The sequence below is a fragment of the Nicotiana sylvestris genome, chromosome 6 (genome assembly GCF_000393655.2).
Source record: "Nicotiana sylvestris chromosome 6, ASM39365v2, whole genome shotgun sequence".
Classification (NCBI taxonomy): Eukaryota; Viridiplantae; Streptophyta; class Magnoliopsida; order Solanales; family Solanaceae; genus Nicotiana; species Nicotiana sylvestris.
In genome coordinates, this window is record NC_091062.1 from 19,360,379 (window position 1) to 19,432,467 (window position 72,089).

The 72,089-nt window shown below is 36.1% G+C and overlaps 3 protein-coding genes across 3 annotated transcripts; 1 reads left to right on the plus strand and 2 right to left on the minus strand.

Moving 5' to 3' along the window:
- Nucleotides 1–10,629: 10,629 nt before the first annotated feature.
- On the plus strand, nucleotides 10,630–18,335 carry LOC104242591 (uncharacterized). The gene is made up of 7 exons (XM_009797666.2): nucleotides 10,630–11,230; nucleotides 12,641–12,757; nucleotides 16,845–17,023; nucleotides 17,118–17,211; nucleotides 17,327–17,404; nucleotides 17,543–17,644; nucleotides 17,964–18,335. The coding sequence occupies exons 1-7, from the start codon at nucleotides 10,754–10,756 to the stop codon at nucleotides 18,099–18,101; spliced, it is 1,185 nt and encodes a 394-aa protein (XP_009795968.1). The 5' UTR covers nucleotides 10,630–10,753; the 3' UTR covers nucleotides 18,102–18,335.
- A 764-nt stretch (nucleotides 18,336–19,099) lies between these two features.
- Nucleotides 19,100–23,696, minus strand: LOC104242589 (uncharacterized). Its single transcript, XM_009797665.2, has 2 exons — nucleotides 23,035–23,696; nucleotides 19,100–19,714 (listed from the first exon to the last, which is right to left on the minus strand). Exons 1-2 carry the CDS (start codon nucleotides 23,318–23,320, stop codon nucleotides 19,341–19,343), a joined length of 660 nt encoding a protein of 219 aa, XP_009795967.1. The 5' UTR covers nucleotides 23,321–23,696; the 3' UTR covers nucleotides 19,100–19,340.
- Nucleotides 23,697–33,487: 9,791 nt separating this feature from the next.
- On the minus strand, nucleotides 33,488–34,331 carry LOC104242592 (glycine-rich cell wall structural protein 1-like). The gene is made up of 2 exons (XM_009797667.2): nucleotides 33,836–34,331; nucleotides 33,488–33,789 (listed from the first exon to the last, which is right to left on the minus strand). The coding sequence occupies exons 1-2, from the start codon at nucleotides 34,329–34,331 to the stop codon at nucleotides 33,488–33,490; spliced, it is 798 nt and encodes a 265-aa protein (XP_009795969.2).
- Between the last annotated feature and the right edge of the window lie 37,758 nt (nucleotides 34,332–72,089).

Genomic DNA, 72,089 nt, shown 5'->3' on the forward strand with positions numbered 1-72,089 from the left:
CTCACTGAAATACGCCATCAACAACTCATTTTTCTCGCCAACACTTCTCATTTCACTGCAATAGCCCTTCAGATGGGCTACTGGATCTCCATGCCTGTCATACAAGTTAAACTTTGGCATTTCAAACCCTGCGGGCAGATGAATATTAGGAAACATACACAAGTCATTGTAAGACATGTTAATCTTATTTCACATCCCTTGCATGTTCTTTAAGGATTATTTTATACCTTTCTGCTTTCTGGATATCTCATCTCGCTCTTCTTTATCTGTGAACTTTTCATTTTCAAAATGAGGCTCATTCCAAGGGCTATAATTGTATAAGTCCGGGACCTTGTGGACCAACTCTGAGGAGTAGTATTGGACATCAAGAGGTTGGAACTGGTGTTAACTGTTGGACCTATGAGGGAAAGTTTGTTGAGAAGTTGTGATGGTGGAGGTAGTGGGTATGACATGAGTGCTATTTTCGAGAAATGTTGCTGGAGGACAAATGATGGAGCTACTAGGGAGGTTGGGAAGGCTGTGATAAGCGGAAAAATCTGGAGAATATGGTGGATCATCTAACACTATGACCTGAGCTTGGGTGAGGGTGGCATCTAGAAAGCTAGGTGGTAGCGGGAGTGGTGTCTTACCAGTCATCCAAGTCTGGTATATGTCTATCATGTGTTGTCTTAACATCCTTACCTCTTCAACCAACCTAGTGTATTGTTCAACCAATTGCTTTTGGGCACCAGTATCAACCAACTCAATTCCGTTGACGTCTGCCATTGTCTTTCGACTTTATGTTGTAGGGAAGAGTTACCAGTTTAAGAACCACAAACAAACCACCTTTCTGCTATAATGAAGATAACAAACAGGAACAAAATGAAGTCATCACGTTAGCGTTAGGGCATTTAACATAAGATAATCTCATATTATGGGCAATGCACCTAGTCACAGTTATCGGTTCTAAAAAAGACTTTGAGGGTACGAAGGTCATATTGGCATCATCCCAAGTTCACTCTTCTTTCCCCTTTTTCTCTTCATTTTTTTCTTGCGCTCTTTGGTTTTTAATTTTTTTCCTCTCCTTTTCTTTCTAATTATCACTCTTTTCTTTCTCTCATCCCTCACGTCCCACAACTTTATCTTCTTTCTTTTTTCTTTTTAATTTTAAAAATGAATCGATTGAACCTTATGTAGATTGTCTATGTATCATGTTCCACATGAATTAGACGAATCGTGCTCACGTAGATTGTTCAAAACGGTAATGGTTTTGAGACTTCTATTTGACACAATATTTGGCTCCCTTTGGGACCATTACACCTAAGCGTTACTTCTTCTTTTATTAATTTAATTATTGAAGGCACCTAATCTTTTCTTATTAGAAATTTGAATATGTTATCACTGTACTTGTGCATGATTCTTTTCGATCTTTAACAATGATTGGATTGGCCTACTTTCAAAGTTTGAAAGCACTATTTTCCATGACTTTGATAATTTGTATAACTATTTTCGTTGTAAAATTTCAGAGAAAGCACGTGAAAAAAAATATTTTCTTAGAAATTAGTGGCTTTGCGCTAATATTTAATGGATTTTGCTGGGGGAAAATTGTATAAATTCAAAATCCTTTGCTTTTCTCCAAAGAAAAAGAAATAACTATCGCTACACTTTAGAAAACTTTTTGAAATAAATGCCTCAAACAAACAATTTCTTACATTTCATCAAAGTTCAAATTTTTATTTCAATAAAGAGAGAGAGATTCACGGTCACACGCTTCATAGAATCTAAATAACATGAGGAAGTCAAGCACACAGTTGATCCAGACGTTGAAGCCATATTACCAAGAGTTTTGGTTGGATGAACAAGATCCCTTCATTCTTAATCAGAGGTCTCTGATATTTGTCACAATCCAAAATTTGTTAAAGATTGTAATGGCACCGAACATCACTATCAGGCAAGCCAACACCAAATAGTTAATTTAATTCTCATTTTAATATTTTTGAAATCATAAATGTCCTTCAATTTAACTACTAAAAAATAATAATATTTTCCAATTTCAATATTGAATATCCCATAATCCTCCCAGGACCCGGTGTCACAAGTGCATGAGCGTACTAAAGAATAAAATAAAATACAATAACTGTCCAGAATACAAATTTGGACAGAAAAGAAAATACCAATACTCTGAATGAGACTCTGCTGGTTGCAGATCACACATAAGATGCAGCTCACCTCAAGTCCCCGTATCAACCACACCGTTGTGTTGACAAGACCACAAAATGTATATATATGCATGTACAACAAAATGTATAGCAAATGTAGTATGAGTATGAAAATAACGCGTACCAAGTAAGTATTCAGTCTAACCTAGAAGAAGTAGTGACGAGAGATCGACTTCGACACTAACTAGTGGTCCGAATATAATAATGTGAGATTCTAATTAAGCATGAATTATAGAGATAATAATAAAACTCGGAACAAGAAATAACTGGACAATTCTTTCATCATATTAAAGAACCCCAAGCACTTCATTTAAAACATTTGATTTCTCAAACTAACATATTTATACAAATTATAAAAGGATTCCAGTTTTATTATCACACATAAATTCCACGGAGGACGTTTGGCCCGATCCAACATAAATGTAAATTGTGCACTACCGAGAGTCGAACGACACGAACCATAAATGTTTCTATAAATTTTTTCGCTCGCGAATCATACATGCGATGTGGTCAGATATAAATTTAAGAAAATACCCCGCTCGAGAATTATACCTGCGACGCGGCCAAATATAAGTTTGACATTTAAATCATATCTCTTTATTTATTATTTTTAAAATAATGGAAATTCAACTTGAAACTTTTTAAGAAAATTACCTCGCGCGCGAAACATACGTGCGACACGGTTACACATAGATTTCTTAAGCTATTATAATATTCCTCAATTCTTTTCAAAATCTCGAAGTTCAAATGAAATCCTTTAAATCTTAAATTCTTCAAATTTCAACTCTTTCAAGGAAATTATTACTCAACCTCAATCTTATTTTTTCTCAGGCTACCCACAAACATAAATTGACAACGATATCAACAAGGCATAATGTAGACCTAGACTACCCGGGCATAGGCATAGCTAGCTACGTACGGACTCTCGTTACCTCGTGCGTACGTAGTCCCCCACAATTAAAAGCACATATTAATTTATTTTACCTATGGGATTAATTTCCTCTTACAAGGTTAGAAAGGAGATTTACCTCGTCTCAAGGCCTACTTTCCGGTCTAAGGATGAGCTTGAACCCCCAAATTGGTGCCGAACAATTAAAAATTATTCAAATGGTGTATAAACAAATCAATATACGTTCAAAAGTTCATATTACAACTATTAACGTGATCACCCAACTCTAAATGCAAGATTTCTAAAATTTACCCCCAGGCCCACATGCCCGGATTCCAGAAATTTTAGAAGATAAACTTTATCCATAACCCCACGAACTCAAATATATAATTTATTTCAAATTTCATGCCTAAATCCGTGGTCAAAATCTGAAAATACCAATTTCTAGGTTTTTTTTACCAAAACCCCAAGTTTTTACTAATTTTCATGAATTTCTATGTGTCTGTGTGTATATATATAATCCAAGTATTTAACTTGCAATATGTGAGAATCACTTACATTGGCATGGATGACGAAAATGGAGCTCCAAAATCGCTCATAGGTCGGCTCCCATGGAGGAAATGAGATGAAATAAGCCAAGCCCATTTTTTCAAACTTATACACTGCCCAGGCGACCCTTCTTCGTGTTCGCGAGCCCCCCATCGCGTTCATGATGAACAAAATACTCAGAAGCCATTTCCAAACTCTTCTCAAACCGACTTTAGTATAATGGCCATAACTTTTGGCATAAAACTCTAAATAAACAAAAAGTTTAATGTTTTGAAAACTAAACATCAAGATCTACAACTTTCATGTTTTGGTCATCTCCCAATTCCTTATAGATTTTGAGATATAAGCTGTCAAATTCAGCCCTGTGCAACATAAATTTCTTTTTCATCTTTCCGGACAGCCTATAATATACCAGTCATAACTTTTTGTACAAAATTCAAAATGCTAAATGATTTACTTTTCTGAAATCTAGACATAAAGGGCTACAAATTTTATTTTTGGAGTATCCCCAAATTCCTTATAGATTGTGAGATATGAGCCTCCGAAGCCACACCTGTGTAACAGAGATTTTCTTCTTCGCGAACGCGAAGAACAAAATCCCAAAAGCCAAATCCTTCTTCGCGAACGCGAACAACAACACCAGACACCAGTATCAACTATTGTAAAACAGCCCAAAATGATCCGAAATCATTCTGAAACACACCCGAGGCCCTCGGGGCCCCATCCAATCACACAAACTTGTCCCATAACATAACACGGACCTGCTCGAGGTCTCAAATCACACCAAACAACATCGAAATCATTAATCGCACCCCAATTCAAGCTTAATGAATTTTAGAACTTCAAACTTCTACCTTCGATGTCGAAACCTATCAAATCATGTCCAATTGACCTCAAATTTTGCACCCAAGTCACATTCGATATTACGGACCTACTCCAATTTCCAGAATTGGAATCCGACCCTGATATTAAAAGGTCCACTTCCGGTCAAACTTCTCAAAAACTTTCAAATTTCTAACTTTCGCCAAATAACCCCAAAATAACCTATGGACCTCCAAATCCACTTCCGGACGCGCTCCCAACACTAGAATCACTATACGGAGCTATTCACAGACTCGGAATCTCAAACGGACATCGATAACATTGAAATACACCTCAACCCAAATTTATGAAATTCTTCCAAAATGTCAATTCCACAATAGGCGCCGAAACGCTCCCGGGTCATCCAAAACTCGATCCGGACATACGCCCAAATCCAAAATCATCATACGAACTTGTTGGAACCTTCAAATTCCGATTCCGAGGTCGTTTACTCAAAAATCACACTTTAGTCAATTCCTCCAACTTAGGGCTTTCGAATTTAGAATTATCTTTCCAAATCAACTCCAAACTTTCCGAAATTCAATTCCGACCACGCGTACAAGTCATAATACCTGAAATGAAACTACTCATGGCCTCAAACCATCGAGCGATGCGCTAGAGCTCAAAACGACCGGTCGGGTCGTTACAATATTAATCAAGTCTTGAAAATAAAAATAAAAATAGGTAGGAAACGCTTCTCTCTTTAATGAATCTTACGCAACGCAAATCCGAATAAGTTGGGTCTTAATGCGAACTAGATGCCGAATGAGAACCAAAAAAAAAGTCCTTAACCCTTTGCTTTTCTCCAAAGGGAAAAGAAGCATAATGATTATCCCTACACTGTAGAAACTTTTTTTGAAATAAAAGTCTCAACCAAACAACTCTGCCCATTTCAGCAAAGTTCAAAAAAGGAAAAAAATTCACGGCCAAACACTTCATAGAACTTGAAGAACATGAAGAAGTCTAGCACAATTGATTTTATCCTTGTGATGGGATAGATAAAGTTCCTCTATCATTAACTTGAGATAATGGATTTGAATCCTAAAAATAAAATAAATTATTGCATAAAAAACTTTTTTCTTTAATGGACCTTACGCAATGTAAGTTCGAATCAATTGATTCCTAACGCGAATATCAGATATCGAGGGAACCAAAAAAAATCTTAGTGTCGTCCATATAAAATGTCTGTTTTGAAGTTCATAGTTTTAAGGATGTATAAAGCCAATTTACCAAAGAGTATATAAGAAGAAGAAAAATTCATATGGAACAATTTTTTCGTTGCTAAAGGGTCAAATTACTCATAGATTTTTTTTCAAAATGAGCAATCAGTGATAGTGATAGCCCCAATTATTTATTTTAGAAAGATAAGTGACACTAATATATACCCACTCATTTTCATACCAACGATAAGCTCATAGTTGAAGAATTAAATATGTTAGGGTTTTTCATTGCATACTAACGGCTATATTTTTCGCGGGGACCATGTCAAAACTACTCTAATTGTCCCATTTGGACTTTTTAGAATTGAGATTACTCAAATATCCAAAGTACACAAATTAAATATAGGAATTATAAGGATTACTCAAATTTTTATTTTCATTTGTTTCATAGAAACAGTACATCTTGACAATTAGATTTATTTCAAAGTTTTCTCAGTTTATTCAAGTTAAATTAATTAAGTTAATTGTTGTGTTATCGTTTTTGTTTTATAAAAGGTAAAATACAAATAGGGAGAACATTAAGTTGATCATAATACTAGTTAACACCAATTCAAACTATTCAAATCCGATATTAAGTTTTATGTAATAATTTACAATTTAGGATATGAGACTTGGTCAGGGGCGATGGTACATAGCCCTAAGGGTGGTCAACTGATCACCCTTCGTCGAAAAATTACACTGTATATATAGGTAAAATAATAAATTTTAATAGTATATAATATATATTGAACACCCTTTATCGAGAATTTTTTTTTACTTATTTCAAATTTAAATATTCTAAATGAAATTCCTGATTTCGCCACTGAACTTGGTAGAACCTATATAAAAAAGGACCCAGTAAGCAAATTGATCGATTTTTTTAATTTTCTTTACGTTGAATTTGAAACATGACATGACTAATGGGACTTTTAGTAGCTCATTGCCTATCTTTTGAAGGACTTTTTTGCCTTTTATATCATTAGTGACCATTTTACGCGCACATCAATTGTTTATTTGAGTCTTTGCTTTCCTCCTAATGTCTTTGACTTTTTGATTTATCGTTTCAAAACCAATAAATGTGTAATTTTTATAGGATATAAATAGTATTAACGGAGAATTATAAGCTGATATAACAAGTTTTCTATTTTATTTTCTATATTACCAAATTAAAATACTAGGTCCATTTATATATTATTATAAGTTACTTTAATTCGATGGTGTCAGAAAAATATATTTCGCCAATGTACACAAATTAAATTTTTTTTTCATACCCAAAGAAAGAATAAGAGAAGGAATAGCTCTCTTTTTAATATGTTACATGTATAGTAACATATAAAAAATTGGGGCATTTGCATAACTAGCAAAGACAATCACGCAAAACTTCAGCATTCTAGTAGACGGGTCTGAAGTAGCAAGTGTGTAGAACCAAGTGTGCTGAAGTTTTTGTTTGTAATTGTTGAACTTAAGCATAGTAGCTGAAGTTTTGTTCTCTATTTGCTGAAGTTTTTGTTTGTAATTGCTGAACTTAAGCATAGTAGCTGAAGTTTTATTCTCTATTTGATGAGGTTTTTGTTTGTAATTGCACTAAATAAGCTGAAGCTTTTTGTCCTGGATTCATTAGTTTTGTCATTAAGCTTTTTCAAAAACTGCAGTAGAAGATGCTGAAGTTATTTAGTTCATTTATAAAAACGTCAGCACTAAATAAGTTGAAGTTTTTTTGTCCTGGATAAGTTTTTTCAAAAACTTCAGCAGAAGATGCTGAAGTTATTTAGTTCATTTGTAAAAACTTCAGCACTAAAAGTTGAAGTTTTTTTGTCCTGGATTCATTAGTTTTTTCATAAAACTTTTTCAAAAACTCCATCAAAAGATGCTGAAGTTATTTAATTCATTTGTAAAAACTTCAGCACTAAAAGCTGAAGTTTTTTTGTCCTGGATTCATTAGTTTTGTCATAAAGCTTTTTCAAAAACTTCAACAGAAGATGCTGAAGTTATTTAGTTCATTTGTAAAACTTCAGCATTATATAAGCTGAAGTTTTTGAAAAAGTCTTCTAACATACTAGATAAATAATCATATTGCCAACAACGTCTAAATCATAAATTTTGGAAACAATAAATGTGAAAACAACAAAATTATCATTGTCTACTAACTTACATACGTGAAAATATTCACAAATTATTGTCTACTAACTTACGTAATTATTTATAATTTATTTTTAAATAATCTGATAAACATATTTATGGCAATCATCCCATGAACTGAAGTTTCATAGCAGCACCAACAGCAGCAGAAGAAAGAAGAAGAAGGAGGAGGAGGAGGAGGAGGAGGAGGAGGAGGAGGAGAAGGAAGCTGGTCGAAGTTATTTAAAAAGTAGGTACAAATTAAAATGTTTTAAAAACAAATGAGTATATGTTAAATGAGGGCGACCAAATAGACCCCGTGCAATTTTACTAAAAAATTGATAAATTGGCATTGTGTAAATTGTTCTAAAGCAAACAACAAGTTCTTCAATGTTTCCCATTAATTAATCATCAAAAAATCACATTTGTCATCTGAAATTTAAATAGCAACTCACTGTTAAAGCTCTTACCTTATATTAACGTAACACCTTACTTCAAAACATAATCAAATATATTAGGACTTTTTTCACTTTAGCCCGCGTCAGAAATTATTTATATTTGGTAGCCACAAAAATATGTAAAATTTTTGAATAATTTTTTAATGTAACGTATAGAATGTATACAGGGACGGCACAACAAGATTGGGAGCTAAAGCCCAACTTCACAGAGAGGCCCTAACTTTTATTTTATTTTTAAAAAAGGAAAGATCATCATATATATTTTAATTCAAGTCTACTTTTCTAGCCTTTTTAGATGCAAAATCATTAATTATTATCTTATAATCGATTTATTCTAATAATTTCCTTTGAATTGATAATATATCTAATCTATTCAATCTCTCTTGAGACATTGTTGATCTTAGATAAGATTTTATCAATTTTAGTTTTGAAAAACTTCTTTTGGTTGAGGCAACAATTACAAGAACTGTTAACATTATTCTATAAGCAATATATGTATTTGGAAAAGAATCAACCGTTTTTATTTGATTGAGTATTTCGATTAGATCATTATCTTCTACTTTTATTATTTCTCTAAACACTTTTAGTTCGAAAAATAAATCTAAATCATCAATATATAGAATAAATATTATGTGTTATAGAAAATTCAAGGTTATGCTTTTTCAAATTCTTATCATCTAGTGATCTTAATTTTATACCACTAAATAAGAAATCAAAAATATTTTTATATGTACGTTTTTTTTAAATAATAAATAGAATACATCTTTAGAAAAAAGTGGGGCCCCCAAAAAGCTGGGCCCCAAGCCATTGCTTAAGTGCTTTATTTTGAGAAGTATTTTTTCTTAAAAGTGTTTTTTTCAAAAGTGTTTTTGGTGAGAAGCAGTTTGTGTTTGGCTAATTAATTTGAAAAACACTTCTGAGCAACAATTGGTGTTTGGCCAAGCTTTAAAAAACTGTTTCTAAGTGTATTTTTTTCAAAAGTGTTTTTCAAAAAAGTATTTTTGGAAATAAGTTACTCTTTTCTGCTTCTGCTTCTCCCCAAAAGCACTTTATTTCCTTCAAAAGCTTGACCAAACACCTTAATTTTAGAAAAAAACACTTTTGACCAAAAAATGTTTTTTCATCAAAAGAAGCTTGGCAAAACATGCTATTAGTGTCACAGGCAAGTCTTTCCCTTATCATGACTAAGTGACAAGTCACATTGGTCTAATAGCCTGTTTGGCCAAGCTTCTTTTTGGCCAAAAGTGTTTTTTTTTTTTTTTGCCAAAAGCACTTTTAGCTAAAAATTTAGGTGTTTGGCCAAACTTTTGGAAGGAAAAAATGTGCTTTTGAGGAGAAGCAGAAGCAGAAAAATATAGCTTCTCTCCAAAAGCACTTTTGAGAAAAATACACTTAAAAGTAGTTTTTTAAAGTTTGGTCAAACACTAATTGCTGCTTAGAAATGTTTTTCAAACTAATTAGCCAAATACAAACTGTTTCTCACCAAAAGTACTTTTAAGAAAAGCACTTTTAAAAAAAAACATTTCTCAAAATAAGCTTATTTTTGCAGCTTGGCCAAACGGGCTATAACTCTGAATATATACATCTCAATATGCATATCTATATTAAGTAACTAAAATTCTCTTTCTTTTCTCTTTTTAAGGCTACAAAATCTTTTCTTTTTTGCCTTTTTAATTAATAAATTTAGTTTCCTCGCATTTGAAAGAACTTTTTGTCTTTTCTTTTCTTTTTGAATGTAGAGATTAGAGGGGGTATTTTTCCTTGCATTTGAATCCTCCCTCTTCAATCATCCAACTTCCCTTTTTCATCTGCCCATAATTTATCTTCTTTTTCCCCTTTAACTGTTAAGGCATTTTCCCATTTTAGCATTTCTTTTAATCTTATATTGTTTCTATATTCTTTATAGGTTTGTGATATCCGTATGTTGATCAACATTTTATCAGTTTCCTTATGCAATTTAATGCTAAAAAAATAGCCTTTCTTTGAATTCTTATATACCCAATTGTGAAAAGACTCAATTTTTATATTTCTATCTGATTTTATTAGTTTATTTCTGCAATTTGTTGCCCAAGAAATGGTCTTCCTTTAAATTCTTGAATAGCCATTTTAAAAAGACTCAATTTTTGTTCTTCTATCTGAAAGTTGACCATTTCTTTTGTGTAAAATCCACATTTTATCAGTTTTTTTATGCCCCAAAAAAAGGTTTTTCTTTGAATTCTTGAATACCCATTTGTAAAAAGAATCGATCTTTGTACTTTTATCTTATTTTATCAGCTGTTTTCTGCAATTTGATGCCCCAAAAAAGGCTTTTCTTTGAATTTTTGAAACCCCATTTCTAAAAAAAAAATAATCAATCTTTGTCCTTATATCTGATTTTATCAGCTCTTTTCTGCAATTTGATGCCCAAAAATGGCCTTTTTTTAAATTCTTGACTATCCATTTGTAAAAAAGACTCAATCTTTTGTGTAAAAATTCACAAAAATGTATGGAACTCATAGCAAGAAAGACATGGAAATTGAATACCAATCACAAGTTCCAATTTTGAGGCCAAGTATACATGCAAGAAGGGCAAAAATAACTGTAAAATTTCAAGATCTATATGGATTTACAGTTGAAGGGAATGTTGATGATGTAAATGTGTTGAATGAGGTTAGGGAAAAAGTTAGGGAACAAGGGAAAGTTTGGTGGGCATTAGAAGCAAGCAAAGGTGCTAATTGGTATTTGCAAACTCATGTTTCATCAACACTTAAAACATCCTTAAAGTTCTCTGCTTTGGTGAATGCAATTACTCTCAAGAAGCTTATTAGGAAAGGTATCCCACCTGTTTTGAGGCCTAAGGTGTGGTTTTCACTATCAGGGGCAGCAAAGAAGAAATCGACCGCCCCGGATAGTTATTATGAGGATATGACCAAAGCTATACAGGATAAGGTCACACCTGCAACTAAGCAGATTGATCATGTGAGTTTCTTGGTCAAATGTTACATTGATACATTGTTGAGACTCAATGGAAAGTTTTGATTTTGTTACTGAGCATGTTTTTTGTTCATTTGATGTCCCTTTTTTATGGTTTGGCTAGTTTTTGCACGTTATGTTGAGACTTGGTGTTTTGATAGCATGATGGATGCTGTTGATGACTATTTTTTGTGGTCATAGATGCTCTAGATGTGAATTTTGTCATTTATTAGAGGCTGAAATTCTAGGATGTTATGAAGTATAATTATAAAAAATTTTGGCACGGACAAATTTGTTGTGTGTAGAAGCTTTTGCAGTTTCAAATGTTTCACTTGCATGCCACAGTTTATGACCTAAATTATGATGGATTCTGAAGATGTGAATATGATAATTAGAGTGAGTCCACAAGATGATTATTTAGCCAAAAATCAAACATTCCAATGTGGAAAAAGTTTTGAGAAGGAGAAGTATTTATTACGCTGTAAGATAGCTCATTGTACAGATAAATATTGGATAAGTGATTCGGCATTTCTTGGTGGTATTAGAAAAAGAGAAGGGATTGAGGGGACATGCACTGGTTATCTTAATACTCTTTTAACTTTTTTGAGTAGTTAAGCCTGCCTATTATCTATAGAGAAAGATGTACATCCAAGGATTGACTACTTATATTTGCCTTAGTTTACAAGTGTAACAGACAAATGTTCTTTAATTAGTAAACATGCACAAGTCATTAGGCTATTTTCAAAATTCAAATGTAATAGGCTTGGTCTTGGATACAAATTACCACCCCGATCAAGGATTCAAGGTGCATTGATAAGCTGAGATCTCTCATAAGACAAGGCCCTAATAATGAGTATTATAGTGTATGTGCTAGAACTTGCCTCGGCTTGATATTTTCATGGCAGCCTTCACGTGGAGTCGTTAGAGATTCGTTAAGTGAAAGATTATTCACACTCGTAAGAGCGGCACTAGACTTTCTTTTCCTGTTTTGATTCGTTAACTGTTCAGGATTCTGCGCAGGTTGTTATATATGCTGCATGATATGTGAAGAGAATGATTCACTCGTTGTGTCCTTTTAAAGTACCAGTCTTGCAATTAAAGAGGGTCTTCATATTGATGTTTCCGTATCTGTGGACTAAAGTCCGCATAAACGCTTTTAGTTCTGGGAGGTTTATTGTTTTAGAGCGAGGTTCACTCGTTGTGCACATATAAAGCAATTAAAGCTTTATGGTGTCTTCATATTGACATTCTGCTTTAAGTTCTAGGAGAATTTTTGCTTTGCTAAAAGATAGGATTATGTCGCATAATTTATTCCCAAGCTTGAAAAAAATGTAGAAAATTGAGATACATAATTTTTTATGCTTTGGTACTACCACCTTTATTTTGATTGATTTTCAACATTTTCTTTACTTGCAGGACCTCCCGCGAACCTTTCCTGGTCATCCATGGTTGGACACTCCTGAGGGTCATGCTGCCCTAAGGCGTGTCCTTGTTGCCTATTCTTTCCGTGATTCTGATGTTGGCTACTGCCAGGTAGATCTATTTTTCTTTGTGAGATCATAATGTTTACTTTGGCCAAAGAAATTATTTTATTAATCCTATCAACTTTATATTTTCTCCGTGCTGCCATACTTTACAGGGGAGGCCATGTAGTCATTTTCTCTCTCTCACACACACACATCTATATAACTACCGTTTGTTTTAGATTATTTATCTGTCTATAAGCTAGAATAGGCCCAGCTTATAGGGTTACATATGTTATATGAAGTTAGACCATTTAGATCTCTTTTTCCTTGTTAACACTTTATTTTATTCTAAAATACAATTTTTTTATCCTTTTAGCTCTAATTTTCTTTTGAAGAAAGTATCCTTTTAGCTCTATTAAGTGTATACTTATATTTGATGTAAAACTTGATAAAGTCAATATATCTTTGTTTCTTTCTAACATGATTAAATTGCCATGCTAAGCGCACTAATCAGTTTATGTAATGAAGTAGTAAGTATAGTATCATCCTACGAGGATTAACAAATCAACATATGTGGGGATTATGCTATACTATTGTTTGAGATGTAGAATAAGCTACAAGGAGCGAAAACTAACGGAAAAGAAAACTAACCAAAGAGTATTGGAGGCAAGAGCAAGAAATGCAATTCTTTGGTGGAAATCTATGAGACAATGCTAGGGGATTGATTTCAACTGCACCTTTTCAAGCGTTCTTGTTCATTTAATTTTAAATATTAATATCATGAAATAATAGGATCCCTAATTTAAAAGTTCCTCTCAACAAAGAATGCCTACTTGAGTATTTCTAAGTTGAGGTTTCACTTTACTTTTGGGCTTGTTCAGTTCAACATGTATTAAAATCATGAATCCTCTATGGTTGAGTCATGGTCACCCACTCAGTTTAGACTCACACTGACCACAAATCTCCTAAAGTCCCCCTCAGTTTCTCTTGTACAAGTTGTCGTAGACATTGACATAATATTAATCAAAGCAGACTAACGCTCAAGGAAACTTCTCTGTTCGATCTTCGCTGGGCTAAACTCACAATTGAAACAAGTAATAGTATTAAAATAAAAAAAGTATACTCTTGATGAGCATGAAAAAAAAAGGGCAGTCCGGTGCACTAAGCTCCCGCTATGCGCGGGGTCCGGGAAAGGGCCGGACCACAAGGAAACATCAACATGGTTAGAGAATGTTGGCTTGGTCGTTCTTTCCATCTTTCTTCTTTTCTTAGTGAGCTCCACCTGTTAAAACCTTCTTTGACCAACCTTAAACATGCTTTTACTGAGTTTCAATCGAATAAGGAAATCCTCTTCCTAAAATGCAGAAATCTGAAATCAACTCTGGGCATCGTTGTGTTGGAAACCAGCACAACTGTGCTGGCTTGCTGGGATATCTGCCTATCCACGTCCATAATGCTGGCACAGCTGTGGTGAAATCGAGCATGGCTGCGCTGTGTCACTGCCCTTTTTTTTCCATTTTGCTGGCGTAGCTGCGGCAAAATCCAGCATAGCTATGCTGGTTCGCTGCCAATTTTGTGCATATCCATATTGTGCTCAATTTGTTTTTTGGAATCTAGACTTCAAGGGCTACAATGCCGTCAAATTTTAAGGTTCAAGTGTTCCTGATGTATACAGTCCGATATTGAAGCTGAATCATAATATGACTTTTTGATAGCATGTTTTTCATTCCATAAATAGTCATTCTCCTCGTGCAATCTGCAAATGAAACTATTCCAAAGAAATATTTTTCCTGAACCTGAACATAAGGAGCAAGAATATTTTATCAATCATGCATGGTTGTATAGGTCTAAACTATTCAATCCTATTTGTGCTTTTTGCAATATCCAGCGAGATTGTTCACTGCAGTTTGTCCATTTTAATAATGAAGGTGATGTTTGCTTTTGTAATTGATTATTCTACATCAAATAGTAATATATTTAGCACAGTTGCTTTAGGTTTTAACCAAACGGCATGCAGCATCCAACTTCTCACAATTTAAAAGTATTTTGGACATAAGTTTGGCTTTGAATGTATTTGACTTAGAGAAAAGGATGTCGAAACTTATATCCAATACAACAAAAACAAACCTAGTGTAATCCCACAAGTGGGGTCTTGGGAGGGTAGTGTGTATGTAGACTTTACCCCTATCTTGAGGAGGTAGAGAGGTTTTTTGGTAGACCCTTGGCTCAAGGAAAGGTAGGGAAAAAAAAAACAGTAGCAACAAGCAGTAACATCAGCAAGATAATAAAAAAAACTGACACTACTACAGGTATGGACAAGGAAAATGCTCGACTACCTACTAAACTTCTATCCTAATTCTCAACCTTCACACTCTCCTATCAAGGGTCATATCCTCGTAAGCTGACTTCTACTTTCCTTAGGCGACTTTCTTGCCTTACGAAAAGAAGTTCATTTCATTTTCTCGGGAATTTTTCACTCGTTTATGGGACCAGTGTCAAAGGAAAGGATTGTTGCACTCTCTTGCTTGAATGAATCGACATTTGTGGATGCTTGTTCATTCAGGGTTCTATCTATATTTAGCAGCGCCATGCCCTGCCTAACCACCTATCCCTAATGCTTCTTTAGCTTACCTCTACTTCTCCTCAGACCTACCAAGGTTAACCTCTCGCACCATCTTACTAGGGCATCTGTGTTCTCCTCTTCACATGTCGGAACTATTTCATCCTCGTTTCCCGCATCTTGTCCTCCATGGGGTCACACACCTTATCCTGAATATCTTTATTCCTAATCTTATCTATCCTGGTATGCCCGCACATTTATCTCAACATCCTCATTTCTGCTACCTTCATCATCTGGACATGGGAGTTCTTGACTAGCCAACACTCTGCATAGTCGGTCTAACCGCCACTCTGTAGAACTTACCTTTAAGTCTTGGTGGCATATTCTTATCACACAAAACACCGAATGCGATCCCTCTATTTTGTCCACCTCGCTCCAATACGATGTGTGACATCCCTGCCATTCTCCCCGTTTTTCTGAGTTACTGACCGAAGGTACTTAAAACTTCCTCTCTTGGGGATGACTTGTGTATCAAGACTTATGTCCACGTCTGCTTCACGAGTCACATCACTGAACTTGCACTCCAAGTATTATGTCTTGATCCTGCTCAACTTGAAACTTTTAGATTCTAGGGTTTATCTTTAGACCCCAAACCTCGCGTTAATACCGCATGTCTCGTCAATTAGTACAATGTCATCTGTAAATAACATGCACCACAACACCTCCCCTTGAATGTAACGCGTCAGCGCATCCATTGCTGGGGTAAGTAAAAATGGGCTAAGAGCTGATCCCTGGTGCAACCCCATCACAAATAGAAAGTGTTCTGAGTCTCTGCCCATTGTCCGCACCCGAGTTTTAGATCCATCGTACATGCCATTAATCACCCTAGTGTAGGCTACAGGAACACCTCTAGCCTCCAAACATATCCATAGGATCTACCTTAGGACTTTGTCGTATGCTTTCTCTAGGTCAATGAATATCATATGCAAGTCCATCTTCCTCTCCCTATACTGCTCTACCAATCTCCTTACGAGGTGAATGACTTTCGCAGTCGAATGCCCCGGCATGAATCCGAATTGGTTCTCGAAAATAGACACATTCCTCCTCACCCTCTCTTCCACCATCCACTCCCAAACTTAATGCAATGGTTTTGTATCTTGATACCCCTATAGTTGTTGCAATTTTAGATATCACCATTGTTTTTGTACAATGAGATCATTGTACTCCACCTCCGTTCTTCGGGCATCTTCTTCGTCATAAAAAATGCCATTTAACAACCTAGTGAGCTACTCCAAACCTGCCTTGCCTGCGTTCTTTTCCAAAATTTTACTGGGATTTCGTCTGGCTCGCTTACTCTTCCCCTGTTCATGACACGCATAGCCCCTCGACCTCAACTTTTATATGCCTACCATACCCAAAATCTCGACGACTCTCGGAATGCTCCAAATCACCCAGCACATTGTTCTTGTTCCCCTCTTCTTTCAATAGTTTATGGAAGTATGTTTGCTATCTTCGTGGAACTTATATCCAATTAGTGTTCATTTTGCTTTTCCAACAGTTGATACGTGGTCTAAATGGGTTCACTGTTTTGCAGGGATTAAACTATGTTGCAGCATTATTATTGCTTGTGATGAAAACCGAAGAAGATGCTTTCTGGATGATTGCTGTCCTTTTAGAGAATGTATTAGTTAGTGACTGTTATACAAAGAACTTGTCTGGATGCCATGTCGAACAAAGAGTTTTCAAGGATCTATTAACCAAAAAATGTCCCAGGTACTTTTATCTTTTCCCAGATGTTCGTCATTAGCATGAATGTTTAATTTTTACAAGTTCTGCTGTTTTCTGATACTGATGAGGAAAAGTACAGGATAGCCGCTCATTTGGATGCACTGGAGTTTGATGTTTCTCTTGTTTGCACGGAGTGGTTTCTCTGCCTTTTCGCCAAAAGCTTGCCTTCTGAGGTCAACAATCTTAGTCTCTCATTCTCTCTGTGTGGTGTCAGTTGCTACGAAATAGATCATGCGCTCTATTATCTCGTATTGGTTAATGATTCTTGCGTCTGCTATTTCATTACAGACAACCTTACGGGTCTGGGATGTCCTTTTCAATGAAGGTGCAAATCTTCTATTTCATGTGGCATTGGCAATTTTTAAGGTAAATGATTCCTAATATTTTTGTGTTTCACATTTATGATAACTTTTTTCACTGTTGATTTTCTTGCCTCTCAATTTTCCATTAGCTTAGAACTGAATTTCGAATACTAAGATAGTCCTATAATATGCCAATGACTAGATGAACGAAGAAGAGTTGCTGACTGTGCATCATGTCGGAGATATAATTCATATCATCCAGAGAAGCACTCATCAACTTTTTGATCCTGATGACTTGTTGACGGTAACATATTCTCGCTAGACTCATGTTTCTATTTATGGTCATATCTTCAAGTACCTATTTAAAGGATTAAGCTGGGATGCTTTTTCCTGTGAAGTTTAGTGTCTGATTTCATATGCATAAAGATTTAAGTTATGTATATTGACCGAAAAGAAATTTTGCACCATCAGTTCCATTTAACCAGATATAGTTATCTATTATTGTAGGTTAACTTAACCTGATGGTATACAAAATCTATACATTGTCCATGCGTAGAATTTAAACTCAATGCATAATGCTGTGGACAACATATTCTTAGAATTTTGGAACAACTTTTTTTCAGGTTGCTTTTGATCAAATTGGCTTTATGACAACCACTACTATTTCAAGACAGAGGAAAAAGCAGGAGCCGGCGGTCATGGCAGAGCTTGACCAGAGACTAAAGCGATTAAATTCTATAAACACGGGCGAGGAACAATAGTTTATGAGGGAAACTTAGTAATTGTAGTATATATATATATATATATTTATACAAATGTATCTCTATCAGGGCATGCTGCCCTGTTAGGAAATCAACCTTTTGCTCATAAAGCAACGAGCTAGACAGCAGCTTGGAGAGTCTTGTGGTTTATTTAAGTTGTATGTACGTAGATCTTCAAAGGTGTAAATTTTGAACTATTGTATTCTAGTTCTTCATTTTTGCTCCTTACTGTTACCTATTTCTGTTTTGTTTACTTTCAAGAAAGAAATCATGGTAGTGTGCTGGTAAAAGATTTGTTTTGTTTTTCTTTTGGCTCTTTGATCGGAAACACCCTCTCTACTCCTCCGGAGTAGGGGTAAGGTCTGCGTCCACACTACTAGACCTTTGTGCTGGTAAAAGTTTTGTTTTGTTTTGTTTTTCTTTTGGCTCTTCATTTTTGGCTCTTTGAGAAAGATCACGGGTGAGTTCCAAGTGGTTGTACTGAGCACGGTTCTTTTGGCTCTTTGAGAAAGGTTCCAAGTGGTTGTGCCGAGTCAGGGAACGTTACAAGTAGCCGCACAGAGCAGAGGTAGGTCCCAAGTGGTAGTGGTGAGCACGAGTAGGTAGGAACCACAGGTAGGTCCCAAGTGGTAGTGGTGAGCACGAGTAGGTAGTTCCAAGGTTCCGACTGACTGTGTTGAGCACGGGTTGGTTCCAAGTGTCGGTGCTGAACACGAGAAGGTTACAAGTAGTTGCGCAGAGCATGGGTAGGTTCCAAGTAGCCATATTAAGCACGGGTAAGTTCTTAACACCCAAAAGATATTTACAATTAACCTATCTTAAAATTTATTCTTACTATCAGAACTTCAAAAATTGTACAAGAATTGAACCTACCTGACTTCTTAAATTTACATTTAAAGTGTTATAAATGATATCATACGGTATAATTTGAAAATGCTGCTATCCACATCACTGAAATGGTCCCTTGCTAGGTAAAAAGATCTGAAGACTCCCTCAAAGAGCAAAATATTGTTGTATAATCACCCCCACTGGGAACACAAAAATAGTTTCAAGCACAGTGAAAGATAGAAAACAGGAGTGGTTTAGGATAATCCAGGGTTTAGGATAATACGGTATATTACTACCATTTTACAAGAATCTATCATGATGACAAAAACGAGCTACACAACACACTTCTTTAACCAAAATTCCCAAGAGTAACTACTATAGTTGATGGCCAGAAAACAGATGTATGCTATTCTAGGTGTTCTTTTTGCTATCGGAATGTGATACATTTTGCTCAACTGATTGCAATTGGCTTCGAAGATTCTGGTTTTCTTCCAGCAACCGGTCGTATTCAAGCAGCAATTTTTCAGATTGACCCTTAAGAGAATCAGAGTTAGCCTTCTGAGATTTTACCTCCTTTTCTTTTGCCTCGTTGTCGGATTCCAGCTGCCTTACCTTGTTCCTCAAGGAGGAGATTTCATCCTTTAGGTTACTGGCTTCACCATTTTTGCCATTGTCCAATGCGCGATCCTGCTTCTTTACAGCTTCCATCGTCTTCCTAAGTAAGCGAAGCTCCCTTATGTAATGGTGTAGCCTGTCTACCATCAGTCCAAGGAATAGACAAAATCCTGCAAAAAGTTAAAAGCATTTGAACCCTGTTATGCAGAAACTTGCTTCAAACAGATAGGCTAAACCATGTAATCTGAATTTTACCAGCTAAATATTCTTATGCATGTAAATCAGATGCAAAAGGCCGTGTGTTATCACATCATATGTTGAATAACTTAACATATTTCACCTCTGGAACCTTTAAGGATCTAAAACAAAGGAAGCAACTTGTATCAGTCACCATTAAGAATAGAACTCCAACTTGCATCTAAGCTATGTTGCTTGAACTCTCTGAAAATGTTGTCGGGCGCGTGTCTCCCTCAAAAGTAGTGTAATTTTGAAGGATCTGATACGGATGCAGCAGTACTTTGAAGAGTCTGCGCAACATAGTATCTAAGTCTCTCTAATATCATATTTTAGTATTAGGTGGCAAAAACAGTGCATGTGCCCCATTTTTTCACCTTTTTTTACACTGTAAAACACAAAATTTTCATTGTCACTCGGCCACAATCAAGTCAAACAGCAAAATTTGTGGGGGGTGGGGGTGGGGGGGGGGGGTTGGGGAAGAAGTAACATAGTACCACCAGTGTGGAACAAAAGTTTAAACTCTAGCCAGTTGGCACTCTTTGAATCATAGACACTCTACTATCACATGCCATGCTAGTGCAAAAGATAAATTAAAAATCTTTCTGACAGTTTCTGCGTCACACCCAGGGGATGACATAGAAGGCAACTTATGGGTTCATCGGAACCCAATAGCTTTTGCTCGGAACCTATATATAAAAAAGGCTGCCTGGTGCACTAAGCTCCTGCTATGCGCGAGGTCCGGGAAACGGCCGGACCACAAGGGTCTTTTGTACACAGTCTTACCTTATATTTTTGCAAGAGGCTGTTTCCACGGCTTGAAACCGTGAGCAAAGCCTTACCACTTTGCACAGACCCTATACATGTGTTAAGAAATCTGCCAAATAAATATAAATAATAAATTTCGAACCCATTAAATCAGATAATAAATCAGATGAGTTGTGATAGAATCCCGAACTCGAACCCATAATGTTCAAATACTGAATTCGCCACTGATCACACCTTGAGCACCACCAACTTTTATGCTGTGAAAGAACTTCTAAAGCAAAATCGCAATAGTTCTTCAATTGAATGCTTAGCCTTCAGGCATAACTCTGATCCACCAAACTACATGTCCTAATGAAACTCTTTTTAACCCCTTCCCCCATGAATTGTCCCAATAACACTCTTTAAGAGAGGGTTCTTCTCCTTAAGGTCCATCTTCACCAGTCAAACAATCTCTATGGGAGACGCACATTCAAGCAACTTTACACATTCCTTTGACAAGTTTGACATCGAATAACTGTTTATAAGACATTCAAATCTAGATACAAGCTTTTCTTTAAGAATGCTCATTCCAACCAGGGCGAATCTGGCATTTTAATAACGGGTGTAAATTATTTATGCACCCACTTACTGTTTTGTGGCTGATGCGGACTCGGGGATGTTGAATCTTCCCCAAAAAAGGAGAGGTCATAGTACAAGAGAGCTTACAACCAAAGAAAGCTAACTTCCTATACATACACACACACACATAAGGTACCAAAGAAAGCCAATTTAGACCCATGAATACATGGAACGATGCTTGAAGGAGATAAGTTTTACAGACTCAAACTCTGAAGAAAAACAAAAGAAGAACAACAATTTTAGAGATGCTATCGCATTCCCACTAGATATAAACACATCTAAAGCATTTCATAGCCATCAGGAAGCACAGCCTTGAAATGCTAATGCAACCAGTGCAGTTACGAATGCATCACTGCACTGGTGATGCATCACTCTAGATGTGTTCCGTCTGGTCAATCTAGAAACCTCCCTGAATGTTACAAATTTATTTTGTGCGTATGCACCAGGAATCATCGCTAATGCATCCCTTCTTCTTTTGCTGATCACAGCCTAAATCCTAGTTTGCCATTTTAAGCTTAGTTTTCGAAGTCCACTGCCTTACATTATTACCCTAATGGGTGTAGGTCATAGCACTGCTATAAATAGATAGATCTCATTTTCATCCCAAAAAATAGATAGATCTCATTGCAATTAGCAAAAATACTTTGATGAACGAAATATTGGCGCAAGTGTTAGCTTGAAGAAGAGCCTCTACCGAGATATTGAGCATCGCCCACTCACTTCTTTCTCTACTACTTTGAATCTTACTTGGATCACTTTGAAGTATGATTAGTTGCATGAGTTTCCCTTCATCTTTCTTCTAGGCTATACTCTATAGTCGAGTCCAAGCATGAATATTCATTAATTGGATCGACTACTTGCTTCTACTAATTCGGTATTGAATTCTTACTCGGGTTCTCCGTCTTCTTCTTGAAAAAAAATTCTATCGAATTCTTCTTGGTCACTGATTACTCAATTGATAATAGCAAGGATTCAAGTCCCTAAATTTTTGGTTTGTATTCTACACATTGGATCATCAATACTACATATCCTTTGTTTTCCTTTTTGTTGCTTGCTTTTACTCTACCCAGTCTACGTCAGCGGCAGCGAGCGGAATTCATAAGAAATATATACTTCTTTAAAATTGCTCAACTATATATACAGTTCAAGTCGAAGCCAGCGTGCTATGACACCTACTGCTTAAAAACTAAATCCGTCCATGAATTTTGAACCCTTTTGTACTTGCATTTAACTGGAACTTGAGAGCTAGTAACCAAGGAATTTTGCTTCAACATACCCGAAAATCCAATTAACTACTCTCTCTGTCCGTTTTGTGTTACACTTCCATTTTCAGTGTCTCTTCTAAAAGAACTGACACCTCTCCATATATAAAAATAATTCAACTTTAAACTTTTTCATTTTAGCCTTGATAAGATATTTATAGCACACGGATGAGATATTTATAGCACACGGATTTCTTGTTCTAGAACACAAGTTTCAAAAGTGAAGGGAGCCTTAAAGTTACTGCTTAAAGTTACTGCCATTTAACTAGGAGGTCACACGTTCGACTTGGCCTCTTGCAGAAATGAAAGGTTGCCTGCAATAAATTTCAAAAGTCTTTCTTCCTTCCCCAAGTCCAATCAAACACCATCACATAAAATGGGACAAAGGAAGTACATCATAGCATCACACTAAATACTAACTTGTTCATTTTGCTCCTAAAAATAACCATAAAAAGAAAATTCTACCCCCACCCCCACCCCCACCCCACACACACAAAAGGGTTTGAAAAAAAGGCAAAAATAAACACACCCATGAATTAATCATAAAAGGAATTCAAACAAACAACCAAACACACATTAAAAACCTGCACAAAAAATTAGAAACATACCCATAAGAGCAGCTTGGAGAATTTGATGAGCAAGAAGGATTTGATCAGTGGGATTAACAGTATCAGTAGGGCGAGACTGCAATTCCCTAATAGAGTAAACAGTGTAAATCATGATCACAAGAACAGTAGCAGCTACAGATTTAACAATCAACGGTCCACGGCCTCGTTTAACTCGGTCAAGAGTCATGATTATTAGTTTCCTCAAAGGGGTTTTGAAGAGAAATAACAAAATTAGTGACATTTCTAAGAATACCACCATAAACAGAAGCTGTACTTGTGCTAACATTTTTTTGATATTAGTACCAAATTAACTGCTCTTTTTGGGGGGGAAACTGAAATTCAGCAAAGTTTCCTCTTTCTTCTACTGGGTAAGGAGAGTTTGGACAGAGAAATTTGCTATTTGTGGAAAGTGCAGAAAGTGGGGTTGATATTTGAGAAGAGAGTAGAGGTGGACTTGTTTTAAATGATACACTTGTTTTTCTGCCACGCGGCTTACGCCACCAAAAAACTAGCGTCGGCAAGAGCTTTAAATATAGGAAAAATACATTTTCTTATTTTCTGAAGCAGTAATCTGTTCTTCCTTTCTTCTTTTTTTCCGTTTTCCATTGCTTTGGACTAGATTAAATCAAATTCACATCGAGGTAAAGTGTGGCTTGCTATCATAGACACTCGGATCCTAAGGCTCGAATTTAAAATATTTGGTTAAGGATAATGGGCTATTTATCATCTTATTACAACTTTTGCTGCTAAGCAGGGCGAGGCTAAAGTCTAAATATGAGTTCAGCCAAGTTTTTACTAAAAATGCTTTTTTATTAGGAAGTTTATTATATATATATATATATATATTAAGTAAGGTAGTCACTTCTTTTTTTCAGTATACCGCTTCGCTCGCAGAGCGAATGAACATAAATCTTTTCAAATATCATATATATATTAAATTTAAAACTCAATTATTTGAAGTTGAAGTCTATCATTTTAAAATTCAGTATCCACATGTTTTTGACTTGTTAAAAGAAAAAAATTATATAACTAGTAGAGTTACATAACATCTCTTTGAAAGTGTTAAAAAAAATTATAATCAAATCGAGTATTTGAAACTTTAAACGGTAATAGTACCCATATAAAAAGTGTAGCAAAAAATGTAGCGACATAATCTTAATAGACTGTTTGGTCGTGCTTCTAAAGTTATTTTACGTTTGGTGAAAAATAATTTTATGTGGCTAATTAATTTTAAAAATATTTTTAAATAATAATTAGTGTTTGGTCAAACTTTTATAAAGTATTTTTACCTTAACTTTGGAAAGAATTTTTTACCCAAAAAAATACTTTTGGACAAAAAATACTTGGTCAAACAACCTATTAATGCTTTTGGAAATGCAATAAGCTTACTACGAGAAGAGTGTCCTAGAGACATCATCATTGCGTTTTTTTTCTAATTACACAGTAGAGATGTTGGCAAGAAATGGATAAGAATGGACAAAAATAGGAATCGAATTCACACCTATATTGCGTGAGCAATTCTCATTGATAAAGAACAAATTATACACCTTGGTGGGTTTTTTCACATTATTAAGGTGGTAGTAAATTTTCTATCGTTTAATTCTTCTTATTTATTTAACTATTTATATTTCGGTAGTCTAACCTAATTAGTACTAAAATATTAAAGGAAGTTTAGTTTCTCGATTTTATGAGGTGGGAATTGACTCTTTTGTTCAATTGGTCAAATATTGAAAAGGGATAATAAAGAGGAATACTACCTAATCCAATGTTGCAAGTTGCCTGAAAAAGAAACACTTGTTTGACCGGCGTGTAATCCACGTCTATTTTGTTCTTGTGCAGGAAACGTTCTTAGAGTTAAAAAGCATCTAATTTACAGAGGGTAGACATATTTCGATCTTAATAATGTGTTCCATTGGATTCTGGGGATACCATTTATGTCCGTATTTGTATCAGATTAATTCGGATTCACCTCAAGAGTTTTTCCAATCTGAAGACTCGACCCAAAACTTTTAATTAATAATAGAAGAATCCAATCAAGAGCACCCAAGAACTAGGGACTAAAATTTAGGATTATATTTATCTCATGTATTAACTAATATCGGCATAAGTTTTATATCAAATATTTTGGTATTAGTTATCACATTTGATATTGAATAATAATTCCAGAATTATAATCCCAAAATTATTAATCCCTGAATATTCTAGATTGGAAACAAACGATACGTGATATACCCTCACCATAGAAATATATATACTAAATGTTTGCATATCTTATAGTATAAGAAGGATACACATATACTGTTTGACTCAAAAGATATCGAAACCTTTTTGAACAAATCAATCAAAGAATATGAAGGGGTAAATCTTACTCACACATAGTAAATTCCAGATCAAAGAGCTAGCAGTATGGATCATATGTAAGATGAAGAAAATATAAATAATCTTATTGAGATGCAATATTGCGTCTCCCATCAATCGATGAGGAGACAACTTTACATATTTTTCTAGAGATTAATTCCTATCTATCAAGAATACTAGGAGAGAGCTTTTTAGCCTTACGGAGAGATAGGAGGAGCTGCCTCCCTCATTGAAAGCTTTCCCTTGCTATATATAGTCGTTGCACCTTGCCTTTTGCTTGGCCCGACGTCCTCTTGCCTCCAATGTGTCTTAGTCGTGCTTTTAGGTGCCGCTCTTTCCGACTCGTCGGATGTCGGGAAAGGGGTATGGAGCGGGCTATACTATCTTCCGCTGCCCGGTCACTTGGGCGGGATATTGGTCAGCTCGGTCGTGACGGTCATATTTTAACCAATACAGTTAGTCCCTCCGTCTGTCGAGGTCGTCCTCTGTCGGGCTCGACAGACGGGTCATGATTGTTACGAATTCGAGCGAAATCTGACTTCTGACTCTTCGTTCCTTAGTTATATTTCTTGGGTTTTTGGCGGAGTGGCAGCGTTCCTTCGATTCCCATGGACCGTTGCGGCGATTTCGGAACCGAAACGTCGTTTGGTATCAAAGAGTTATTTCGTGGTTACCGCTATTATTACACACGTTCTTGGGGAACTGAAACGTTTCGTGCCCTATCAGATTCGATTAGCAACTCTTGGGTTTTGTGCTCGGGGGATTTATGTCTCTTATATATAGAGGGAGCTTATCATTCGATTGACACATTTCTTTACCTTTTACTTGAGAGAATTCTGCAGATATACTTCCTTTCTGATATCCCAAGTTTCTGTTTGCCCTCTTTTTCTCTGAAAATTTTCATCCCTTCTTTTCGTTATTTCTTTGGCGTGTCTTCTGATCAAAATGGTTGGTGATTCTTCTCGCTTCGATCTCTCTGTCATTAGTCTGGTACTGAAAAGTGTTGCTTAGGCCGCAAGAGGGTTAGATGCGGTGGAAGATAAGGAAATCCCATCAATGATTGAGATCCTGCCTCACCCTGGGAGAGAGTCGACCGATTTCAGTACTCCCGCCGAGGTTGAACCGGAACCTGTCCGCTCTATTATGAGAGAAAAGGATATTGCAGAGTTGAAAGAAAGGTGGGGAATCCCCAATTACGTTGATATGCAGCCGGCAGTGTGGAAAGACATAGTTCATTTCGACCGCCCTGGGTACTTTGTGTTCTACGCCTACCCCTTCCTTGTAGGGTACACATTTCCTCTTCCTTTGTTGGTGGTGGATTTTTGCTATTTTTACGAGGTATTCCCCACCCAACTTTCGTCGTATTTGTACAAGTTATTCCTTATGCTGCTTAAGTACGCGGAACTCACCGGTCGTGATGTCACTTTGGACCATATGCTGCTTAGCATCTTCGCCCCTCAACTTATTTGCGGTACGATGAATCACATGCGTCCTAGGGGGTCGAGGAGCCTGGTGGTGAATATAGATGACAGGACCAACCGTCGTTTCTACGAGAATTATTTTTACGTGCGGACTGAGCACATTGTGGCAGACCCAATAGGATTCCCTGAAAAGTGGAACTTTGCGCGTAAGTTTTTGTATCTTTAGTCGGTGAGATGCCCGACCATTTTCTATTATGGTACTAAATTTTATCATGTCTTTGCAGTTGAGAGATTGCCCCCTCCGCTTGTCGAAGGTATCCATGACTGGGTGGGTGCCATCCTTCCCCATACAGTGGGGATTCACACATGGTTGACCTTTCATGACAGGTTCGGACGCAGGCCTCTTACAGGTGAGATGATGTTTCTGTCTGTTATTCTTCCTCTATTTTTACTTGGCTTCTTATGTGTCGTTTGTCGATGTCACGAAGAGTTTGGTGAGAAAAGGCTCCTCTGTTAGCTTTTCGTCAGCCGGCCTCATTTGTTCATCCTGTCGTGGTACCCATCGCCCGACCTTCATCGAGGGCTGCTTCAGTTGAATCTGTGGCCTTGGTTACTCCTACGAGGGCCACTTCTCAGGACGAGGTCCCGACCTGTGTTGTTCGCCCGACGGGTGAATCACCATCTACTGGGGAAGAGGAGGGGACGTCGAAGAGACGGAGAGTGGAGTTTGAGACTGCACCCATAATAGTGATTCATCTGGACGACTCTCCCACGACGGGCTCTAGAGAGGGTGTTGTCGTGGCTCCCCCCGTAGGGACGGAACCGGACTTGCCTCAGCTTAATCAGAAATTCCTGTCGTTGTCGGTGATCAGCAACCTGTCGTAGCGGAGAATCTGATCTCCAAGGCCGCCGTCATAATTTCGGACGTACCCTCATCTTCTACAGTTGGCCGTGCTCCCCCTTCGGCTGCCGAAAGAAGGAAAGACGCGGTGGTCGACGATTACGAATTTGAGTCGGACCTTGACCCTGATGATGTCAGGATGTTTGAGGAGGGCCTTACTCACTCGGTGGTCCATGCGAGAGGCTCAGCTCGTATTCTTGAGATCCCTTCGGATACCAATCTCTTGGGGGACACAGAGGATCTGGTGTCGCAGTTCAGCATGTTGTGCTCCGAAGCCGAGAATGCGACCCTTCGGTTCATTCCTGATGTTGATCTGATGGATGAGGTGTCCGCTATTAGCTTGAGGGTATGTTATGCTCACTTTCGCTTTTCCCTAGTCTTTCTTGATGATACGATTTTAACCTCTCTTTGCATTTTTCAGACATATATGGTGGAAGTGGAAAGCATTCGCAGGGCCAACATTCAGGCCAAGATTTTCCTGAAGATATTGGAGAAATATCATCGCTACCGCAACAAGTGCCGCGATATGCATGAGCGGTTGAAGGCAAACCCCGGTAATCGGGCTCTTGGTGAGGAGTTGGAGAAAAGGGACCAGGAGTTGATGCAAGCTATCCGCAGCTAGAGTGTGCTCGATGAGCAACTTCGAATTAAGGACGAGGAGCTCGAGTTGGTCAAGGGGGTCGCCGCAAAATGTGAGCATCTGCAGGAGATATTGAGGTCTATACAAGCGGAGATGGATCAGAACTTGATCAAGGTCGAGGTGATGAGCGTGGAATGGATGGGGAAATTAACCGCGCTGAAGAACAAGGTCGCTGGGTTGGAGAGCATCGAGAGTGCTTAGTCCGAGGCTTCGTCAAGGGCGGCGGCCCTGGAGAATACCATCCCCATTCTTCAATCCGAACGGGAGTCAGAAAGAGCGACGGCTACCCTCATGGAGGCAAGGCTCGAGGAGCGCATCAGCGAGATCGGTCAAGAGGCATCGGTTCTAGGAGATTGGGTGGCAAAACTGGAGGTAGAAAATGGGCGACTGTTGGCTCAGATTGAGTCTTCCTCCACCGTCGTTCCCCACCATGTGCACGAGATTTGGGTTTACGCCGAAGCCCAGTGGGATATATATAAGAGTTTGTGGGAGGCGGGTACTGTGACTGAGGCTGCCTATGAAGAAGTGCGAGTGAAAACGCGGGAGGCTCGCATCAATTGTAGGTATGATGCGGCGACGCCTGAAGCTAATGGGGGTGCAGATAATGGTAATAGATGGCTTCTTGGAGATGGTGATGGTAATGGTGGTGGTGGTGATGACGCCGAACGAAGAATGTTGTCTTTGCCTATACTTACTTTCAGTTGTTTGTTTGTTTTATCTATTTTATTTATTTATTTTTTATAGTTGTTCATCGTCTGTTGTCGTTGTTTCTTTCCCCTTTCCTTTTCATTCTTCTTTCTCCCCCCCCCCCTCCACTTTTTTTTTATCGTTAGCTTGGGCCATATGTAAGCAACAATAGTCCGCACAATGACTTTGTATAAAGGAGAGTTTTTTCTTCGTTATTTGCCTTGTACTTCACCTTTATTTCAACTGCTTATGGCTTTGGTGCAAGATAGACGCCTGTATGGCGAGTCTCGTTTTTTCTTTCCTTCTATTCTTCCTGATGGCTTCTGGCCTTAGTACTTAAAACTAATCGAAATAGTGGCTTGTCATTATTCGATCAAGGTCGAAACCTTCTCTTTTTGGCGAAGGCCTTTGGCCTTAAAGGGTGTTATTTCGAACTTATCAAAATGATAACCCATCGTCGTTCGATCAGGTCGAACTCTTCTCTTTTTGGCGAAAGCCATTGGCCTTAAAGGGTGTTATTTCGAACTTATCGAAATAGTAACCCGTCGTCGTTCGATCGAGGTCGAACTCTTCTCTTTTTGGCGAAGGCCCTCGGCCTTAAAGGGTGTTATTTCGAACTTATCGGAATGGTAACCCGTCGTCATTTGATCGAGGTCGAACTCTTCTCTTTTTGGCGACAGCCCTTAGCCTTAAAGGGTGTTATTTCGAACTTATCGAAATAGTAACCCGTCGTCATTCGATCGAGATCGAAATCTTCTCTTTTTGGCGAAGGAAAGGGTGTCATTTCGAACTTATCAAAATAGTAACCCGTTGACGTTCAATCGAGGTCAAACTCTTCTCTTTTTGGCGAAGGCCCTCGGCCTTAAAGGGTGTTATTTCGAACTTATTGGAATGGTAACCCGTCGTCATTTGATCGAGGTCAAACTCTTCTCTTTTTGGCGACGGCCCTTAGCCTTAAAGGGTGTTATTTCGAACTTATCGAAATAGTAACCCGTCGTCATTCGATCGAGATCAAAATCTTCTCTTTTTGGCAAAGGCAAGGGTGTCATTTCGAACTTATCGAAATAGTAACCCGTCGACGTTCGATCGAGGTCGAACGCTTCTCTTTTTGGCGAAGGCTCTTGGCCTTAAAGGGTGTTATTTCGAACTTATCGAAATAATAACCCGTCGTCGTTCGATCGATGTCGAACTCTTCTCTTTTTGGCAAAGGCCCTCGGCCTTAAAGGGTGTTATTTCGAACTTATCAAAATGGTAACTTGTCGTCGTTCGATTGAGGTCGAAGTCTTCTCTTTTTGGCGAAGGCCCTTGGTCTTAAAAGGTGTTATTTCGAACTTATCAAAATAGTAACCCATCGTCATTCGATCGAGGTCGAAATCTTCTCTTTTTGGCGAAGGCCCTTGGCCGTAATGGGTGTTATTTCGAACTTATCAAAATAGTAACCCATCGACGTTCGATCGAGGTCGAATTCTTCCCTTTTTGGAGAAGGTCCTTCGCCTTAAAGGGTGTTATTTCGAACTTATCAAAATAGTAATTCGTCGTCGTTCGATCGAGGTCGAACTCTTCTCTTTTTGGCGAAGGCCCTTGGCCTTAGAGGGTGTTATTTCAAACTTATCGAAATAGTAATCCATCGTCGTTCGATCGAGGTCAAAATCTTCTCTTTTTGGTGAAGGCCCTTGGCCTTAAAGGGTGTTATTTCGAACTTATCGAAATAGTAACCCGTCGTCGTTCGATCGAGGTCGAACTCTTCTCTTTTAGGCGAAGGCCCTTGGCCTTAAAAGGTGTTATTTCAAACTTATCAGAATAGTAACCCGTCGACGTTCGATCGAGGTCGAACTCTTCTCTTTTTGGCGAAGGCCCTTGGCCTTAAAGGGTATTATTTTGATCTTATCGAAATAGTAACCCATCGACGTTCGATCGAGGTCAAACTCTTCTCTTTTTGGCGAAGACCCTTGGCCTTAAAGGGTGTTATTTCGAACTTATCTAAATAGTAACCCGTCGACGTTCGATCGAGGTCGAACTCTTCTTTTTTTGGTGAAGGACCTTAGCCGTAGAGGGTGTTATTTCGAACTTATCGAAATAGTAACCCGTCGTTGTTCGATCGAGGTCAAAATCTTCTCTTTTTGGCGAAGGCCCTTGGCCTTAAAGGGTGTTATTTTGAACTTATCGAAATAGTAACCCGTCGACGTTCGATCGAGGTCGAACTCTTCTCTTTTTGGCGAAGGCCTTTGGCCTTAAAGGGTGTTATTTCGAACTTATCGAAATAGTAACCCGTCATCGTTCGATCGAGGTCGAAATCTTCTCTTTAGGCCCTTAGCCTTAAAGGTTTTTATTTTGAACTTATCAAAATAGCAACCCGTCGACGTTCGATCGAGGTCGAACTCTTCTCTTTTTATCGAAGTCCCTTGGCCTTAAAGGGTGTCATTTCGAACTTATCGAAATAGTAACCTGTCGTTAGTCCCAGTTTTTAGAGAGCCAGATATCTTCTGGGAGAGTCCCAATCCATTTGGCATTGCTCGCAACGGAGGGTACAACGTCGTAGAATGCGAAACGTTGCGTTTTTGCGTAAGTTCACTCTGCGCACAAATTGTAATTTCCTTGTCTGGCTCCTGTCTTCCGGCTTGGAGGTATCACCGACGGGCGGTATCATAGTTGTTTTGCAGTAGTTTTTCGTCCTTTAATTGAGGTGTTTTTTTATTCATTCTCCTGCGCGGTCATTGTATTCCTACTTGAGCAGAGATTAGGCGGCAAATTAGAATGAAACTTTCCTTGCCCCGTCTGGTGGTCTGATGGGAGAGAACTGATTGGTAACGTCGTTTGCCTTGTTTGGCGTATCGATAGTTGATGGGGTGAAGGTTTTTAAGCTTGATAATTTTGTTTGGCTCTCCTCCCCCTACTGCACTGCTCCTTTGTCTTGCGTGGGTTGGATTTTTCCTTCGCGTTCCTTTTGGTGAGTAATCGTATTTTTTGTCTTTGATCTGGGAGAGACTAGGAAATTTCACTAAGAAATACCCACAGACGACGCCAAATTATTTGACTCAAAAGATATCGAAACCTTTTTGAACAAATCAATCAAAGAAGATGAAGGGGTAAATCTTAGTCAGACATAATAAATTCCAGATCAAAGAGCTAGCAGTATGGATCATATGTAAGATGAAGAAAATATAAATGATCTTATTGAGATTCAATATTGCGTCTCCCATCAATCGATGAGGAGACAATTTTACATATTTTTCTAGAGATTAATTCCTCTCTATCAAGAATACTATGAGAGAGCTTTTTAGCCTTAGGGAGAGATAGGAGGACCCGCCTCCCTCATTGAAAGCTTTCCCTTGTTATATATAGTCTTGGCACCCTTGCCCTTTGTTTGGCCCGACGTCCTCTTGCTTCCAATGTGTCTTAGTCGTGCTTTTAGGCCCCGCTCTTTCCGACTCGTCGGATGTCGGGAAAGGGTTAGGGGCGGGATATACTATCTTTCGCTGCCTGATCACTTGGGCGGGACGTTGATCAGCTCGATCGTGACAGTCAGATTTTGACCAATACATATACCCCTCACCATTGAAATATATAAATTTGCTTATCTTATGGAGTAGGATAAGAAGGATGCACGCATACGTGGCAGTGCTAGGTGAAGTGAAGGGGTTTAATTGGATTTCTTTTGTCGAAAAGTTTTATTGGTCAAATAGGGAAAGTGAAATTGCTTTATTATACATAAATGGTAATATTCTAGCGTAATAATAAAAGGGGGTTCAAAATGTATTTTAGGTTACATGTTTAGATCTCAAATCTCAACTATGACGTGGTACTTTTCTTTGTGCCTCTAAAATAAGCTTTTGATTTCACCACTATATACGTAACTTATACATAATTACTGTTACAAGAAAGTTGCACCTATCATTAAAGAAAATATATGGTTGCTTTACTGAACAAAAAAAAAAAAAAAAGAAGAATAAATTTGGTTGCCAACCTTAAAAATATAATTAGTTGCTTTAAAAATTGTGCGACCTTGATTTTAAAGCATATAGTAAACAGAAACGATGATAAAAGTAGTCATCCCTTAGTTTCCATTTCAAAATGGGTAGTATTTTGATGCATCAAATTAAGCATTTATATATGGTTAAGAGAACTTCCATAGACTTAAATTATCCCCATATATAGTAGCAAACCACTGGAGAGCTTGACAAATAAAAATTCAGTTTTTCTCAATGCCAACCAACGCAGCATAATCAGTTAATCACCAAGATACATTATCATGAAATATACAAATTCAATAAGTATGCACTATATACTAGAAATACAAATTCCATAGCAAAAGCTTTTCTTTCTTTTTTCTTTTTTGCTCTTAATCCAAGGAGAAATTGAAACTTAAAGGGGTATACAATTTTTGGGAAAAGCAAAAATACAAACACAAGCACATTCCTTTAATCGCATTCATTGGAGCTTTGTCATTTAAAGGCAGCAACGCTTAGCTTTACTGTCTAGGCGTCCACTATTGCCACCACTTCCGCTACCAAAACCACTCCCCACGCCTACCCCTTGACCAGCTCCACCACCAACACCAACACCTATTCCTATCCCAATACCAACTCCTATTTCTCCTCCAAGTCCACCTCTTCCTCCACCCGCTCCACTGCCAACGCCTCCACCTGCACCAAATCCGCCACCATGACCTGATCCTCCTCCTATTCCACCGCCTCCACCACCACCAAATCCTCCTCCACCTCCAACTCCTCCACCCCCGACTCCACCACCTGCACCAAATCCGCCACCATGACCAAGATCCTCCTTCGAGGCCACCTCCTCCTCCGAGGCCTCCGCCTCCGCCTCCAACACCACCACCTACTCCACCTCCACCTCCAAATCCTCCACCTTGTCCTGATCCACCTCCTATACCTCCTCCACCACCTGAACCTCCTCCTCCACCAGCTCCACCACCAAGTCCTCCCCCTTCACCACCTCCCCCAGCTCCAAACCCGCCACCATGACCAGAACCTCCTCCCACACCACCAGCGCCACCACCACCGAAGCCACCACCAACACCTCCTCCAACACCACCACCTACTCCACCTCCCGCTCCAAATCCTCCACCACTACCCGCTCCACCACCAACTCCTCCACCTCCACCTCCACCACCCCCAAATCCTCCTCCAAGACCTCCACCAGGTATGCCTCCCCGTCCTCTACGTCCACCAAATGGACCGCCACTACTAGAAATCCGGTAAAAAGTGACCAGAAAAAGCGACCAAAGTTGGTCGCTTATAGGCCTAAAAGCGACCAAAAAGCGACCAAACATGCCTGGTCGCAATATTGTTGGTCTCTTTATTTTAGGGACCAAAGTTGGTCGCTAATTAGCGACCAACTTTGGTCTCTAAGGTAAAAGGACCAAATATTCTGATTTTGACTTTAGTGACCAACTTTGGTCGCTATATTAATTTAATAATATAAATTTGGCGACCAAAGTTGGTCTCTACATATGAAATACGTTGTTTTTAATTTATCATTAATCATTAGAAAGCAACCAACTTTGGTCTCTAATCCAAATATTATATTTTAAAATCTGGACAATAAAGACCAAAGTTGGTCGCTAAATTCAAGAATTTTTTTTTAAAGATAAGCGACCAACATTGGTCGCTATATTTCCAGAAATTGTATTTTTTTTAATAGAAATCTGGGCAGTTAGCGACCAAAGTTGGTTGCTATTGTCCAGAAAATTATTTTTTTTATAGTGAAATGCGACCAAATAGAGACCAAAGTTGGTCGCTTTTCTTGGTATATTTTTGGCAGAAACTGCGTGTTTTGGCAGCTACACCACCTGTCAGCTTACCAAACATCCTAAACAGGCATTTTATGCCAGCAACAACAACAACAACAATTAAAAGCAACAATCAATAGAACTAACACATTAAGCTAACAAAACTAAGTTAACGTTTATTACAAGCCCATTCGAACTAAAAAGAACTAACACAATAGAACTAAATTTTTTTGTCTAGTTCAAAGTATATAAAGTACTCAAGGAGTGTTCTTTCAGCATCCTCGTCCGAAAGTTGGATTGCCTCGCCCGATTCATTAGGTGGTTGACTGCGTATGAATTCTCCCACGTCAGCTGCATGTGAAGCGAACCTATATGAAAAATTATATATATTGAATTAGTATTTCAAAATTTATATAAAAGTAAATCAAAATACTTAATGAAAAGTAAAAAACATACATGTATATAGTCGAGGTTCGACCCTCCTTTCTGAATCAGTCTCTTTCTTCTTCTTTACAATACGAGTTTCATTGAATAACTCATCTTGCTTCATTGGCATCATAAAGCTGTCTGGTGGCTTTGGTGATTATCCTCGTGGTACTATTACTCGGGATGAACTTGGATACAGAGAATAACTTGGATACAGTACCTGACAGGGTGTGTCTTTGATCAATTGTTGATCTCTATAGCTACAATGATAATGAGAAGGCAACGACATGTGTTTCAAAATAGTGATGGTATAGGTAGGATTTAACATTTCCTAAGTAGATAAAAGAGGTTATAGAGGAATTCTCTACTTCACTTTCCAAGAGGAAAAGAAGTTTGATTGATAGTGACAACGTTGATGAAGACGGAATGTTTTCCGTTGGTCATGACAGTTCCCATAAAGCGGGGATCATAAGACTCTATGATGACAAAGATTATAGGAAGTTTTGTTCTAAACTTTCTTCCAAGTCTGATACAAGCTTAATATGATATTGGTGATATTTCTTCGGATTCAGACAATGATTTGACCGACAAAAGTATGGAAATGCTCTTAAAAAGAATTAAAGGTAAAATGTTTTTCTTGGTAGATAAGGATGCTGAAAAGATTTTACCTTTAATTCTTTTTAAGAGCATTTCCATACTTTTGTCGGTCAAATCATTGTCTGAATCCGAAGAAATATCACTAATATCACATTAAGCTTGTACGGATCAGACTTGAAAGAAAATTTAGAACAAAACTTCCTATAATCTCTGTCATCATAGAGTCTTATGATCCCCATTCTATGGGAACTGCCATGACCAACGGAACACATTCCGTCTTCATCAACCTTGTCACTCTCAATTAAACTTCTTTTCCTCATGGAAAATGAAGTACAGAATTACTCTATAAGCTCTTCTTTTATCTACTTAGAAAATACTAAATTCCTACCTACACCATCACTATTTGAAACACATGTCATTGCCTTCTCATCATCATTGTCGCTAATGAGAAGAACAATTAAAGGCACACTTTGCCAGGTACTATGTCTTAGTTATTCTTCTAAAATTCCAAAACATAAACTAAAAGTTCAATTCATATCCTAAACCTTCAATTCATATCCACAAAAGTTCAAGTCATATCCTAAAGGTTCAACTCATATCGTAAAAAGTTCAAGTCATATCGTAAAATTTCAATTTATATCGTACAAGTTCAATTCACAAGAACAAAACCTAAAAACTAAAAGTTCATCAATTCTTATCCTACGAGTTTAAACATAAACTAAAAGTTCAATTTATATCCTAAAGGTTCAATTCATATCCACAAAAGTTCAAGTCATATCCTAAAATTTCTATTTATATCCTAAAAATTCAACTCATATCCTAAAAGTTTCAATTTATATCCTACAAGTTCAATTCACAAGAACAAAACCTAAAAACTAAAAGTTATATTCATATCCTACGAGTTTAAACATAAACTAAAAGTTCAAGTCATATCCTAAAGGTTCAATACATATGCTAAAGGTTCAATTTATTTCCTAAAAGTTCAACTCATATCCTAAAAGTTTCAATTCATATCCTAAAAAGTTCAAGTCATACATAAAAGCTTCAATTTATATCCTACAAGTTCAATTCACAAGAACAAAACCTAAAAACTAAAAGTTATATTCATATCTTACGAGTTTAAACATAAACTAAAACTTCAAGTCATATCCTAAAGGTTCAATACATATCCCAAAGGTTCAATTTATTTCCTAAAAGTTCAACTCATATCCTAAAAGTTTCAACTCATATCGTAAAAAGTTCAAGTCATACATAAAAGCTTCAATTTATATCGTACAAGTTCAATTCACAAGAACAAAACCTAAAAATTAAAAGTTCATCAATTCTTATCCTACGAGTTCAGGAAGTTTGGAGTCAAATCTAAATGGAAATTCTCATTTTGAAAGCTTAAAATTGAAGAAATGAACTAGGATTAGAATTTTGAGTAAACGACCTCGGAATTGGAATCTGAAAGTTCCAGCATGTTCTTATGATGATTTCGGACTTGGGCGTATGTCCGGATTTGGTTTTGGGTAACCCGTGGGCATTTCGGCGTATATTGTGAAAGTTAGTACTTTAGAAGAATTTCATAAATTTGGGTTGGAAAGCATTTCAGTGTTATAGATATTCGTTTGGGATTCTGAGTCTAGGAATAGATCCGTATGGTGATTCTGGAGTTGGAAGCGCGATCGGAAGTGAATTCGGATGTCCGGAGGTTATTTTGAAGTCATTTGGCTAAATATAGAAATTTCAAGGTTTTTGAGAAAATTCGACCGGAAGTGGAAATTTTGATATCGGGGTCGGAATGCGGTTCCAAAAGATGGGGCAAGTCCGTAATGTCGAATGTTACTTGTGTGCAAAATTTGAAGTCATTCCAGAATGATTTTGGTAAGGTTTGAGACACTTAGTCTCTTTTAAGGAGGTTTAAGTTGAAAAAGTCAACCGAACGTTGACTTATGTGTTAGAGGGCTCAGATTTGAATTCCGATGATTCGGTTAGCTTCGGGGGATGATTTGTGACTTAGGAGTGTGATCAGAAGTAATTTTGGAGGTCCGGTGTAGAATTAGGCTTGATTGACGAAGTTAGTATTTTGGCGAATTCCGGTTGATAGGTGAGATTTTGATCCGGGAGTCGGAATGGAATTCCGAGAATTGATGTAGCTTTGTTATGTCATTTGTGATGTGTGTGCAAAATTTCAGGTTATTCGGACATCGTTTGGTCGGGTTTTTGATCGAAAGAGTATTTTCGGAAGTTTTTGGAAACTTAGGCTTGAATTCGATGAGTTTTGGGTAATTTGATGTTGTTTGAGGTGTTTTGATAATTTGAGCAGGTTTTAATGATGTTATGAATTATGTTGGCATTTTTGGCCGGGGTCCCATGAGGCTCGGATAAGTTTTGGAAGAGTTTTTGGAAGATTTTTGTCGTTTTGAGCATAAGCATGTAATGATCCAAGGGTCCATTTTTAGTTCTAGAGATCCAAATTTGATTTCGAGACTTTCAGAATTTAAATCATAAATTATAGGACTGATCTGGAAATTTTGGTTTAATTTCATCAAGTCGCGATTGGGTTTTTGACGTGAAATGTGAGTTAATTGTTTAACGAGCGAAATGGGTATTGAACTGGGCAAACGAGCTCCGAATTGAGTTTCGATTGAAGGGTTGTGTTCGTATTATTATTTGTGACTCATAGGAATAAGAATCGTCTAATTCCGAGTTCGTATGATGGAGTTAGAGCCTTTTTAGTGAAAATAAAAGCTGCTGCAATTTCTGCTGCTAAGCTGTCTTTGGACAGCAATGTGCAGTCGTGGAGCGTACTTCGGAGACCTATATCTTTTGATCTACAAGGAATTGTGAGATGATTCAAAATTAAAAGTTGTAGCCCTTCGTATATAGTTTCCATAAAGCTAAAGAAATTGTAATTTGGACATTTGTAGAGTAAGTTATGATTGATTGAAGATGACTAGTGGAGCAGTTTCTCGGGAAATTTTCAGATTTCATGGAGCCGATTTAGAAGCTCATATCTCGGGATATATAAAGAGTTATATGGTGTACAACCTATCAAATTAAATATCTTTGAGTCTAGTTTCTAAATCTTTAAACCGTTTGTCATTTGGATATTTATACAAGACGTTATGGGTGTTTAAACAGAAGGTATCCGACAAGGAACAATTTTAATAGGATGTACAACTTGTATAGCACAAGTGCAAGGTACAACTCGACGAAGCACGGGCAGATTCTTTTAAACACGGATTTGGCTTATTTCTTTCATTTCTTTCATTTGGCTTGGATTATTTTGGAGAGAATTTCAAGGGGGATTTCATCAAGCATCAAAGGTGAGTTGTTTCTACTTATTTTCAAGTTAAATACATGGATTAGAGCTGAAAACTCAAGTAATTTATGGACAAAAATGGTGGTTTAGGGCTTGAAACTTAAGAGAATTAAATGGTGATTTGAGGGGTCAAATGAACTCCGATTTTTGTGAATTTGGTATGTATAGACTCGTGGAGAGATAAGGGTCGTATTGATGTAAAAATTTCTGAATTTCGAGACGTGGGCCCGGGGCTCGGGTTTTGCTAATTTCGGGATTTTCGACATTTTTCGAGTCTTTTCGATTGGGTTATATTCCCTTAGCCTATTGTAACGTATTCGTTGTGGTTTTGACTAGAATTCGACGCGCGAAGAGGTCGATTCAAGAGGAAAGGGCATTGCGGACTAGTCTACGGCCGGTTAAAGGTGAGTAATAGATGTAAATGCTATTCTGAGGGTTTGAAACCCCGGACCTTCACATCGTAACGCTATATTGAGGCATGACACGCACTCAATGGCGAGTGCAGGGTCGGATACTACTGGGGATTGTGACTTGGTCCACCCCGTGTGATGTTTATACTATACTGGTGATTGATACACATACTTCATTGATATTACTGGGCTTGATGCCATGTTTGGGGCCTTGTGCCGATTTGTAAAATCCTTCGAGGATTGATATTACTGCTTAGCATGATTTGCATATCATTTAATTTCAGTCCAAGGTTTTAAATGTTGTTTTGCAAACTCAACCATAATTCTAAGTGTTGAAAACTTAAATGATATTTTTAAATGTATTCTGGGCTGGGAACTTCTGTTTTGTAAATGCCCAAGGGGCTTATTATATTATTTTCTGGACTGATTATAAAGTGACTTGAAACAGTGGTAACAATGACACTGTGTGATATACTTGACACAGTGGTAACAATGACACTGTGTGATATACTTGAAATAGTGGTAACAATGATACTGGATGATATACTTGAACAGTGGTAACAATGGCACTGTATGATATAAATTGGTCAGGTAACAATGACTGACCAAGATATTGCGCTTGGGCTGTAGGAGCCCCTCCGGAGTCTGTACACACCCCCAGTGAGCGCCGTCGACGATAAATAAATATGGATGGCTCGGGCTGCACGCCGCAGTGGGTACTGGAATGTACCATCATATGCATTGCATTGCATTCATGTATTTGTATTTATACTGGTGTTTAGCTGCTCAGTTCCATATGTTGCTGTATATTTGGATTTTAGCTTACTTTGTGTATTTACTGGATTTTCTTATCTTCGGACTGTAGTTACTTTTATTACTCATTGGGTCGGAGTACTCACTTTACTCCCTGCACCTTGTGTGCAGATCCAGAGCAGTCTCAGGCTCAGTAGATCCAGTTGATCAGCAGATCCAGCCTCTGGGAGTATCGAGGTAGCTGCACGGCGTTCGCAGCCATTGATCTTCTCCCTCATATCCTATCTCTTTATTTCCGCATTATCAGACTTTGGATATACCATGTATTAGGATGATATTCTATATTCTAGAGGTTCAGATTCGTGACACCGGGTCCTAGTGAGATTATATTGTGTATTTTGTTAAAATCTTCAGTACTTTAATCTTGCTTAATTGATATTTTTTTCCGCTATTTTTGATAAATTGGGTTAAGTGTTGAATAATGGTCGGGCTTGCCTAGTAGTGTGTTGGGCGCCTTCACGACCGGAATTTGGGTCGTGACAATATTATAGCGTAAGTACATATTATATATATATATATAAGTTGTATTCGATACGGTATTACCTAATACACTTATAGTTAATGCATAGTATAACGTAAGTACATATTATATATATATATATATATATATATATATATATATATATATATATATATAAGCTGTATTCGATACGGTATTACCTCATACACTTATACTTAGTGCATAGTATAGCGTAAGTATATATATTATATATATATAAGTTGTATTCGATACGGTATTACCTAATACACTTATAGTTAGTGCATAGTATAGCGTAAGTATATATATTATATATATAAGCTGTATTCGATACGGTATTACCTCATACACTTATACTTAGTGTATAGTATAGCGTAAGTACATATATTATATATATATATAAAGCTATATTCGATACGGTATTACCTCATACACTTATACTTAGTGCATAGTATAGCGTAAGTACATATATTGTATATATAGACACACACGCCCGCTTCGTAGTACTATTCATCCCTTGTATTACAAAATTATTAACGACTTACATTTATATTATTTACATAGTAAACACAAAAGTGATTTTTAAATTTGACCATATAGAGACCAACTTTGGTCGCTAACTTTAAATGAATTTAATTTAGCGACCAAAGTTGGTCACTAAATGTACATGAATTTAAATTAGAGACCAAATTTGGTCACTAAAATTTAATCAGATTTATTTATATTTTATATAATATTTAAATTAATAATAAAAATTGTTAAACGTTAGAACTGGGTCCCACATTGGCGACCAACTTTGGTCGCTAAATTTTGAATTATATTTATTTATATTTTATAAAATTTTTACATAAATATATATTTATTAAAATATTATAACTGGGTCCCACTTTAGCGACCAAAGTTGGTCGCTATCTTCTTATCCTTCAGTTAGCGACCAACTTTGGTCGCAAGTTTTAAATTATATATATTTATATTTTATAAGTTTTATAAAATAATAATAAAATTATTAAAAAAAATGTGTGGGTCCCACTTTTGCGACCAACATTGGTCGCTAAACTCAGTGTATCTTTGACCAAGCAAGTCTGACCAGTCCAGCCAACAGTTTGACTAAATTTGCGTCCAAATAGCGACCAACTATGGTCGCTAAATTATTTCAAATATTTTTTTTATTATTTTCGGTAGTTTGGCGACCAACTTTGATCGCTTTTCTTAACAGACCAAATTTGGTCGCCAATATTTGGTCGCTTTTTGGCCGAATTCTAGTAGTGCGCCACCACAACCTCTCCTACCAAATCTGCAATCATCGTCGTCGCCCCACCTCGACTTATCAAGATTCTCATCACCAAGAATGAGAACACTCAAATCCAAGAAAATGCTAAAGAAGAGAGAAGAAACACAAAAACTCTCTTTTGAAAGGAACCCATTGCTATAATCGCATAGGTTGAAATGAAATTTGCTTATGATCTTCTTCACTCATAGCTTCTCAACATTGTATAGGTTACTCAAGAAGCTAACCAAGTTGACAATTTGAGAGAGTAATCTCTTTTTTCAGTTGAAGCCATTAATGACAACAAATGTGCAAAGCTGCATGCATGCATGGGGTAAGTTGACGCGTTTGAACCGTTGAGGAAGTGGCGGGAAACATTAAATGAGCCCAATAGTCAAAGGATTATTTTGATTGGATATGCTTAGACTTTTTCTTCACATTTCATAAGAGAGTCAGCGCTTAGGAACGCTACCGACGTCCATTATATTGCTTTGATAATTTAATGAAGATGGCTAATGGGCCAATAAGGGCCATCATGTTTAGTATGAAATGGTTACTGAGCGTGTATTCTTTTTTGGAATCTTTACATAAATATAAATAGCCAGTATGCAAAAATTATGAGTAATTATACATAGCTATAAACATATAAATTATATAATAAATTATACATTTATAAATTTGTACAACCACCTATTAGTTTTTATTTAACCGGTTGGTGAACAACTATATATTTAGATTGATTTGTCTATTTCTTAGTCCTTCTTTATATTGTTTTTTTAGATTGTCTTTTTTCAGTTTCCTCATAAATTAAAGTCGTTTTTTTCTTTTTGTAAGTCTTGAATTTGTTGAAGTTACTACTTCAGAAAAAAGATTATATTAGTCAATTAAATTTAAGTGATATACATGATTGTGGCAAATTTTTTATAATATCAATAATAACATGTTACCAATTAATGTTTATCCTAAATTTATTTGTAATTAAATTTATAGGCGACGTACGTGGTTATCCAAATAGTTATTACACCTTCAATGCATAAAAACTATATGCAATAGCAAATTACATTTACAAAAGGCTTCTCATGACGAACGAACAAAATACACCTTCAACTTAGAGAATTCTTTTCTTTTATTGTTTTCAATTGTAACACCACTACATATTTATAAAACACACAAGCAGAAAAAGCTCACAAGAAAATCAAAGTCTTTTTTGGGCTTAAAAAGAAAACAAAGCGAAATCTCAACGAGAAACTTCCAGCAGGTACATATTTTATTTGGATTACTACCATAAATGAAGAATAAAGTGCATTTTCTTTTATTCTTGTAGGAGAAAAGAGAAAGAAATAACTATATATAGAACAATAACAATGAAGTTTATAATGGAACTCGTCTCTAGCCAAAAGCGCGCGTCTCGATTAATTTCACGTACTTCTCACCAGTAAAATTTGGACCTATGGGAAAAATAGTCATAAATTTTGCTGACTCTTTCCAGTTCTTTTTCATTGAATGATATCAAACTTGGCTTGTAGAAAATGAAAATGATATAGTTAAGGGCATAAACTTTTGAATTAACAACTTGGACATTAAAAAAGCTATGTTTTCCCATGGTGCCTTGAAGTAACAACTTGGACTTATAAGCCTTTTGTCTGCTTAGCTTCACTCCTAAATAAACACAGTTTCCTGCACAAAGGAGATTTAAAGATTTCATGTTAATACAAGAGCGTATGACCACTTCACTTTGAGAAATGGAGATGAAAAAAAGATAGTCTTCTCAATATGCGTGGGGTCCGAGAATTTTAAGGTATATACAGGACACATCATAGATTCATAATTAAGGAATTTTTTATTAAAAACAATAAAAGAAAAGAAATCTTTACGTCGAAAGTGTTTTTTTTTTTGTGACTCATAAAATAAAATTTCCCGTTAATTAATTGGGGCCAATCATTATAGAGTAGTAACGACTAACGATTATATTTACGTGCGAAAATAGCATTACACAACAAAAAGAAAGAAAAAAATCTGACAGTTCCAAGTGAAAGAATGAAAGAAATTGATGGACATCAAGAATGTCGTTTTTGTTACGAATAGTTTGCACATTGGATGCTCATATTGTGAATAACTTAAAGATTAAATCTCCTAGTTTATGTCCATCACTCTTTACTTTTTATGCCTATAAAAGGCCATGTAATTGCAATGGAAAGATACACCAAAGTCAAAGAAGAAAACACTTCTCCCTTCTTTCTATCTCTTCTTATTTACATTTTACTGCATTGCTTTTATTTTATAACACGTTATCAGCACGAAGCTCTAATTTTATTCTTAACTCCCGCTAAGTTGAGCCATATTTTATTAAGGTATGTATCATTATAATCATTTTATTTATGGCAGTACATATCATATGCTCACTGTTTGCAGATTACTTGTGCGCTTGGGCATCTTAAATAGTTTAAGTACATTGCAGTGATAAAATAACTATTTCCTTCCGTGCTCAACTCTTAGAGGACCTCAAAGTCATCAAACTAGCTATGCACTAATGTCATACTTATAATATTCATGGACTCCCTAGATCAAAACATATCTTTAAGGCATTTTGAAGAACTGTGAGAAATAAATTGACAAGCAATAATTTTATAGTTTAATTACTTTATATTTATTGGAACATATAAATAATGTTAGTCACGTTCAGTTCTATTAACACATATATATCAATAATATAAAGTGAAATGAAACAAGTATGTAATTTCTACTTTATGGCAAGAATAAAATGAAATAGTAGATTGTTAACATGATATAGCTCTATTTTCATTTCTTTTACCTTAATCGTTTTGTTTTCATTAATTGTTTATTATTATAATTATTTCTCTAACTTATTCATCTTTTATGATAGTTTTCACTATGTCAAATTTATCAAAACTTGAATTTGTGGCACTTGACATCACCGGGAGGAACTATTTATCATGGGTTCTTGATGCTGAAATTCACCTTGACGCTAAAGGTCTTGGAAATACTATTATACAAGGAAATGAAGCATCAAATCAGGATAAAGCGAAGGCCATGATTTTCCTTCGTCATCATCTACATGAAGGGTTAAAAACTGAATATTTAACCGTAAAAGATCCACTTGAATTATGGATTAATTTGAAGGATCGATATGACCACCTAAAACTTACGGTATTACCGAAAGCTCGGTATGAGTGGATACATTTAAGGTTGCAAGACTTTAAAACCGTAAGTGAGTATAATTCTGCTATCTTTAAAGTAAGTTCTCTATTAAAATTATGTGGAGACACTATCACAGATGAGGACTTATTGGAAAAAATATTTTCTACTTTTCACGCTTCAAATGTGGTGCTACAACAACAATACCGTGAAAAAGGTTTTAAGAAATATTCTGAGTTAATCACATGCCTACTTGTGGCAGAGCAGAATAATACTCTATTAATGAAAAATCATGAAGCTCGTCTCACTGGGTCATCTCCATTTCCGGAAGTGAATGTTGTAGCAGCATATGATAAGTTTGAAAGAAAAATAATTATCGTGGTCGTGGACATGGTCGTAAACGTGGACGCGGCAGGGGGCGAAACCATTATCGTCATTATGGTTGAAATAAATTGGAGAACAATAAGGGTTCTCCAATTAATCATTCAAAAGGTAAAACTAGTATGTATCACCGATGTGGTATGATAGGTCATTAGGCACGCATTTGTCGTACGCCTGAACATTTTGTCAAACTTTATCAAGTCTTCCTCAGGAAAAAAGAAAATAATGTGGAGGCACACTTTACCTTTCAAAATAATGATGATGAAACAGGTCCCTCAAACAAATATGATTCTAAGGCACATCTTGCATATAAAGATGATGATTTTGAAGGCCTAACAAATATTACTCATTTAGAAGCTGGAGACTTCTTTGAGGATATTGATTGAAGAACTAATCATCTTACTGGGGAATGAAGCTATAAAAGTTGTTATTTTTATGTTTGCAACTAGTTCATTTTTCTTGAGTGTATTTTCCTAATGCATCATGTGTTGCTAGTTTCTACATTCCTAATGTATTTCTTAATTTTTTTCTGCTTGTCTTTCATATTTCTTATGATGTATTATTTGTCTTTTTTTTATGAAGAATATGAAAATTTCCCAGTCTTCAATTGGACTCAAGATTAATAAAGATGATATATGTCTTCTAGATAGTGCTACAACACACACTATTTTAAAAGATAAGAGATATTTCTCTTATTTGGTAATGAAAGAAGCGAATGTTAATACAATATCCGGCAGTACAAGATTAATTGAAGGTTCTGGAAGAGCCAATTTATTACTACTAGGAGGAACAAATTTGGCTATTGATGAAGCACTATATTGTAGTAAATCTCAAAGAAACTTATTAAGTTTCAAAGATATTCGCCAAAATGACTATCATATTGAGACTACAAATGATGAAAAGATTGAATATCTTTATATTACTGCAATAATGTCCGGTAAGAAATATGTGCTTGAAATGTTACCTGCTCTTTCCTCCGGCTTATACTACACAAGTATTAGCAGGATTGAAACACATGCCGTAGTAAACGAGAAGTTTACTAATCAAGATAATTTTATTATTTGGCATGACCGGTTGGGCCATCCTGGTTCTAATATGATGCGTAAAATAATTGAGAATTCACATGGACATGCAATGAAGAATCAGAAGATTCTTCAATTTAAGGAATTCTCTTGTGCTGCGTGTTCTCAAGGAAAATTAATTATTAGACCATCAACTATTAAAGTTAGGATGGAATCCCCTGCATTTCTGGAACGTATACAGGGTGATATATGTGGGCCCATTCACCCTCCATGTGGACCATTCAAATATTATATGGTTTTGGTAGATGCATCTACAAGATGGTCACATGTGTGCTTACTATCAACTCGCAATATGGCATTTGCGAGATTGTTGGCTCAAATAATAAAGCTAAGAGCACAATTTCCAGATTATGCAATTAAGACAATTCGTCTTGATAATGCTGGTGAGTTTACATCCCAAGCCTTTAATGATTATTGTATTTCAACTGGGATAACAATTGAGCATCCGGTTGCTCATGTTCATACACAAAATGGTCTAGCAGAATCATTGATCAAACGCCTCCAATTAATTGCTAGACCAATGCTTATGAGAACAAAACTTCCCATTTCAGTATGGGGTCATGCTATTTTGCACGCAGCAACACTTGTGCGGATAAGGCCCACAAGTTATCATAAAGTCTCCCCATTGCAATTGGCTTTTGGTCAGGAGCCAAATATTTCCCATCTTAGGATCTTTAGTTGTGCGATATATGTTCCAATTGCTCCACCACAACGCACAAAGATGGGTCCTCAAAGAAGGTTGGAGATTTATTTACCCGATGACTGGAGATTTATTTACGGCAAGATTTTCTGATTGCCATTTTGATGAATCAGTATATCCAACATTAGGGGGAGAAAATAAGCAGCTGAAAAAGAAGATAGATTGGAATGCATTATCACTGTCTCATTTAGATCCTCGAACAAATCAATGTGAACAAGAGGTTCAAAAGATTATTCATTTACAAAATATTGCAAATCAATTGCCAGATGCATTCACTGACCTACCAAGGGTGATTAAGTCACATATTCCAGTTGTTAATGCTCCAATTCGAGTTGATATCCCGGTAGGACAATTAATTAAAGAAAATGAGTCTAAGCCATGCTTGAAACGTGGTAGACCAATTGGTTCTAAAGATAAAAATCCTCGAAGAAGAAAAGGAGCAAGTGATCAAAGTAAACATAACACAGAGGTAGTGGCTCAAGAAGAGCCCTAGACGTAACAAATGATAAGACCTAGGGGAGGTCCAGATACCTGAAAATAATGAGAATGAAGAGATATCAATAAGTTACGTCTCAACCGGGAAAAGATGGAACCGAAATAATATTGTTATCGATAACATTTTTGCTTATAATGTTGTTGTTGAAATAATGCAACAAGATGAGGATCTTGAACCAAAATCTGTCAATGAATGTAGACAGAGAAATGATTGGCCAAAATGGAAAGACGCTATCCAGGCAGAGTTAACTTCACTTGGAAAACGTGAAGTCTTCGGACCCATAGTTCGAACACCTGAAGGCATAAAGCCAGTAGGGTATAAATGGGTTTTTGTGCGAAAACGAAATGATAAAAATGAAGTCGTTAGATATAAAGCACGACTTGTGGCACAAGGGTTTTCCCAAAGGCCTGGAATTGATTATATGGAGACATATTCTCCTGTAGTGGATGCTATCACCTTCAGGTATCTCATAAATATGGCAGTGCAAGAAAAACTTGATATGCATCTAATGGATGTTGTTACAGCCTATTTGTATGGATCATTAGACAACGAAATTTTTATGAAAGTACCTGAGGGATTTAAAGTGCCAGAAGCATATAAAAGTTTTCGAGAAACTTGTTCAATAAAGCTTTAGAAATCTTTATACGGATTGAAACAATCAGGTCGTATGTGGTATAATCGCCTGAGTGAATACCTATTGAAAGAAGGGTACAAGAATGATCCAATTTGTCCTTGTGTCTTTATAAAAAGGTCTGGATCTGAATTTGTTATAATCGCCATGTATGTTGATGATTTAAATATCATTGGAACTCCTGGGGAGCTTCCAAAAATAGTAGACTGTTTGAAGAAAGAATTTGAAATGAAAGATCTTGGAAAGACAAAATTTTGTCTTGGTCTACAAATTGAGTATATGAAAGATGGAATATTTGTCCATCAATCAACATACACCGAAAAGATTTTAAAGCGATTCTATATGGATAAAGCACATCCATTGAGTACCCCGATGGTTGTGAGATCACTTGATATAAAGAAAGATCCATTCCGACCTCATGAAAATGATGAAGAGCTTCTTGGTGCCGAAGTACCATATCTTAGTGCAATTGGGGCATTAATGTATCTTGCCAATAATTCCCGACCAGATATAGCTTTCTCAGTAAGCTTATTGGCAAGATTTAGTTCTTTGCCAACACAAAGACACTGGAATGGTATTAAACATATATTCAGATACCTCCAAGAGACTATTGATATGGGTTTATTTTATTCAAATGAATCCAAGCCATCATTGATTGGTTATGCAGATGCAGGATATTTGTCTGATCCACACAAAGGTCGATCTCAGATAGGCTATTTATTTACAAGTGGAGGTACAACCATATCATGGCGTTTGACAAAACAAACTATGGTTGCTACTTCTTCAAATCATGCAGAGATAATAGCCATTCACGAAGCAAGTCGAGAATGCGTTTGATTGAGATCTATAACTCAACACATTCGGCAAACATGTGGTTTTTCTTCGAAAGAGAATATTCCAACAATATTGTATGAAGACAATGCTTCATGCATAGCTCAATTGAAAGGAAGATATATCAAAGGAGATAGAACAAAACACATTTCACCGAAATTCTTTTTCACCCATGATCTTCAGAAGAATGGTGAAATAGATGTACAATAAGTTCGTTCAAGTGATAATTTGGCTGATCTGTTCACTAAGACATTACCAACCTCAATATTTGAAAAGCTGATATATAAGATTGGAATGCGTCGTCTTCGAGACATTAAGTGATTTTTCATCAGGGGAGTAACTAACCGCTGCACTCTTTTCCTTAACCAAGGTTTTGTCCCACTGGGTTTTCCTGGTAAGATTTTTAATGAGGCAGCAAGCAATGCATATTATAAATAACTATGTACATCCCAATATTTTTTTTGTAAGTTTTTAATGAGGCACATTATCTTACATGGACATCCAAGGGGGAGTGTTATGAATAGTTTGTACATTGGATGCTCATGTTGTGAATAACTTAAAGATTAAATCGTCTACTTTATGTCCATCATCTTTACTTTTTATGCCTATAAAAGGCCATGTAATTGCAATGAAAATATACACCAAAGTGAAAGAAGGAAACACTTCTCCCTTCTTTCTATCTCTTCTTATTTACATTTTACTGCATTGCTTTTATTTTATAACAACTTTCATCTTATTACGACTAATTAGTAATTAAAAAACCAAAACTCCACCATTTTATACTCCTCCATATTTAATTTATATAAACTTTGTACGTTAAAAACAGTGACTCCTCTTTTAAATTTTAAATATTTTAATGTAAACTTCGAAATTTATTTTTAACAATTTTTATAGCCACATAAATGTTATGATAAATTTAAAATCACATACTTCAAAAATCTTGTAGCCATGCTATGACAAGTTTTAAATTGTAGGTTTCAAAAATCTTACTTTCTTTCTTATACTTTGTACTCAGTTTAATAAGTTCATATAAATTAAAACCGAGGGAATAATAATACGTTATTTTTTTCCACACAGTTAATTAATCAAAATCATCTACATATTATCGTAGGCAGCAGCTAAAGCCAACAGAGCAATTTTAAAAGATCGTTTAGATTAGCATTTTTATTCAAACAAAAAGGAAATCTGGTAATAAACATCAATATTTCCTTCCAACAAAGACGTAAGAACCAATTAAGTATTAAAAACGTACTTATATCCGAAAATATCCATTCGTTAATAAAAATGATTGAAGAAAATTACCTGAGCTAGCTCATAATTGGCATTGGAAAATTTGAGTTTTTGGTGATAAAAAATGGCAGTACAACATTCTTTTTTTTTCTTTTTCAGTATAACATTTTTGGAATAACAAAATAAGCAAAGGCAAGGTATTAGTACCTCTATGTTTTATTTCATTTGATTGATTTATAGCACTATCAACTTGAAAATGGACCTTATATTATGACAACTGACGCCTTTATTGGTTCATTGAACCTGGTCACTCCTCGTATTGCACTCGGTACACATTTAACCTAAGTATTTTGTCTAGGTTTCGAATTTGAGTCCTAAAATAATAGAAAAAACAGGATAGAGTGTTTCCCTTTTACAACCTGTTTGGATGGTTGTTATGTGTTTTTTTCATAATACTCTTATATCGTATTGTATTGTTTTGATGAATACTACATTTGCATAGATTGTATCGTTTGTCATTGTTTCACGCACTAGTAATATGAAGAATAAATTTGTAATATTACATAGAAAAAGTAGGATATGGAATAAAAATATTATTTAAAAGGGTATGATAAATGATAAAATAGGATTATTTGATAATATGGAAGGCAGGATGAGGGGAAAAAAAGGTAACGCTGCGACCATAACCAAAGCGGTCGTTACATAAAGTGACAATGTTCGTCGTTACACGGATTTAACGATACGATACAATAAAATTTAAGTAACAATCAAAACAAATAATATATTTAAAGTAATAATAATTAGATACAATATGAGTAATATGTAACAACTATCCAACAAGCTGTTAATGAGCCTTATACAATGGAAATTCGAATTATTTGGTGCTTCAATGCGAATATCGAACACTAAATAAAAATCGAAAAAGAATCGAGAAAGATGACACTTTAATATCAACCCTAAAGTGCCATGCATATATGTTTTTCACTTTTGTCTTTTTTCTTATTTTTAAAACGAAAAGTGAGTCATAAGGGGGAGGTAGGAAAATTGGGTCCACCCATAAGGGGTGCTTTAAGGCCCAATAGGGTTATTAGTTAACTCTAATATTCTCTATATAAGTACACTTAGTGTGTACATTAAAGAATATACTCCGCAGTATTTTTCTACGCTCTTCTCTCTCAATTTTGGTTAGGGTTTAGACTGTGAATTGGGAGTTGCTCCAACACACCGTGACAACCACCACTGACCAGTGATTCCAGTCGCGGTTCAATTCATTTTCGCTTCCGCTTCACGAAGAACAAGTAAGTTCTCGTTTTACGATTTACGCGCTATCTAATGTGTTTAGATTAACGTGTTCCTTCATTGGTATCAGAGCAATAGGCTGGTTTTCTGGTCCGAAATATATATTAGAATAGTTCTATTACTCTGTGTAAATATAGAACTATGTCTGCCACGCAATTGAAAATAATAATACTGTTAGCTGTATATAGTGGTATCTAGAATTAAGTGTTTATTCATATCAAATTTTCTGTGCAATTGGAACAAGTTAATCAATTTAACTTTTTAATAATTTTTTATTAATTTGATCTGAATTCGTTTTTAAGAATCTTATCAATAAAATAAAAAAAATCAATGTTCATTAAGTTTTATCAATTACTGTATGTAATTGAAATAGTATATCAGTATTCAACACTGACTTAAAACAATCTGGAATTTTATTAAATCAGTTTCTTTAAAAACTGATTCGAAATTTTTTTTACAAAAAAAAGAGAGAAAAAAAGCAAAGAGATCATTTTTTTTTGTTGTCTCGATCTGCCACCGCCTTGTAGTAGCCAGAATACTGCCGCCGCAGGATTACCGCCACTGGTGGTGGATATCCACATTTTTTTTTGTTGTTTTTCATCCACTAAAAAGAAGAAGAAGGCTAGAGAGGCTTTGGCTTCCCCTTCTTTGAGAATAAACAAAAAAAAAAGAGGGTTGAAGCTTGGTGTTTCAATGAAGAGTGGCGGCTAAAAGAGTTGGAGAAAAAGTGGAGAAGAAACTTAGGGTTTTTCTCTCCTTAAACTCTGATTAATTTGTTAAAATAAGCCTAAAAATATTTTTTTTTTTGGTGGCTTCAATTTAATAGCTTCTTGTTTTTCTTGATGGGCTAAAGGCCCACTTAGATTTGATTAAAAGGGAAGAATTAACCTTTCATTGGGCTTGGAGTTGATGTACTTCTTTTAAAAACAGGCAGATTTATAACCTTGAGCTAAATGCCCATTATATAGAATCTCTTTAGTTTTTACTATGGGCTAATGGCCTAATTAAATACTACCAAGAGAATTTTATTTTTTATTAATAAATTTCAGATTATAAAATTAGTCATATGGACTTAATTTTTAGAATATAAATTTAGTATTTGTATTCTTTTAATGAAACTATAATTGTTTTATTATCCCAATTGCTTGTAATGTTAATTTGTTTAACATTAAATTTATTTGTTAATTTGTTTAACATGCTTTAAAATGTTAATTTGTTTAACATTATAATTATTTGTTAATTTGTTTAACATGCTTTAAAATGTTAATTTGTTTAACATTATAATTATTTGTTAATTTCTTTAACATGCTTTAAAATGTTAATTTATTTAACATGCTTGAAATGTTAATTGTTTTAACATTACTTTGGTTAATTAGTTTAACACATGCTTTATGTTAATTTATTTAGCATGAAATCAATATTAATTAGTTTAATATTAACAATACTTGTTAATTTGTTCAACATGTATAATATGTTAATTAGTTTAACATTAAAGTAAAATTTTATGTGAATTTGTATAGCATGTAATGAATGTTAATTAGTTTGACACTAATTTTATTTACATGCTAATATAAGTCATTTGTTAACTTATAATCCACGTGGAATTGTAAAATCATGATAGGTAATTATGTTGTCTTAAACATGATTAAGACACTTAGCTAGATAATTGAATAGGTTAATTTTCATCATATTTTAATTCTTGGACGATGATTGGGAACATAGTGAACTTTCGACTCCATAATTAATATATGTGTATATTAACTTAATCAATTGATGCTTAGTATCATAATATGTATGTATGTAGAACATCGTGCCTTGCGTTATTTTTTTTACATGATCCTCATTTTAATTTTAATTTTGTTAAAGAATGACTACTGCTTCGAAAAACATTGTTGCTGAGCTTAACAAAGAGTTGAAACTCAATGGTAACAATTATGAAACCTGGAGCTTGAAAGTTCAGTATGTGCTAGAGGAGCAAGAGGCTCTGGAGGCCATCAACAATGTCATGAATGAGCCTGAGGAAGGTAACACTGCTCAGCATAGGCGTGAGCGTGAAGCCTATGACAGTTGGAAGAAAAAGAACTCCATTTCTCGCATTACGTTGTTGAGCACCTTAGATGATGACATTCTAAGGGAGTTTAAGGATCACCAAAGAGCTATGGATCTTTGGAATGCTTTGAGAAAAAGGTTTGGTACCTGTTCCACTGCAAGGTTGAGATCCTTAACGATCAAATTTGACTCATATAAGAAACGCCCAGAACATTCAATGAAAACACATCTGAGGCAAATGACAAATATGATCGGGGAGTTGAAAGATGTTGGTCATGTGTTGATTGATGAACAACAAATTCAAGCTGTCATACGCTCTTTACCTAGTTCTTGGGATCATATGAAAATGCATTTGACCCATAATAAGCGAATCACAACTCTGGAAGATGTCCGGAGACACCTTGAGTTAGAGGAGGAACGACTTGAGGCTGCAAAGCCAATAGCTGAGTTGCACATGACAACTATCTCCAAAACCAAGAGTGATTCAAAGAAAAGGAACTGGGGAAAGAAGAGAGGGCCACCTCAAGTTCAGCCTGCTAAAAGAGCAAAGACTGAAAAAGGCAAGAACAGACGTCCCAAACCTGTGAAAGTTGCTAAAGTGAAATGCTATAATTGTGACAAGAAGGGTCACTATACTAGAGATTGCTCTGAGCCTCCTAGAAAGGTATTTCACGATGCTCGAATTAGTGAACTTTGTGTTTCTAGTTCTGTTTTTCTAACTGAATCTAATCCTTTGTGGATTATAGACTCAGGAGCAACGGACCACATAGCCTGGGAACGCAGTGCCTTTGTTGAATTTCGGCGAGTTTCACGTGGAGCAAAGTGGATATATATAGGCAACAACAATAAAGTTGTTGTTGAAGGGATCGGTACATGCAAGTTAGTCCTACGTGGTATTCGAGACCTAATACTACACGATGTTCTCTTTGCACCAACAATTCGCCGGAATGTTATTTCAGTTTCAGTTTTGCTTAAGTTAGGATTTGACTTGTTTTGTCATGGCAATTCTGCCAAGTTGACTTTTGGTTCAACTTTATTTGGTTTTGGTCATGTGACCGGAGGTTTAATTATTATGGATTTGGATTATAATTCATTTAATAATAATGCTAATTTTTCTATGTTTGTTTCTTCGCATAAATATGATAGTGATGTAAACATATGGCATGCTAGACTTGGTCATATTGGCCAACAAAGAATGCAAAGGTTAGCAAAACTAGGTTTGCTTTCTAGCATTGAACATGTGGAATTGTCCACTTGTGAAAATTGTCTAGCTGGAAAATCTGCAAGAAAACCTTTTGGTCAGGTGACTAGAGCCGAATATCCTTTGCAATTAGTCCATTCGGACATCTGTGGGCCTATGAATGTTAGGGCTAGGCATGGAGCAAATTATTTCATCACATTTATTGATGACTTCACCCGTTTCAGTTATGTTTATTTGATTTCCTACAAATCAGAAGCAATAAGTTGCTTCAAAAGCTATATGAGCTTAGTGGAAAATCAATTAGACAAGAAGATAAAAGCTTTTCGAACTGATCGTGGCCGTGAATATTTATCAACTCAGTTTAATAATTTATGTGATAAAAAGGGAATAGTTCATCAGTTGACCATCCCAAATACTCCACAACAGAATGGTGTTGCGGAGAGAAGAAACAGAACGCTCCTAGAAATGGTTAGGTCAATGATGGCACAATCCAACCTCCCAATTAGTTACTAGGGTGATGCGTTGCTAACTGCTACCTTTGTACTTAACCGAGTGCCAACAAAATCAGTTACCACCACTCCATATGAGTTATGGACTGGAAGACAACCCGGCCTAAGTGTATTAAGACCTTGGGGTTGTGCTGCCTATACACATGATTCCTCTCATAAATATGGCAAATTGGGACCGAGGGGAAGAAAATTATCTTTATAAGATACTCTGAAACCTCAAAGGGTTATGTGTTTATAGGTCAGCAAGACAGTGGGAGTGTAACTGAGTTTGAATCACGAGATATCACATTCTTAGAGGATGAGTTCCCTAAGAAGGGAGAGGTAGGTTAAGACCTAACCTTATTTGAGATAATGGATCAAGAAGTACAAGGATCACTTAATTCGAGTGGGAGAATTTTAGAAGATGGTGAATTAGTTTCTCATCAAAGACCTCCTTCACCATCAGATGTGAATGAGAGTAATCCTTCTACTTTTAGTGGAAGTGACCAAATGGATCTTGTTCCAAGTGGGAGCGAGATGGTCACAGATCTTGTTCCAAGTGGGAGCAGGATGAATGATCTTGATCTGAGTGGGAGCAACATTTATCCAAATGGGAACAATAATGAATCACAAGTAAGACGTGGTTCTCGTAAAAAGATTCCCCCCAACGATTTGATGTTGAAGGCGGAGAACTATTTATGATGCTCATACAAGAAGAAAATGAGCCTAAAAATGTAAAAGAGGCTCTCTCATGCCCTTCTAAGGATAAATGGACAAAAGCAATAGAAGATGAATTGGAGTCTATGAGAGTCAGCAAAGTTTGGGAACTAGTTGACCTCCCTGAAGGACGCAAAGCAATTGGGAGAAAATGGGTTCTCAAAATTAAGCTCAAGACTGATGGCACAGTTGAGAGATTTAAGGCTCGACTGGTGGCGAAAGGGTATACACAGCAGAAAGGAATAGACTACGAAGATACTTTCTCGCCTGTTGTATGATTTACCTCTGTTCGCCTGGTTCTAGCTATTGTTGCAAGCCTGGATCTTGAATTACATCAGATGGATGTAAAGACTGTCTTTCTCAATGGAGAACTAGATGAAGAAATCTATATGGAACAACCTGAGTGTTTCATTGAAAAGGGCCACGAACAAAAGGTTTGTAGACTTTTGAAGTCTATTTATGGCCTCAAACAATCTTCAAGGCAGTGGTATATACGCTTTCAAAATGTTCTTGTGTCCAATGGTTTTACCATGATGGATGAAGACCATTGCGTTTATACCAAGAGATCAAGAAACAAGCTTGTGATTTTAACATTGTATGTAGATGACATACTTATAGCTGGAAATGATAAGGAGTTTATAACCGAGATAAAGTCATGGTTATCATCCCAATTTGAGATGAAAGATATGGGTGAAGCTGCATATATTCTTGGAGTTAAGATTTCAAGAGATCGTCCAAAGAAACTATTGTATCTCTCACAAGAGAATTACATTAGAAAAGTTCTTGAACGATTTAATATGCAAAATAGTAGCCTAGTTGAAACTCCTATCAGTAAAGGTCATACCTTGGGAAGTCAGATGTGTCCTAAGACTCTTGAAGAGACAGAAAAAATGAGTCGAGTTCCTTATAGGAGTGCAGTAGGAAGTCTAATGTATGCTATGGTGTGCACTAGACCTGATATCTGCCAAGCAGTTGTCTTGGTAAGTAGATATCAGACCGACCCAGGTTTAGCACATTGGCAAGAAGTAAAGAGGATCATGAGATATCTGAAGGGAACTGCTGATTATGCCCTTTGTTATCAAGGCGGCAAGGATCTGCGATTAGTTGGATACAGTGATAATGACCATGGAGGAGATCTAGACGAGAGAAAGTCTACCTCAGGATATGTAATCTTACTCAGTGATGGGGCCATATCATGGAGTAGTAAGAAACAATCATATGTATCACTATCTACGATGGAAGCCGAATATGTGGCTCTCGCATTAGCAGCACAAGAAGCTGTTTGGTTGAAAAATTTCTTGGAGCACTTGTTGGATATTGCTGAAAATACTGAACCAGTATTAGTCTACTGTGACAGTGAGGCTACAATATCCTCCACCAAGGACCCAAAGTTTCATTGTAAAACCAAACATATAGATATCAAGTATAACTATGCGAGGGACATGGTTAGACGCAAGGTAGTGAATGTGAAGTATGTGTCTACAAAAGATATGTTAGCAGATCCATTGACCAAGCCTTTGTCTAGAGATGCATTTGTGAGACACACTAGGTCTCAAGGCTTGCGTAGACTCTGAGATACTTTATTTTGTTATTTATTTTCCCGTGTTGTCAAACTGATGTTCTTTGATTATCAATAAAGTTGATTTACATACATACATATTGTTATTGTTGAATGTTATGTACATTCTTTGTTTATTTTTTAAGTATGTCGAGTAGACATGAGGTTGGCCTTCTCACACAGGAAACCGCCTCCTTATCTTAGTGATGTGAGGAGATGAGACATGATTTTAAGCAAAATTATCATAAGGATAATTTGAGAGTTGTTAGCTTAAAATTAGAATGTCGCTTAAACAATGACATAAGGTCATTAGGGCGAAAAATGTTCACCTAGTTTGCTTTGTGAGCCAGATGTGAGTTAAAAATGATATTGCGGATCAAAGAACTCAAATTTAGATACGTATGTCGTCTAAATATCATCTGTACAACATTTTTTATGAGATAAAGACATACGCTCCTTGGGAAAAGGGAGAAAATGTTGTAGCACATGTTCATACCATGTGTGCTAATGTCGACCAATTGGTTTAACATAAGTCCATTCTCAACTTATTATTGTGTGAGACCCAGAGCTTTATGATGGCTCAAGATTTTGTACCCTTAGAGACTCTGATTAGATACTTGAGACTTAGTGTGATGTTAGCTATCTTAGTGTGTTTCCAAAAGACCATGGACACAGATTCGGTCTAGCGGAGCATAACTAGAAAAGCAGTCATACTAATGTTAAGGGAATCGTGAGAAGAGGAAGATCATTGATGGAATCTCATTTATTTGTATTCACTGATGCACCAATTATAACTTATGAGTTATAATTATGAATACAAGAAATAATGATATATGAGATTTTGAGACTATATCAAATGTGATTTACATGATCTAGGATACTGCATACTTTATGATTTACTTGCAGGTTTGCACTCGACGAGAGGCTATATACTCCTAACAGATATATAGCACTTAGCTCTCACAGTATGCTGGTCGCACGGTCTACTTCCCTCTATGAATGATTGAGGAGATGAGAATATGTTTCTCAGATTAGATAAGCACTCCCATTATGTGTGAGTGGGAGATGTAGGAAAATTGGGTCCACCCATTAGGGGTGCTTTAAGGCCCAATAGGGTTATTAGTTAACCCTAATATTCTCTATATAAATACACTTAGTGTGTACATTAAAGAATATACTCCGCAGTATTTTTCTACGCTCTTCTCTCTCAATTTTTGTTAGAGTTTAGATTGTGGAATTGGGGGTTGCTCCAACACACCGTGACAACTACCACCGACCAGTGATTCCAGCCGCGGTTCAATTCGTTTTTGCTTCCGCTTCACGAAGAACAAGTAAGTTCTCATTTTACGATTTACGCGCTATCTAATGTGTTTAGATTAACGTGTTCCTTCAGGGGACCTTACAGACTGGATGGCCTAATTCTTTTCATAAAGTTATTTGAAAAAGTCAATACGTAATGTCTACTCTATATTACTTACTCCAATATATTAACTTTATTTGTTGTATAATGGAAATCATGGAATTATTTTATCTACAAACAGATATATTGAAATTATTGGTGAAGTTAATTTATATTTTCTTAGCTATATATTCGAGCAGTTGTGTAATTTATTTTATTTTTTTCTCCTTTGAAGCAGACATGTTTTTATATTTTATGTCATATATTTTGCTAATGTAAAGAAAATTACTTTATTCTATTAGGTTACCTAAATTGTAATATGTGTCTGTCGACAAAAAATATGTTGTTTAATACAACAAGTTAAAATATATTGATAGTACAATATATAAATTAGAACTTTTTATAATATATATATATATATATACACACACACACACATTGTAGAAATTAGCACGTGACTAATTCACTTGTATAGTTGTATTAGTTTGTTAGAAGTTAGTTGTAAAGGTTAGTGATAGTGGAAGTCTATATATATGTGTGTGTGTGTGTGTGTGTGTGTGTGTGTGTGTAGGGATGTATGTATTTTTTGGCTTCTTTTTCAGAAAGTTAGTTACAACTGATTTTACCTCCATTGTCTTTTCTTCTTCAATTTTCTCAGCTAGCTTCTTCCACTCAACAATGGTGGATTTCGACATAGTATCAGAGCTGAGTAGATCGATCGAGGCTAGGAATTAATCAGTTAATACAACTTCTGAAATCATCAGTTCAAGATTTTGAAGCCAACTTTTGACAGTCAGTCATAGCGAATCTGGACATCGACAATCCCCGTCATTCTCTGTATTTGCAACCTTCTGATAATCCTGGAAATGTCATCATATCGATACAGCTTAAAGGAATTGAGAATTATTCAATTTGGAGCAAGGCGATGGTGATTGCATTGAGAGCAAAGCGCAAGCTAGGGTTCATCGATGGGAGCTGTCACTACAAGAAACTGGACTTATTGTGTTCGACATATTATGGCGACCCATTTGGTTGCAGCAAAAGTTATAGTTTTAGCGGCGACTTTAAATGTTGCTACAAAATGACAATATCTAGTAGCGACTTTATTTGGTCGCCTCTGATATCTGCAACTAAAGGCTGAAATATTTTATTCCTACGAGAATAAAATTTTGGCTCCATGTATTTTGTGGCGACTTTAAAATGTCGCCGCTAATTGTATTTGGAGCGACAGGGTCGCTGCTATACTTAGTTATTTTATTTTTAAAAGAAACAAAGAAATTAGAGGTGCATAACACTAAAAGATCTGAAGGCCTAAACAAAGAAATTAGAGCCCCTGTTATCAGCTGCTCAAAATCCCTCTCTACTCAAAATCCCCCTCTGCTCAAAATCCCTAAAATTAGAAAATGTAAATCTTATATAGATAGCTCCATTTCTCAACTCCTAATTAAAGGAATATGTTGGCTGCTCTGTTTCTCTGCATCTAGTTACTGACCCAAAAATTCAAATCTTATATGTATTCAAATCCTTAATACTTTCATTTTCTTTTGGGTTATACGAAAGTTTGTTGCGTTTTCTTAGGATTTTCCAAATACAACAAGAATGAAGGGAAAATTTTACATTTGGGGTTCTTTATAAATATTCTAGAAGGCAAAAATTTTAACATGCAGCTAGCAATAATTATTATATTAATGTTTTTACATTTGTATTCTCATATTTCATCTCAAATTTCTTTGACCCGTTTGAATATTTACCGAAATTCGTACAGATTGTGTTATTTAAGTGTTGTTATTTTCTGATTCTAAGTCTTGACCGAACTCTCAGCTATATATTTTCCTGGGTAAGTGAAAGTTTTTTCTTGAAAGACCGTTTGGTGTTGTTATTGCGATTGTATGTTTGGTATTTCATTCTTTTTTTGTTCTTATGTGGTTATATTTTTTTCCCGCATAAATTTGGCAACTTTCTAGTTCGAGAAAGCTTTGAGATGAGAAATTAGGTTCTCTCCTACTACTTTCAAGCTCCACTTTTACTCTATTCAAGGTAACCTCATAACTCGAAGTTAGTTTTATGATCTATTTTATCACACTGTGGTTTGAGTTTGGGCCTGTGTTGTGCTGATTTGGGTTTTAAGAATTTTGACATGAGGTTTTAGATGGGGTATTTAGTTTCATATGTGGTATTTTAAGATGGAGTAATATTTGTTCTAATTACACATTGCCTGATTAGTTTTGAAAAACTTTGTCTATGGACTGGTTTAGCCGACATGTAGTAGAAAATGTCTGAAATTTGCTAATTGTTAGTTTCTTTAACATTTTACAGTTTGATAACATTTGTATGTAATATGCTTTACATTTTTGTACTATTATCTTATTTGCTTAGTTGACACGGTGAGTTCACAGAAATTCCATATTGATTCTAAATTTTTAGGTTCAAGTTGATTGAAGAAATTCAAAATAATATCATATTCTAGACCTTAGTCTTATTGGTTTTTTTTGTTTCTCTTTCGGACGGTACCTATTATTGTATAGTTTTGGGTGTTCATCAGTTTGATGTAAGGAGTTTAAAAGCATAGCAGAGTCAATCAGTATGGTGGAAGTGGATACGAAAATGAAAAGGCTGATAAGGTATTTACTTGAATTATTCATTAATTTGATTCCTATTGACTTAAAAGAAAGTCCATTAATTGTATTGACTTTAAGTTGCAAGGTTTATTTATGTGGTTAGGATATTGAATATAATGTTACATTTATTGTCAGGATAAATTTGAAGTTTACAGCGGGTTGCAAGAGCATAGATTTCAGGCCTTTGTAATTAGCACTATGCAAAAACTTTTTAAGCATGGAAAGCTCGACTCAGCATTCTGTACTCTAAGTACAGTACTAATGAAGAAAGATTGTCTCATCGACCTGAAGATGTTGAGTTTGAGGACTGGAAATACCTAATACAATATTTTGGAAGTCCGAAATTTAAGGTATTAACTTAATATCTGAAGATTGTCTCTTTGAATGATGATTTATTAATCTGTTTACTTACAAGTTGTAAGTGAGAGGAACGAAAAAAATAGAGAAAAGCAAATAACTAAGCATACTTGTGGTACAAAGTCTTTTGCAGAAGTAGAGGAATCTACGGTAAAAATATATTTAGTCCCCTACTATCATATATGCTTTTTTGTTATTTACATATTTTTATATTTGCTTCTATATTTTTTTCGTAACTATATTACAGAAAAATCCTATTACTGGAGACTAGATAAAGTTTGGGAGATCCAACATACACGCAAAGATGATAGAGGCGAACTGGTGTGGTTGGATTCACAATCCCAATAAATTCATGTAATTATATAAAACACTTATAAAGTTCTCTGTTTTTTGTAAGTTTCATTTAATATGTTTTATTATGTTTTGATTTAAATGATTATGCATAAATGCAGAGTCAACTCCAGGAAGTTGTCGCTCAGCAACAATCTGAGGAGATCGAGCATCACATGACTAGAGATGAGATTTTATCCTCCGTTGTTGGTAAGAGAACAAGCTATTTCGTGGAAAAGGATACGGAAAGAAGCCTCCTAAAAAGAGTAACATTCAGCAGGCAAACATAGAGGCCAGCATGTCTTCTGCTATTGATATTGTGCGTCAAGAGATGCAAGCCGAGATGGATAGGAAGTTGCAAGAAGAACGTGAACAAATAGCTGTTGAGTTGCGAAGAAATATGGAAATTGAGTTGGAAAGGAAGTTGGCAGAGGAGCGTCAACACGCAAATGCAGAAGCAGACAAGAGGATCTCTCTAGAAGTGGAGAAGAAGATACAAGAACAATTTGCTAGTTTCTTGACCAGAATGCAACAACAACAGGTACTTGCTCCGCTCCTTCTTAACAATTCTTTTTTCTTCTCGGCATTTCTTCTTCCTTTCTTCTGTAGTGACTTCATGTTTAGGGGTTTAGTAATATGTTGGTATCTCTGGTTTTAGTAATGTGTTGGTTCTATTTCAACAGAAAGGTTGGTTTTAGTATGTAATGTGTTAGTATCTCTGGTTTTAGTAATGTGTTGATTCTATTTGACATGTGTGATATGATGTTGAGAACGACAGTTACTCAATAATTGAGTATTTTTTTCTTGGATAGTTTGTTCTGAGGCTACTTGGGGTTGACGAACCTGGTTTGTCTGGAATGACGAGACTACGAGGATTAAGATATTTTACTTAAGAATATTATAAACAAGTTTCTCAAGGATTAGTTGAGTATTCTTCCTTGTTGAGTATTATAAACTCTCTGTACTTCTTGTTGAGACCTTTGCATGTATTCCATGTTAAGTTGTCTTACTATCATGATTCATTGAGATTTTATCCCACTTTGTATCCAATGTGACTGAATTGTGTCGCCAAAGACTGCAGTTCAAGTTTACTGTCCAGCAGTGTTCATATACACTGTTTTTCCCAATTCAACTATTCACTCAGCTTACATTCCGTAAGAATGGTTCACTCATAAAACATCCCAGATCCAAGTTAATTTGACTGTCAGCCATAAGTTATCAGCAACGCCAAGTTCAGCATTGCTTGGTAATTGACGCGAGGCGAGCACTTGAACTTGAAGAGTTCTAATATGTGATTTTGGCGGGTTCAGATGTCTACGTACAACTCTTACTTGTATTCGTTAACTTTAAAGGTTCAACATGAAGTCTCCTCCATGACGCCACTCATGCTCTGTGATCAGGATAGAAATAGAAGCACTGATAAAGGTGGATGTTAGTATCTGATGTCAATAACTACTGGTATCAGTTACTTCTTCATATTTCTTTTTTCTTTTCCCCTCCCTTTATTCTTTGCAAAAATATTGTAGACATGCTACTTTGTTATGACTAAGACGATGATAATCTTAACGTGTAACCTGTAACATTTTTTAGTTAAATAAGGACCTCTATGTTTCTATTCCTCCTGGACTCATCCGTAAAGCACAACAGGTGACATGATATTTTTGTTTTGAATCATATGCCTGATCTGCCTGCCTGGCATGGTGATGCGACGCCCGTTCTGAAACTTATTATTTCTTCTGAATCCCTCGTTTGAGGCAATGTTGACTTGGATGTAATACTAGATATGTTTCAATCTATATCTTCTGGATCCCTCCTTTTAAGTTGATGTGAACTTGTATGTGACTAACAAGACATGCTGCAATCAAGATCAATCACTCATCTATGCTTAATTCCAAATTAGTAGGCATCAGCTACGTTACTCCTCAATTACTCATTCTGCTTTATTCAGGTTGGTTTCATTCCAACACTACATATAGCTATTCAACATACCTCAACTAGTTTAATCCAATTAGTTTCGCCTTTGTGAATCCATTTAGTCAGTATCTTCCATTTGAATATTCTAATTTTATTTTCTTCTTTTGATTTCATTTTCTTCCAATCTTCGCTAAGTTTGCATGAATTCTGGATGATTCAAGTTCAGAAAGCAATTGTACAATTCACATATTTCAATCAGTGTCTTGGTTACATTCTGATGCATGGTGATTGATCAGTACACATATATGGACTTCCATATTTTTCCATTGTAAGGTCAGACTGCAGTTCAAGTTGAGGTTAATAATTTTAGGAAATATGGATAGCTGACTCTATAATGAATGAAGTCCTACAAATAGAACCACATCGCAACTTCTGGCTTTACTTTGACATAGATTGAAAATTCTAATAAATTCTTAAATTTTTTACAGTAGTTGTATATAAAAATCTCATTATGTTCCTTATATATGTTACTTTTGTCTAGCAGGGACAAGGCACTTAAATAGTGGTATCGTTCAAGGATGGTGTCGGGCAAGGAGCAGTTACAAGGCACTTAATATTTTATCATTTTTGGGATATGTATATGCGTAAAATTAAATGTACAATGAAGTGTCAGGTAGTATATATATAATTGACTTTTTAATAATGATAATATTTATAATATTCGGCTTGAGAAATTCTTTTGGTGTTTGTCAAGCATTATTGGTTGCTTTAATATTGATAGTCAATTGATATGAATATCTCTATATGAAATTTTAGAGAATCAGGTGAATTTTATTGGTTGTTTTTGGTGAATTTTGATATAAATAACTTTTAGTGGCGACATAGTTTTGTCAAAAAATTAGTAAATGTTGCGATATATAAGTTGCTACTTTCAAATTTTGAAAATATTGTGTCTTTCATGGTTAAAACTTTTGTGGCCACTTTAGTCGCTACTAAATGACATTTATAGTGGCGACATAATCTTCTCACTGAACATAAATATTTTTTGTGGCAATTTTAGTCGCTACTAAAGGTGAATATATAGTGGCGACCCAACTAATATTTGTTCTTATGGAACAATTTTTTGTAGCACTTTTTCCAACCTTTTGTGGCAACTCTGTTGCCACAAAATATGTTCTTTTAGTGGCGACTACAAATGTCACCACAAATAACCTTCAGTTACGGTTTTCCTTGTGGCAATACAAAAGTCGCCGCTAATATCTTTTAGCAGCGACTGCTAGGGTTTTTGTGGCAACTTTAGTCGCCACAATAAGGGTGATTTCTTGTAGTGTGTACAAAAGCTCAATTTACAGTCGACTTGGTGGAAAAATAGGAGCGAGTGAATGCTACTGTTTTAACATGGATTATGAACACGATTTCACCAGATCTGGTGAATGGAATCGTATATGCTAGTGATGCTCATGAAGTTTGGCTAGATCTGCAGGATCATTTTGATAAAGTTAATGGATCTAGGATCTACAACCTTCAAAGGGAGATAGCTACCATTTCTCAAGGTACATCTAGCATTTCAGTATATCATTCTAAGTTGAAGTCACTTTGGGATGAATATAATTCCATGATTCCTTCTTTTCCTGTTACGGCTAGATCTAGAGATTTTATCGAACACTTGGAGCAACAGAAACTTTTTCAATTCTTAATGGGCTTAAATGAATCCTATAATGCAATTAGGAGCCAGATTTTACTTCAATCCCTATCACCTTCTGTCAGTCGTGTCTATGCAATGTTAATAAATGAAGAAAATCAGAGAAGAGTGTTTGAGACTAATTCACATATTAATGTGACAAATGAAGTAAATGATTCTACTGCTCCTATGAGTTCTAGAGATAGTCAGTCAAAGTTTAAGAGGTTCAATAATTTGTACTATGAGTATTGTCAAAACAAAGGACATACAAGAGATACCTGTTACAAATTGGTTGGATATCCATCTGGTTTCAAGGGGAAGAAATCACAGTAGTATAGGCAAGCTAACGTGGCTATGAGTGATAGCAGTTCTGGCAAAAATGTTGTTGCAAATTAGGATAATGCAGGGATGAGTCAAGGAATGCTCAACTTCTTTACTGATGAGCAATACAACCAGATCATGAAGATGATAAGCAAGGACAAGTCAGAAGAACATGTAGCAAATATGGAAGGTAATGTTAATTCTCAATCTCTAGAGGATCTAGCTGACTACTGGATTGTAGATACTGGTGCTACTGACCATATGACATCTAATAGTGATATGTTGAAAACAATGACTGGATTACCTTACTTGAGTAAAGGTAATGTGAACTTCCCAAATGGTAAGATTGTGCCTATTATCTGCAAAGGAAGTTACAAACTTACAGATCATGATGTGATACATGATGTGTTGTGTGTGCCTGACTTTAAATACAACTTGTTGTCTGTGTCAAAATTAACTAAGGACCTGCAATGCTCGATTAATTTTTCCCCAACATTTTGTGTGTTTCAGTACCTATACACTGGGAAAGTGAAGGGGATTGGTAAGGAGAAGGGTGGTCTCTATCTACTGATTCCTAAAGGGTCCAACATGAATAAAGTGGCACAAAGGATCAGCAATTGTCTTGTAGAAGTAATGTAAGCAAACTTCACTACCTAGCATAGAAGGCTTGGGCATGTGCCAATTAAAGTCATGAAGCAGTTAGATTTCCTTAAAGACAAGAAGTTTTCTGATTGTGAACTCAATAATTGCATTGTATGTCCTTTAGCTAGGTAGACAAGGAAACCATTTCCTTTAAGTAGCAACAGAGCTAAAGACATATTTCATTTGATTCACGTAGATATTTGGGGTCCATATAGACTGCCTGCATATAATGGAAATAGATATTTTTTGACTCTTGTTGATGATCACTTCATGATTTGGATTTTTCTAATGAGACTGAAAAGTGATACTGTTATTGTGCTAAAATCCTTTCTTAAAATGGTAAATACACAGTTTGGCAGGAATGTCAAAGTCCTAAGAACTGACAATGGTGCAGAGTTCTTTAGTCATGAATGTCCAGATTATTTGATAGATAATGTCATTTTGCATCAAAGCAGCTGCCCACATACTTCACAGCAGAATGGAGTAGTGGAAATAAGACATAGGCATGTCCTGGAGGTGGCAAGGGCTCTAAGATTCCAAGGCATCATTCCTTTGCAATTCTGGGGAGATTGTGTACTAGCTGCAGTATATCTCATTAATCGATTGCGTTCTTCAGTTCTAGCAGGGAAATTTCCATATGAGGTTTTTCATAAAAGAGCACCTAATATGACACACCTAAGAACTATTGGTTGTCTGTGTTTTGCTATAGTAACAGAGAAGGTGGACAAATTTTCTACTAGAGCCATCACTGCTGTTCACATGGGACACTCAGTATCTCAGAATGGATACAAGTTATATGACTTAAGGAGAAGGAATTTCTTTGTTAATAGAGATGTCACATTCAAGGAAGACATTTTTCCTTTTCAATTGGGGAAGGATGATACACAACAAGATCCTATGTTCTTAGAGCTGAAGTCAAAAGAGGAAGACTACTCTTTGCATCAACAACAATCACATGTGTCAGAAGAAGGACATGATGCAGTCAATCAAGCTATTGAGCATGGTCATGAAGTGATGCAACAAGAGAACAACCTCACAGGAGCTGATCCAGATCATGGTGAACAGATACCAGATGTTGAGGTTGATCATAATATGCAGACACCAGCTAATGAAGCTACTGAGGAAGTTCAAGCTGTACAACTTAGAAGATCCAACAAAGGTTCCAAGCCACTTATTTGGATGCAGGACTATGTCTGCCCAGTCAATAGAGCATCATTATCCACCTGCACATATCCAATATCCAACTATGTGAACTATAGTGCCTTGTCAGCTACTTATCAATCTTACTTGACTTCTACCTCACAAGAGACAGAACCTACATCATACACAGAAGCCATAAAGGACCCAAGATGGGTTGAAGCCATGAAGATAGAAGTAGATGCCTTGGTTCTGAACAATACTTGGGAGATAGTTGATATTCCTAAGGGTAAGGTGCCCATTAGGTGCAGATGGGTGTACAAAATTAAGTACAGGTCCAATGGAGAAGTTGAGAGATTTAAAGCAAGACTTGTTACCAAGGGATATAACCAACAAGAAGGTCTAGACTATCAGGAGACTTTTTCTCCAGTTGTCAGAATGGTCACCGTGAGATAAGTCATTGCATTGTCTGCTATGCATCAATGGCCTCTTTTCCAAATGGATGTCTACAATGCATTTCTTCAAGGTGATCTTGAGGAAGAAGTTTACATGCAATTGCCACCTGATTTCAGCAGCCAAGGGGGGATTTCTAAGGGTTGCAAACTGCTTAAATCACTATATGGACTTAAGCAAGCATCAAGACAATGGAACTTGAAACTCACAGAGGCTCTATTGATAGTAGGTTTTATACAAAGCAAACATGATCACTCCGTGTTCATCAAAGAGGAGAATGGAAAACAGGTTGTTATACTTGTATATGTTGATGACCTTCTAATCACAGGCAATGACACTACAATGATTCAAGAAGCAAAGATCACACTACAGAAGGCTTTCAAGATTAAAGACGAAACTTGAAATACTTTCTGGGCATTGAGGTCTGCAAGTCTGCAAAAGGAATTCTTTTATGCCAAAGGAAGTATGCTCTAGAACTTATAACAGAATTGGGATTGTTTGGTGCCAAGCCTGTCATTACCAATGGAACAAAATAAACGATTTACAATTGTTGAGTATGACGAACATTGTCACTTGGACAATGATCCAACACTAGCAGATGTAAAGAGCTATCAAATGTTGATTGGAAAGATTACCGATATTGCTTATAGTGTGCAGACTCTAAGTCAATTTATGCAAGCTCCCAAGCAATCTCATCTTGAAGCAGCATACAGGGTAGTCAGGAATGTGAAGAATGAGCCAGGGCTTGGGATTCTTATGAGTGCAGTTGGGGACATGACTCTTAGTGCACATTGTGATGCAGACTGGACAAGTTGTCCTAACTCCAGAAAAATCAGTCACTGGATACCTTGTGAAGTTTGGTGGATCACTGATATCTTGGAAATCTAAGAAGCAGGCCACAGTGGCAAGGAGTTCAACAGAATCTAAGTATAGAAACATGGCTTTGACTATGTCTGAGTTGATATGGTTGGTTGGAATATTCAGTGAATTGGGGATAAAGGTTGCCACTCCAATTCAACTTCATACAGATAGTAAAGCAGCTATGCAGATAGCTAATAACTCAATGTTTCATGAACGAACGAAATATATAGAGATAGATTGCCATTTCATGAGGGAAAAGGTGCAACAAGGGTTGATACATCCAACATATGTGCCAACAGAAGAACAAGAAACAGATTTGCTCACAAAAGGACTAGGAACTGCTCAACACTATCATTTGATGTCTAAGCTAGGTGTTCTGAACATTTTTACCACACCTAGCTTGAAGGGGGGGGGGTGTAGAAATTAACACATGGCTAATTCACTGGTATAGTTGTATTAGTTTGTTAGAAGTTAGTTGTAAAGGTTAGTGATAGTTTAAGTATGGAAGTCTATATATATGTGTATAGGGATGTATGTATTTTTTGGCTTCTTTTTCAGAAAGTTAGTTACAACTGATTTTTCCTCCATTGTCTCTTCTTCTTCAATTCTCTTAGCTAGCTTCTTCTACTCAACAATGGTGGATTTCTACACACACCCCTCCAATAAGAGATCAACAGCCTAAGGTCGATGCAACTTTTTATTTAAATAGAAGGAAATAACTGCAACGATCTTTTATATTTTATTTTCAGATCTCTCTTATGCACAAATATAAAGATATCTTGGGAGATTTAATATAAACAGAAGAAAATAATAATGTGTCACAAAAAAAATTGGCACTGAAGAACCTCTTGATTTGTCTTTGATCTCATCCGTTTATCGTGTCGTGATTATCATTTGCTGACTTATAAATTTAATTTTCTTTTTGGATAAAAAGGATACGTGAATTATTCAAAGGAAAAAAAAGATGGCGTATGATGAAATTACAAATAATTAAGTTTTAATTATATATTATCCCACCAGTCAAATTCGTTCAGTGTTTGCGAGATGTTCTAAAATTTTGAAAAACAAAATCAAGTAAAAGCAGAAGGTAAGTAGTGATTAGTCACAACTCACAACCAACGTAACTAAAAGGTTAACTAAGTTATAATATTAAGTCAAGAGAATGAATTAAAAATTATTTAAATAGTTTTTTTTTTTTTTTTTTGAAAAAAGATAATGTGATTATGGCTTGGAATTGACTGTAAGTATAGAAATGTGTAATTTCAGTATTTCACCTCTTGTTTTTCTGCGAATAAGAGGTTAAATGACAAATGACCAAAATGGTTTGATGTCATTGTGAATAAGGGATATATATGAGCATGTTAAATCTGGTAGGTTCTTCCTTCCAACTGATGGTTTAGTTCTTTAGAGAGAGAGAAAAAAAGGTATTTAAGTTTAGCTAGAAATATTTCTCATGTTGTGTTGATTTCTAGAAACGGGTAATTTTAGACTACTGTCTATCGATTATTGTGTTGTTTCTTGTTACGGCCATGAAATGAATTTTTATTATCATTTGCACAAATATGGTCATTTGGTGCCACCGTTTAAATTTTGACCCTGTTAATAAAAGTTTTGCAAAAATAGTTTCGTGTCAGATTTTTAAAGCACACCGGCAGAATTTTTATTACTGACCAGTTACGAGGATGAGTGATTTGCACAAATAGGACATTTCAGTGCCACTATTGATTTTTTGACTCCGCTTGCCCTATGTAAAGAATTTCAAGTTTAACAATTGTTACACCTCACTTGTCCCATGAACAACATTTTTGACCTTTGACTTTAAAGGTTTGCCCGTGAGACCAACGGTAGTCAACAAATTAAAACCATTCATTTTCATTTTCATGTAAGAGGAATATCTTTAATCTTGCTACCTCATTATGCGAAGAAAAAGAGCAGCAATATGGATCATAATGCACAAGGGAATTAAGAAATGCTAGTGTCAAACATATATAGAAATATTCAAGAATAAAAAATCTAGGTGGGTGAATTTGACTATTCGATTCTTTTTCAAAGCTTCTATTTAAACTTCCAAGCGGTTAGATTAGAAGTAATGTGAAGTTTACACTTTTCAAGAAAATATTATTATTACAGACCTACAAATGCCCTAAAGCATATTGAGCACGAGCTTCAGCCATAGATGCCTCAAATTAGATATAAAAAAGGTAGTCAAAGTACCTATAACAAGTGAAGAATAAATTAGCATAGACCTGGACTGTATATGAAAAAGGACCTACATGAGCATCGCAAAGGAATAATCTATGTGGCATAAAAGTGTATGAAAGAAACTGTAAAATAATCTATTAAAAACTAGTGTATATGTGTATTTATTACTACTATATTGGATAAAATATATATAGTTATTATTATTATATGTACCCTACTGCTATCAAATAAAATATGGAGTAAGTAATAGTACTAACTTTTTTATGC

Coding starts and splice junctions, on each gene's coding strand:
- LOC104242591 (XM_009797666.2), top strand. CDS start 10,754: ATGTATGGAACTCATAGCAAGAAAGACATGGAAATTGAATACCAATCA. Junction 17,212..17,326: donor CCAAAAGCTTGCCTTCTGAG/GTCAACAATCTT, acceptor ATTTCATTACAG/ACAACCTTACGGGTCTGGGA. Junction 17,405..17,542: donor TGGCATTGGCAATTTTTAAG/GTAAATGATTCC, acceptor GCCAATGACTAG/ATGAACGAAGAAGAGTTGCT.
- LOC104242592 (XM_009797667.2), bottom strand. CDS start 34,331: ATGTTTGGTCGCTTTTTGGTCGCTTTTAGGCCTATAAGCGACCAACTT. Junction 33,790..33,835: donor CGGAGGCCTCGGAGGAGGAG/GTGGCCTCGAAG, acceptor GATTTGGTGCAG/GTGGTGGAGTCGGGGGTGGA.
- LOC104242589 (XM_009797665.2), bottom strand. CDS start 23,320: ATGTTAGCACAAGTACAGCTTCTGTTTATGGTGGTATTCTTAGAAATG. Junction 19,715..23,034: donor TCTCCAAGCTGCTCTTATGG/GTATGTTTCTAA, acceptor AACTTTTTGCAG/GATTTTGTCTATTCCTTGGA.